The sequence below is a fragment of the Phoenix dactylifera genome, chromosome 2 (genome assembly GCF_009389715.1).
Source record: "Phoenix dactylifera cultivar Barhee BC4 chromosome 2, palm_55x_up_171113_PBpolish2nd_filt_p, whole genome shotgun sequence".
In the NCBI taxonomy this organism is placed as follows: domain Eukaryota; kingdom Viridiplantae; phylum Streptophyta; class Magnoliopsida; order Arecales; family Arecaceae; genus Phoenix; species Phoenix dactylifera.
Window position 1 is genome coordinate 5847256 of NC_052393.1, and position 71100 is coordinate 5918355.

Below are 71100 nucleotides of genomic sequence, written 5' to 3' on the forward strand. Positions count from 1 at the left end.
GAGCACCTGTAACAAGGGATTTCTCTTACGTATGCTGGAACCCCCGGGAAAGTGGGTACCCAATGAAAACTTGGATAGTAGTTGCAAAACAGCAAGAGTCATGATCCATGTCAGTGGACTTGGCCTTGGAGGAGGATCTATATTAATGTAGCAGCTTATAGCTGAGCCTGGATGAATGACAAGGTTTGTCTCTGCATACACACTATGTGGACACTCGATCATGACTATAATAAACATTGTGATTGATTGAAGATTGTCTCTGCATACACACTATGTCACTGCATATATCTTGTACTTAGGTCCAAATGCCTTGACTGGTTGAAGATTGCCCCAACCATGTGACTGTACTCTCTCTTCAATGTATTTCTCCATTACCAACGTATTTTAAGGCATTTTGTCATAATTTTGAGTTTTGCCTGATCAGAACTGTTTATTCCACTGCAGTAATTGTTATATTCGTTTTCAGTTTGAATTGGAGAATATTGTAATCCAGTAATTGCTGTTGAAATGCTGAAACGTGCTGTTAACTTATCACTTGCCTCAAAATTAAACACAAATCAAGTTTGCATCGACATGTAAATGAGAATATAAATTCTTGCGAGTTTCTACTTGCAGGTGATCAGTCTCGGCAGATTGAAAGTGAGAGAGCTAAGTTTCCAGTGCCTACTCATCGTTAGCTGGTTTGCTTTTGTTAAAATTATGCACCTTTATTCCCTCAGCAGATGTCACTTCTTGAATTTTAATAATGAATGACATGGAGAATCGACAGTGTTCTCTTATATACCGTTGTTCCCTGATGTTTGAAAATGCAATACTCAGATGAAGGTTGCTTTATTCCTGTCACTCCATATGTGCTGGTTGTTTGTGGAACGCTACTGACCAGGTTCCTATAATGCTGTAAGCATGCCAGTGTCCTACTGTAGTCGGAGTGAGGACAGCAATTGATTGATCTAATCAGATCAGCAAAATGGCAACTATTTGAAGTTAATCTGGCATCCATCACCCAGGTTTGTGGAACTGACATAGCTGATGCACAAAAGATCAAGTGGATCTAATAACGAGTGAGTCCTGCACAAACCTTGTAAATTCATGGATTTTGGTTCCATTAGGATCAAAAGGTGGCACCTCCACTGCTCCATATGGATCCAACAGAAGATTGCTATGAGTGCCACTACATAGCCTGCTCAGTTACATGCCTGACAAGGTGCTGATGTGGTGTCCTCTGAATGGCTGAATCCAATATTAATTGCACTTATGTCCTGCCACATTGGATAGTGATGAGCTGGTAATGTAGTGGCACCCTACAGCATCACTCGTTTCGGGTTTGGTGCATACAGAAAACTAGAATCAGTTGTAGTGATTGAGTAGCCCAGGGGCAGTTTACTCTGAACTGATTGTTGCAACACGTGCTCTTCAACACTTATTTTCTTATGGATATCTGATTTTTGGAGTGGATTAATTATTCAGGGGTGCACTGACTAAAGTTTCTCTCTTTTAGAATTCTAGGAACCTCATTATGGCTCAGACTACCAAACAAGAGAAAATATTCTAGAAGTAGTGGTTATATAAAAAATTAATTTATACTTGCATATAATCACTGAAATTTATTTACACTAGATCTCTTCACTTTAATTCCATTGAATGGAATTCAATCATTTTAACACTTTATGTACGGTGATCATGTTGTCGACTATTAATGAATAATAACTTTTACATCACCCTCATTCTGACTACATTCAAGAAATCACTCAATGTACAAAATTTTGCAATGTAGGTAATCTTTATTAACACCTCATTACTATATTAAACTATTTCACACACTTGTTCATGCACAACCACTGCATGTCTCTGCCAGAAAACAATGTGTTTATCAAAACATATTCATCCGATTGTACATGCATTGATAAAGCATGAAAGCTTACAACTAGTATGAGTGAGAAAAAAAAGAGACCAACCACTGACACCATTGGTAGAATATGAAGCATAAACAGCCACAGGTAATATGAAGCATTGAATTTTCACTTGCATCTCTAATGAAGCTCATACAATGGACTGAGCATTATTCTTTACTGCATAATGCGGTGTATCAATAAACTTAATTTATCTCCCAGCAGCTAAAGGTATTCCATATGGTAGACTTACTTGAATATACAAGGAATCCCCCACAAATGCTTGCCTCGTTAAAATTTACAGAAATCAATTGGAACTCTGAGAGTTGCTGGTCTGACAGCAACAATGAGAATAATGTATGCCCGCCAGTAGAAAAACCAGGGGTCCATAAAAAGTACACCTAGAAGTTTGTTTACGAAAATTTTAAATTTTATTTAGTATTCAGGAGACAACTTAGAAAATGAAATGAAGAAAATCAGAGTCTTTTTCTTTTGCTAATAAAAAGTTACACATCAAAAGGAGGGTCCTACAATCAGAAGCCCTCTTCTTTTATTCGCAGTAGTTTCTTTCAAGAGCTTTATTCCCAGTATTTTTAAGAATCGAAGGCCTCTGGTCAAACATCTAAAACCGTTATCTTTTTCTATCCTTCTTTCCTTCTTTCTCTGCTCTGCTCTTTGCTCTCCCAATTTCTCCGTGCAACACTTGGAATTAGAACCACAATAATCTCATGCGCTTTCACAACCAAGGCGGAATCCCACGACGGTACCAACGTCGGCCTGAAGTTAAGTTGTTAACCAACATTTAGAGCCCAAGAAAACAAGGGAAACCATAATCATAAGCACTCAAGCTTTATCTGAAGTTTTTTAACATCCAACTTCATATATCATCATTGGCCAAGCACTCAGGGATGCTTCCAACATTGTTTGCTTTAGTCTTCATCGAGGCCACAACCATGCACCTTAAGAATGCAAAGAAATGAAAATAAGTAGTAATAATAAATAATGATGCTAACGTAGAACACTTCTTTCCATGTCAGAAAACACATTTAACATAGTCTTGCTACAAATAACTTTATTCGTAGCTCTATAAATAATGATGCATCCATCCTGTCTCTCCCAACGTGTGACGATGTATCTCCTCACCTTGTCTTACTTCTACTGGCATATAAACCAGAGTGGTGCTGCATGGGAGAAGCATTCATACCAGAGCATATTTAAAGTGAATAGTGATGGATGCAACTTCACATACAGAACATTAACATAGCCCACGGTCTGCTGCCTAAGGACAAGCAGAGGCCACCACATGGCAGCCATCTGAACGCAAAAATGAGTCACTGGATGCCTGTATATGATTGTCATTTATCTTGCAAGTAAAGACCAAGAGATCAGGTGCCAAAATTCAGCTGTTGGTGTAGCTTTGGACCGGCGAGGGCACGCGTGCACAGTGCAACCCATATTAGCTTTGAGTCAGAAAGAACTGCATTGGCTCGATATCATTGTTTGGGGTCAGAAGAAAGGAGCCCCATTTGTTCTGTAAGATGCTCCATATTCTGTGCACCGTTCCAACCATTCTCTGGCCCCAGCTGAATCTCCTTTGTTTCCTGTATGCTCGACTCGGCCTCTTCCGTCTCTCCTGCTAGAGGACTGGCTGAAAGAAATTGTTCCCAAAATGAATCAATAATGCCCGGAAGCTTTTGATCCTCAGCCAAGATATCGATAATAGTATCCACGGATGGCTTCTCCATCTCAATTGGAATTGCTGCCTCATCCACTCCTGTTGTAAGAGGGTCAATATACACGCTCTCGGGGTCAGGCATTGCAAAGCTCTCACTTGGAATGTCAACACTGTCATTAGGCACAATCCCTTCTAATTCAGGAAAATCAGGAAGATTCATATCTGATGGAGCAATGGAATCTGGAACTGCAGATAAAACATCCATATCTGACAATTTGTTGGTTGCAACCATATCTGTTACACCTCCAGAAGACTGAATCTCAGATACAGCTGAAGACGAGCCAATTGCTGAGAACCCAGAGCTCGCAGGAACATACTGAAACCCTGAATTAGGAGGGACCTCTGCAAGGGTCACTCCAGAATTCCAACTTGAAGAACTACTGTCAAATGCTCCGGGCGATGTAGGGAAATTCTCTAGTAAAAGATTATCAGGGTTGCTAAAAGATTCCAGCCTAGGCTGAGATGAACCCATTTTCAGAATCTGCCTTAGCATTGCCTTGGCTGCTTCATTCATTTGAGGCTGATACTTGATTATCTGGCCATCGAGCGATGATGCCCTATCACCACCCAAACTGCCTTCTTGCTTAGGCAACCTCCGTTTTTTGTTCCCTCCAGCTATGTGTCTGCTGTTATCATTCTGCTGCACCAATTGAGCTAAAAAGCCTGGGCTTTGCATGGCTTTTGCTAAAAATGACATCATTTGTTGCTGGCGCTGTTCCATTCCTTGAAGGCGTTTACCTAAGGTCTGTAACTGATGATCTGTGGTCTGCTGTTGCTGCCTCAGCCTGACCAGTTCCTGCATGAGTACATCCTTGTCCCTCTTCAGCCTCTCAATTTCTTCATCCAACCCAAACTTCCCCACCTCAACACAAGCTGCAACTGAAGCATTCTGTGGCTGAGACTGCTGTGTTTGACTATGAGCATGAGAGGGTTTTCTCCTATTAATGGTCCTCAGCAGATCTTTTCGACCTCTCAAAAATCCCTCGTTAGCAAATTCCCATCGATCAGGATCAACTTTCCTAAAACCCTGCTCAAACAACAGTAACAATCACCAAGTGAAAACAATTAATAGAATTCAGTATGAATGTTCTGTCAAAGAAATAAACAGCTTTACCATGCGCAAAAGACTTAAAAGAAACAAATACAAAAAAGAAAGAATGAAAGAAAGAACAGATAGAACGAGGGAACACTTGCTTGGAGGCTGAATATCAAATAATTAGGAACCAACATCTGACATTGCTAAACCCAGTAACAAGCCAAGAAGAAATTGACTAAGTTGTGGCAAGTTGTTTAAGAACCAGGCCTAATTAAATCCATTTCTCCAAGCATTTCCTTAGAAAACATGCTACAGTGAAGAAATCTTGAAGCTGATGCCTTATCAATATTAAATGGTCATAATAACCATCATGCGAACCTAAGAAGAAAAGTATGATTTGTTTCGCAATCTATGTCATGCAGAATGAACATTTCAAACAGCAAGGCCGCTTCCACAGACAGCTGTTGGTACACAAAATAACGACCAAGTTATGACTAATCCAAAAGATTGTCTCATGTAGTGGACCAGTAGCTGCTAATCATTCATCTATTAAATAGGGAGTACAGCCAATGGCCTTGAATCATCATGACTTGGTAAAAATAAGCAACATTACCAAAGTGAATAATATTAAACCATTGATATTTTATATTGATCATTGACCCATGTTCCATTAGCACATTGCAAATTTTCAATACAATATAAACTGAAATCATAGACTGACATTTAGTTTATGTGATGTGACAAATGGCCCTAAATTTACTTATCTAAGTTCAATTCATTTCCAAAACTTATTTCACCACAAAAATTATTCCTACCCAATTTCTCAGCCAACTTGAGTTCAAACTACTTGAACAAAGCAGGATTTTTCATATTTAACTAGACAAGCTAAAATCTAAAATAAAATTGGTCTCCTCCTTTAAAATTTCCATAACTATTACTGAAACATAAATTCTTTGCTTGTAAATCAAAAGTTCAAAAAATGTAAAATTCTTGACCAATGTCAGAAGAAAGGTTGACACAAGTAAATATATGACCAACTTAAAAGATAAATGGTTCATTCCCACAATCTTCCCCCGAAAGAAAAGTACATTCCATCATCAAGTTCAGTCAGGGACCACTACATGATACATTAGTGATTGAAAAATGGACATTTGCAGCCGAATCACAAACTAGAGGTTTTAACTAAAGAATATTAGCCTCTGTGCTATTCCTGTAAAACTGAGTTTCATTTTGGATTAGGTTCCTTATCAGGACACGTCTCAAATCCAACTAAATTTATGTTTAGACTTTAGAGAGCTACCAGATGGATTGGAGATACCATAAGATTTTCATAATAGCCAAGTCTGGTTTTAACATTAGGTTCCTGAACAACTTTTAAAACTTGCCCCAAATCCAACCACATTTGGATTTATAGAGCTGCTAGATTGATTGGAAGACACCCACTGATGTTCTCTAGCAAAAGAGAGTCGATGAAGACCCTCTCTTGCAATCCAGCCTCTATCTCTTTCCCACTTTACCCACTAAGGAGATGTCAGCTTTCAATGTGTGCAAGTAGATCTAATTTTCTAGGTTTTAAGATACTCTCTTCATGTTAAAGAAATCCAATAAATTTGAGTGCTGTATAATTGTAGCAATATGATAAACAAGCAATTATTTTTGAACTTTGATTTAATCACAAAAAAAGTAGGTTATGCATATATAGGCATATATTTATATTATATCTTTAAGGTACATGCACACTATCAGTTATACATCATGACATATCCAAATACTAAGATTATCTTAAATTAGTCATCTATATGTTTCTCCAAAGATGAAATAAAAGAATTCGTACACATGCTTTACACTGTGAAGTGTAGAAAAATAATAAATTAATAATGATAACCCAAATTTTACTCTGTTGACATAAACAATTGAACAATGAACCATGAAGCCATATTCTTTTACTTTATTCATTAAAATACATAATTACTTTGTCAAAAGATGTAGAATTAACTTAGGTGAAGTTTTTTTTTTTTTTTTTGCTAAAACAGTCGTATCATATAATGCGGGTACGAATACCCCCAATAGAATCGGCAAACAAAAGGTCTCGGAATACACCAGGTATCTCATCCTCTCCAACCCATAGGGCGCCTCCTGAGTGGCGCTACAAATGCCGCCACCTAGTCCGCGGCCCCATTAGCCTCACGATATACATGCACAGCTTGAAATGTGATAGCCTCCCTCACCATCAACCAAATAACACGGAGCAAGGGATGAACTCCTCTATCACTATATGGGCCTCTCCGGACCCAGCTAATCACCGTGGCCGAATCCCCCTCCAAGAGGATGGGAGTCGCCTGCAGCACATGTTGCGCATAACGCAAACCCATCCAAGCCGCCCATAACTCTGCGCCTGGAACCGAGGTGTCGAAGAGCTGACACCCCCTGCTGCCACCACACTCGAAGTCGGGCCCCTGATGACAAAACCGGCCCCTCCCCTCCTACTACCATCCAGGACAGAGCCGTCAAAATTGACCTTGAGGAAACTCGGGGGTGGGGGCTCCAAGAAAATCATGTGAGAAGCTGCCGAAGCAATGTGGGGGCCCTAAATGTCCCGAGCTGTCAAAGGTCAACGATCTAAACCTGCATGGATAGTCTCTGCTGCCTGTGCCCGAGCGCGCTCCATCATGAATCGTGGGGATGGACTACGCTCGCCAAATACCCTAGCGTTCCTGGCCATCAATATATGATAAACTATGCAGGACGCCACAATAGCCACCCGACGCAACTGGGGGGCAGCTGACCAGTGCCGAACTACCTCAAGAAATCGGTCCCTCTGGCTCCAAGTAACCTCCGGGATCCCAGATAGTCTCCATGTCTCCCTCGCCCACACACACTGGAATAGTGCATGGGCAACCGACTCGTCTACCTCACAATCCAGGCATAGTGGGGGGATAGCCACTCCACGCCTGCTCAACACGGAGATCGTCGACAAACGCTTCCAAGCCACCTTCCAGAGGAATAGTGCAACCCTCTGGTGTAGCCCAACCCTCCATACCCAGCCACAATCCAAACCCAGCTCTGACTCCCGCTGAAGAACCCGAGAAACGTCGCCAGTCCTGACTCTGGCTCTGCAAGTGGTGCTCCAAACTTATCTGAACCTGCTGATCCCGGGACAGCAAGGGCCTATACCCGCTCTGCTAGATGCTCCTCAAATAACTGCCCCAATCTGTCATCATCCCACAATGCCTCCCCCGGTCTTAAGAGGTCGCACACCCGTAGCCCCCTCATCACTGATCATCATCGGCCACGTGCTCAATGGAAGTGCATCCACCTATGGATCCTCCATCACGTCAATGCTCCATTCGTCGCCAATCAACCATCTGGAGTGCTCCAAGGCCATGGGCAGGTGCCTCCGAATTGCCTGCCACATAAAGGAAACCCTCCGTCTGCCCACCACCTGTCCGACTGAGCCTGCCCGACCATATCTAGCTATCATGACCCGACTCCAGAATCCCTGCGGCTCCAGAACTACCTGCACGGCCCGCCGCGCCAGTAGTGCCTCGCTAGCAATGACTGCACCCCCAAACCACCCTTGCTCAGTGGCAGACAAACTCTCTCCCAAGCCACAAGATGTATCCCATGGCCCCCTCCAAGGGAGCCCTACAGGAAGCTCCGCATGAGCCGCTCAATCGCCACCAGCACCATCCTCGGCACAACCATAAGATAAATGGGTATCGAACAGAGGACTGACCTGACCAGCGTCAATCTGCCCATCATAGACAATGATGAAGCCCTCCATCCCTCAAGTCTGCTCTGCACCCTCTGCACCAATGCGAAACACTCTGCCACCCGCAGCCTCCACCCTGTAAGTGGAACCCCAAGATAATCCAGCACCCCCTCCTGCTCCTACATCCCCAAGATCGCCCTGATCTCACGCCGCACCCTCCGCTCCGTGCTCGGACTAAAAAATATGGACGCTTATGGAGATTAACTTGCTGCCCGGAAGCCGCACAGTACTCTAACAACACCCTCTGAAGGGCCCTCGCGTCCCTCACCCTCGCCCTAGCAAGCAACAAGCAATCATCTGCAAAAAGTAAGTGAGAAATAGGGGGGCACCAGGGGCTGGGCTGTAGACCGCCAACTCCCGGTCCTCGCAGGCTACATGCAGAGCACGAGAAAGCACATCAGAACAAATGATAAATAAATACGGAGACAGAGGACATCCCTGGCGAAGCTCCATAGTAGCACGAAAAAAAGACGAGGGCGTGCCGTTGACCAAAATGGAGAAACTTGGCCCCTGTACACAAGCCTAGAACCCAATCAATCCAGACCTGATGGAAGCCAAAACTCTCCAGGGCCCGCCTGAGGAAATCCCACCGGATCCGATCATAAGCCCGCTCCATGTCCAGTTTCAGTGCCATTAAACATCGCCTCCTTGGAGCTCGCTGTAAATCTCCCATCATCTTCTGGGCCAGCAGGATGTTATCTAATATACTCCTCCCTCCCACAAAAGCTCCTTGCTCCTAGCTAATAATACTAGGCAACAAATCCTTCATTCTCCCCACCATGAGCCTCGCCACTACCTTATACAAGGTAGTGCATAAACTAATAGGCCTATAGTGACTCGGCTCCGAAGCATCCTGACGCTTCGATATCAATGTAATGTAGGTAGCCTTCCAGTCGTCCGCCATCACAGCCCGACTGAAAAATAGCTGAACTGCCTCCACCACTGCCCTCCCAATAATACCCCAATACCTCTAAAAGAAGGGGAGAAATCCATCCGGTCCAAGGGCCTTATCCTCAGCTAGGGCCCATACCGCCTCCTGCACCTCTCTGTCCGACACTGGCCTAATCAACGCTGCATTATCTGCCTCCTCCACTCTGACTATCGGGCTAAGGAGCTGATCAGTGACGAAAGGCCCCCCATCCTCCGTCCATCTAGAACTGAAGAAGTCAAACAACACCTGTCTCACTGCAGAATCCTCCTCCACCCGTTGGCCCACCCCAACTCCCAGTGATCGAATCATATTCCTTTGCCTTTTGATAACTGTCGATCGATGGAAGAACCTGGTGTTCCGGTCACCCTCCTGGACCCACTGAATTCTCGACTTCTGTCTCCAAAATATCTCCTGCTGGCGCAATAGGGAATGGTGGGAAGCTAAATAGCGTCGTAGATCCACCATATCAGCCCCCTCAAGCTCCCCATCCCGGACCTACCTCCCTTGAAGATCTGCAATCATAGTCTCCACCTCCTCTAATCTCCGGAAGATGTTGCCCACAAACATTCGGTTCCACCTACGAAGCCTGCATTTAGTGAGCTCCAACCTGCGCGATATCCTCTGCATGGCGTCGCCCCGTACCGGCATGCTTCAAGCCTCCCTGACTACCTCCCAAGACTGAGGATATGACAACCACAGCTTCTCAAATCTGAATGGGCTATGATGGCTGGAGCTCGAAGCTATAGAGATCAGAAGAGGATAATGATCAGAGGCAATCCGAGCAAGATGACTGGCCTGATAGGATGGAAATCGCTGAATCCAATCCGGAGATGCAGTGGCCCTGTCAAGCCGCTCCCACACCCTAGCTTGCCCAGACTAATTATTGCACTAGGTAAATCGCAGTCTGGAAAAGCCAAGGTCCACCAGTCCAATAGTAGCCAGAAACTCTCGAAACTCTCTCCTGTCCACTGAGTCAGAATAGGCCCTACCTCCCCTTTTCTCGTTAGGACCTAGAATACAATTAAAGTCTCCAACCACCATAGTTAGCACCCCCTGAGTCAATAGACTAGTCAACTCACCCCAAAGGACTCTCCTCGTCCGGTAGTCAGTGCTAGCATATACCCCACATAGAACTCATAGGGCTTCATTTGGTTCCGATACAACCATCACCACCTGCTGAGAGCAATTACAAAAAACATCTACAAAGGCCATCCCTCGTTTCCACAACATCAAGATACCCCCAGACAAACCTTGGGACTCCACCGCAAAAGATTCCTAGTCAGCAGCCAGATGCCGCTGCACCCGGCGCAACCCATCTTCAGACACCCTTGTTTCACAAAGAAAGCAAATTTCAGGAGAATGAACCTGAACTAACCTCTTGAACGCCGACGAAAAGGAAGGCTTGGCTGCCCCCTACAATTCCAAGCTAGGACCTTCATAATATACCAAATGTAGAGGCTTGGCCTTCACTCCCTGGGCAGACTCCTCCTGATACCTTGGACACCCCACCTTCCTTTGACATCCGTTCTTCTCCCTGGATAGCAGCTCTCAGCAAATTGACCACCTTCCCGTGGAGAGGTGGATCCATACCCTGAATTCCCAGCACCTCCCCTCATCACCACTGAAGGCAATGGGGACCTTGCTGTCTGCATTACGGCTGAGATAGAGGAAGCACGAACAGGAGCCTCCATGTTCCGCTTCACAGAGTTCAAATCCCCCATCCCAGCTGGAATTTTGGACTCCTCCCGCTGTGAGAACTCCACCTTCTCTTCCGGCTCCATGGCCGGACCTTCACCTTCATCTCGCCGGTCACCGACCACAGCTCCATGACCTCCTCCGCTGCCCACTAGTTCCATGTTCCGTGGCTCTCGAGACGAGCGTCCCTGGTCCGAGCAACCACCGGGTTCCCCTTGGTCTGGCCGCATTAAGCCTCCTGGAGAATCGCTCGCCAGACCTCCGCTCTGGCCGACTACCGCTCGTGTCGGTGCCACCGGCACGGTTGGCCCGCTGCACTGCCCATATCCTCGCCGGGAAATTGGGTCTGCCGAGGTCCTTTGCCTTCTTCTGCCGCGACTACCGCCTCTGCCAGCAGTTTCGCTTGCCCGAGAGCCCACGACGACCGCCGGTGACAAGCTCCAGCTCCTGAAGCGCCGACGGTCGCCGGCCAAGGGTGGAGCCCACCCTCCAAGCGCCGTGGGCACCATAGGCAGGGTCACTCCACGATCCACAGGCCCTGAGCCCCCCTGCCTTTTAGTTGGGCTCCTGGCCCGTTTCAGTGGGCCCGGCCCACCTACCCTTTCCGCCAGGCCCGGGTCCGCCAAGTTGGATTAGGCCTCAGCCAACCTGGCCAGCCCACTTCTATCAGCCTCGCGGGTTGGGCTTGAGACCTTAGCCCGGTCCGGTATGCAATGCGGGCCTGGGCCGAGGTCTGTGGGTTGGGTTCCCCCCTGCTCCGAACTCAGTTCCGACTCAGTCCGCGCCTCCAGCATCTTCCCCACGTCCGACGCATCGTTGCCGATCGCCCTGCTCTGCTCCGGCAAGGTACGCCTAGCTATTTTCTTGGGCTTCTGCTATCCCTCCGAATCCGGTGGAGATATGGGGGAACTCGACCCAGCCTTAGCCGGACTCGGCGCCGAGTTTGCTTGGACCGGTCCCCTGTCTGACTCAATGGGGGGCTCAGTCACCGTCTTCCTCCCGGCAACCCTCCTGGTGCCGCCACCCCGATGCATGCTTGCCCGGGATACAGTCATCCACGGTCCGTAGATGGTCCGTTCCCCGTCCCATTGACATTCCGCAGCCTCTTCCTCCGGGGGTACGCCCAACCCGTCGGCCGCCTCCGGCGCTGCCGTCTTCCCCGCTTCATGGAAGCGACACTTGCTGGCCTGATGCCCCATGCGCGCCCAGAGATAGCAAAGGCCCGGCAGATCTTTATAGACAAAGTCCTGCCAAAACCTCCTTTGCCGAACCTCCACAAGCGTACCGGGCACCAATGGCTGAAGCGAATCTACCTCCACCTTTGCCCGAGCAAATCCTAACCGTCGCTGTCCGCTGGAAATGCTATCCAGTTCCATCGATCGCCCAGCAGCCGCAGCTATCGCCAAGATCATCTCCCTGTCCCAGTACTCCAGTGGGAGCCCCGGTAGCCTGACCCAAACCACCGTCCGACTCATAGTATGGACACTCGGAATAAAGTCGGGCATCCACTTCTCCATCGCCAACAACTGACCCGCCACCAGCCACGGGCCAGCCTCCATCACCGCCGCTCGATCCTCTCCCGACTTGAAACGGATCGTCATGAACCCATCCGCCATTGGGAGAGCTTCCACCGGCTGCTTCAGCTTACTCCGACCTCTGAGATCGCGCGCCACCAGCTCAACCGGAACTTGCCTCCCCAGACTCCTGGCAATGACGGCCGTCCCTTCCCACTCTGCCCGTGCCTGATCCACCCGCTCCGCCGGCAACCGCACTACCCGAGGGAAGCAGCGCTCCAATGCAGCCAGTTCCGCCTCGGTAGCCCGATGATAGGGCACCTCTGGGCGTCGCTGGCCCCCCTACGCCACCGCAGACCACCGGGGCATGGTCTCAACCATTCTCGGCATCATAATCCCAGGCGGGCCCCGGACAGTTGCCTCTGGCTCGCAGTCCACTTGAGCAGCCATGGACTGCCCACAAGGTGTTCGGCAAAATGTCCGCCCCTCGCACGAACCTTGATGCAACAAGCCCCCCCCCCCCCCCCCAAATTGGAGTCCTTTTCAATCTTAGGTGCAAGTATTAAATGAAGTAACTTTTGAAGATAAAAATGGTCATAAAGAATACTAAGAACTTCAATGCAATTATTTTAGTTTCTTTCTTTAAAAAATATATAAGCATAATCACACAATTCTCTGAATTAATGAAAAAACTCATGAATTATTCGGATTTGGCAAGCCTGATGAATTGTTCTGTGAATTATTAGATTATTTGCAAACATATCACAGACTAAAATGTGAAATTCATTGAAACTGCAATCTATTCATGAATCAGCGAATAAATCAGCTGTGCTAGCAAAAACAATTCCATGTGCTTTGAAGCAGTGAAAACTGAAAAGTGAATACAGACCATGGTATGGGATTGAGGTATTCCACTGCTTTTTGAGATCTTATAGATATTAATTTTTTTTCAAAATAGAAAGAGAGACCAAAAGTCATCCCGTGTCCTTCTCTCTCTCCTTTCTTCTTCTCCTCCAATCTCCATTATTCCTCTTTTCCTCTGCTTCTCATCCTCCCAGGTCCCATGCACCTATTCCAATACCACTTTCTCCTCTCCACTTCTCTGCTATTATTGTTCTACTTCTTTTCTTGTCAACCTGCCTCCCACGAATCAAAGGCATACATAAGCTTATTCCTTTTATCACTTATACCACCAAGATTCGCCAATGAAGACTGAAGAGCAGGATCCATGGTATTTCTTTTATATATATGCATCTATTTACAAATATTTTTACATTCTTTTAACATCTCAAACATTTTCAGGATTTTTCCCAAATTCTGAATTTTATGAGCTTGCCAAATTATTCCCAAAACCAAACATGTGATATGTCTATAAATACTGTGTTTTTGTTCAAAAGAGTATACTTTTTCGCAAACCACACACCAGCAAAAAAAAAAAAGGAAAAAAGAAAAAACAATGGAATCCTAGCTTGACCCATGGATCAGTAGACCTCATGGCTACTATGATTATAAATTTCATTAACAATCAGCTCTTCGCACAACAAAACTGGTAGGGTCTTAAAAAAAGTAAAGAAAGGAATAAGGAAAAAAAATTCCCTCCTTTTGGTCAAAGAAACAATGACTGAATAAACCTGTAAAAACTAAGAGGAACCAAGAAAAAAATCTACTAAAAGATAATATTAATAGTTCGCTGATTATCATTGAAGAAAAGGTATTACCAGGGGAAAAATATAAAAAAAGAAAAGGGAAACTCATCCATTCACTCAAGCAAGTATGATGCCAGCCATATCAAATGGAGCAAGACATATTAAAACAATCTTAACCACAGGCCTTCACTAGATAACTTATATTTGGTATCACATAAAGCCTAGGGCATATTCTTCAACATATTCTATAGCCTCCAAAACTAACTCCTCGTGAAGTTTCAAACTCTTCATCCCACTTTCATGGCTCCAAGCAAAAGCACTAATGCAATACAAGTCAATAGGGCACCACCACCATGTGTCGTTCCTGAAGTAGATTTTCCTTAAAACATTTTTTGATAACATATTTAATTTCTCAGACAAATAACTAAAAGTTGTCCATCATCCAGAAAAAATGTCAACGCCTGAGAATATTTCAATCCACTTTATAGTACTAGTGTTTTTCTCTCCCCTTTCCATTTTTTCTTTTTTAATTATTTTCCTCCTTTTATCTCACTCTATTTTATATCCTTTCTTTTTTCTCAATGAAAGTGGTTAGGTTCTGCATAATCTTTTCTCAGAAAAAAAACAGAAAAAAGAAAAAATATATAGAAAGTAATTTACTGATTCAAGCCTTATAAAGACAACATTTGTATGAGATGTGTCACTTCACTAATAAATTTAACATGTCGATGATTATTTGAAATGTTGGATCTAAGTGATCAGATACTTAAGACAGTCTAAAAACTCATTATTTTCTAAAACTGGTGGTGGTAGTCAAGGATTATTCCGGGCAATCAAGATTTTTCATATGAATTTTGATGAAGTGAAAGTAGATGAAGCTAGCTATTTTAAATTAAGGACTTTCAACAGCATGACCAGGATGAATAATGATAAAGTGTTCATTGTGCATTCCTTTTGCATCATAGTGATAGATGGGCGTACTTGTCCTGGTTTTAAAAAAAACTGTTTGCAATCAAAGTGCTTGGTATAGGTTCCAGGCATTCTGTTAGTCTTTACAAGTGTCGATCTTACAAAACATTATCCAGATTGTAGAACTTTTGTTCATTTGTCCTACAATTGCATGTCTAGGATGCTTCATAGCATTAAGCAGCTCTATCCAAAAACACAAAAAAGGATCTCATCGAGTAGATATCCTTAAAAAGGTTATCTGATGTCGTGCAAACATTTGTTGCATTCATAGTTGGGTTAGAATAAAGTGTTAAAAAGATCTTTAAAAGAGGTAGTGATGTGGATAACTTCTGTTCTTGTTGTTGGCGTGGTATTTGTCCTTTCATAAATTGTTTGTACATTGTGGCTTGTAGTACTGCAGAAACAGCACTGAGTACCTTTCCAGAACTTGTTTCCTCTTTCTCTCTCTTATATATCCAGACATGAGATATGAAAATACCTACATAGGAGATTTCAGGCAACACAAGGCACTTTGGGAAAAAGAATGGGAAAGGAACTTAAGGATTAAAAGAAATGAAAGAACAAAGAGGATATGAAAAAGAAGAAGTGGGCATAAGCAGGGATAGTCATGAGGTTGGCTAAGAAGGGCAATTAAAAAGCTCAAGAATGATAATTAAAAATCAATGTGTTGTCTGTCGATAATTTTCCAGTAATAGCTTCTAGACAAATTATGAACCATTAAAAAAGTTTCATCCACTCATATAAACTAAAACTAATCTAGCTTGACTCTTCTTAATGTGCTACACAATGACCACTCAAATGAGAGGGTGTGATTGCCACTATAAAATGGGACAAGGTCACCACCCTACATACAAGAAATCTACCAGCACCTACTTGGAATAAAAACATAACAAGCCTTTCAATAACCAAGAAGAGAGTTCTAATTACATGCAATTACATGCTTATTTTTTCATGGTTGTACAAGTTTGTCTAAATTTCTACCTTTTGGTTAAATATTCAAAATTTCTCATGCTCTCGAAGAATCTAGTAAAATGTATTCCTAAATTTTACAATTTTTCTCCAACAATGGTTCCCTAAATACCAACTTATGAAAAGAATCCATCCCAGATAATGTTGTATTCATATTTCTATTGTTCAAATATACGAGGAAATGCTTATAGTTCTTCCGATTTTGCAGGGGGTCAAGGCAGTTCTCATTCCATAGGTAGGAGAGGAAATGCTTATAGTTCTTCCGATTTTGCAGGGGGTCAAGGCAGTTCTCATTCCATAGGTAGGAGAACTTCAGGAATTTAATTAAAACTCTCATTAGATGTTCTAGATCTGATTTTAGAACAGAAGAAAATGCACATATCCTCCTGAAAAGAAATAAAGGAAAAGATGGCGATGTTAATGGTTATGTAATATTGGTTGGAGTGGAACTACCAAGTTTCATCAGATCAGAATATCATTTAAAGTAAATCACATTATTTGGGGACCTTTGAATGTATCATTTTGGCAGTTTTCAATGTAACAATCATATTTTTTTAAAGAAAAAAAAAATTGTTTGATTTGGCCACATAAATTTCCAAAACCGACCAATGTTTTGGATAAGTTTCAGAGAAGATCCAGACTTTTCATTTTCGTTTTCATGTTCCTAATGGAACTTCACACCATGATATAGACAAATCACAACCAAGGACAGATGCAAGGAGAAAAAAAAAAGAATGAAGTAGACACAGAAAATGAAAGAAGGGGAATGAACATGGGACTTGTTTTTCATTTTTTTCTCTTTGAAAAAAATCATCTAACACCAATATAGAAGCTCATTGACTATGCAAAGTCAATTTTACTGTTTCTGGTGGTATTTCACTCAAGAGAATGGTAATGATAGTTCAATTATTTTATTATTTTATGTGATGCTAGTATAAATTAAAAAATTAGTACATGAAACAAGATATGTAAGATTTCAAATAAACAATGAAAGAGAAGAAAGCCCCTATCGTCTGTTGATTGTTCTATAATTAACTCTTGTTAACTGCTAGACGGATAATTTAAATTTGCAGAACTTTACTGACCTGGTATAACTGCAAAAATAACAGGCTAAGCTTCATGATTGCAAGATGACATGGCTATTTTGCATGAATAACATGACCGAGGCACAAAGACCTTGGAGGAGCAAACTAACAATATGTTCAATTGTCTTGGAGATGAAACAAGGAGATTATATGAGCAACCGAACAACTGGAAATACTGCAGTAGAACTGGCTAGTTACAAACATCAAAGTGCTAATATCATTGAAGAATGACTGCTTCAGTCACATTTTATGTGAAACAGAAAAACAAATTTATGTAAGTTTTATGTTTTTTACGTTAATCAGTGTAATTTGGATTTACTGAGAACCAGATGTAGAGTGGTAAGAAGATGTTATGGTTGGTCTAGCATTACTTAGAAGCAATAGCTTTAAATTTAAGTTGAATAAGAAAAATCAAGTTTTAATCTTAGTAAGAGTCTAGGTTATATTTAAGCAATAATATTGCTCGTTGGTTGGTCATAGGTTAATTTATAAATCCTTAGTATAAAAGTTAGAAGTATTGAATCAATGAAATATGATCGAAAGATATTTAGACGTGCCACTATGCTACCCGATCGACTCAGTCAGGAGGGCAATATCTATCCTTCCAACATAGTCAGACAAAAAGGGGCATGAAGAGCAAATAGGCAGCTGTTTAGCACACCAAAAAAGGAAAAAAAAAGGCACATGCAACCCTATGAAGAGTGTGGAGGAGCCAATTTATTCAGATTCAGAGACCAGAAGCAGCAACGATGATAGTTCTAGTGGTCATAAATCTGCTGTCCAGAAAGAATGAAAAATATAAGACCACCGTTTCTAAGATACGATCTGATAGAGCCCGTGAGAATACGATTGTATACAAAAGACATGCTCTTCAAGGTCATTCAAGAGGACACGATGCAGCTACAAATGACCTCACTTATGGAATAGAATCTATAGACGTATTAGGTTCTGAGTCGTATACTAGATCCTATCATCCGCAGCCACAGGCAGCCTATGACTTATAAGAATACAGATATAGATTTGTATGTCTGAAGTATTGTCTTTCAATGACTACTATCCTACACAATTCAAAGTATTTTATGAGTTGGATTTTGCTGCCAGTATATTTGGATGAACTCCTTTACAGTTGTATTATCAAGTTAAAAAACATCTCTTAAAGCCAAAGCTTCAACAAGAGATCCAACCCAGAGCACGTTCCTTATGGGATGAACATACAAGACTCAACACCACTTAGTTAAAAGGGTAGGCTGATGTGTCTCTTGACTATGCTAACGATTTGGATATTTACGAAAAGCATCGCCACTCGACGAAATTTTATATACCGATATTTATGTTATACTTTAAATATATATATCTCACTAATCATTTTATGCTTTGTATTTTTTTTGAAACAATAAAATGCATCATTTAGATTAAACCAAGATCATAGAAATATAAAAACATCAAATTATGCTTAAAATTATTTTTTAAAAAAATTAAAAAAATAATTATTTATTAATTAAATTTGAAAAACTTTAAAAAAAAATGTAAGCGCCAATTCTTAACTTAAAAAAAAGAAAAGTGTGCCGGTTCAAAGCCGGTAAGTCCAAGCATATTGTGCGTCGGTTCGGTACCATACCGGCTCGCTCGCCCACTGATATAGATCCCAATACCGGTTTGACAGATCTTGGATTGAAAAATCCGATAACGCTGAAGCCGCTCACAATCCAAAGAAAGAAGGAAAGAGGAAAGATGGGGGAAGGAGATGGATGATGCGCGTACATAGGTGTTAAGCTGGCGGACGAAGCTGGAGAAATTATTGTGCTTGAAATACTTAGGGAGGAGGTCCCGGGCGAACTCAGGCGTGTTCCACACTACGAAGCTGTTGTTCGCCAGTCCCCACGACACGATCGCGTCCGTAGCCGGGTCGTCCACCATCTCATACGTCTTGCTCAAGAAAGGCGGCGGCATGTTCGCGTTCAGGTTCGGGTTCGCGCTTGTCGCCGCCGCCCCTCCTCCTCCGCCTCCCCCGCCGCCGCCGTCCATCCCTCTTCCAGCCCCCTCCCGTCCCGCAAACCTCACGGCGATCGAGTCGCGCCCCTCCGATCTTAGAAGAAACGACCAAAATTAGGGTTTTTTAGGAAACGAAATCGATCTCGGAGAACGAAAACGGAGAGGGAGTTGGGGCCGATGAGGAGGGGAGGAGCGATTCGAGGGTTTCTTGAAAGATTTCTGCATTGGTACCGGCGCTCAGAAAAAAGAGTTTAAAAACAGGGAAGGGTATAAAAAAGGTGCCGCCTCTAGGATAAAACGACGGCGTCGGGTTTGGACTAAATGAAGAAAACAAATGCCCCTGGCTTTTACCACAATATCGGAAGTACCCTCTTTTTGTGGGTCCCAGTTTTTGCTGTTTCCACAAGATTGTCGCTTGATTTGTTCAAGACCGACGGTAGAGGAATAGTTTTAGCAGATCGGACGGGTAATGTAAACCGGCGACAAATCTATTGAACTTCGACGTTGGGGGAGGGCTAAAGAGCACGTGGGCATCTCGGTAAGACTGAATGCCAGTTGGTGAATCAGGAGAGCCGGAAGAACGCTGATGACAAGCGTCCGGCACCAACGCGCGCGGCCAGGGTTGTGCCTGTTGTGTTGTCAAATTACGAAATAATCCTAGTACTTACTCTTTAATTACCAACAAGAGGAGGCCTAAGGGACAAGAAACTGGGGGGCATTTTGGTCTTTTAAGAAGAAAGGATAGGGGAATATGCCCGATTCCGTTGGGGTTTTATAAATTTTGGGCAGAGAATGGGGCTCCTGTTCTTGCTTTTTATCGAGTGGAAATTTGGGACGGCGGTAGCACCCAATTCGCCCGCGTGCTCACGACATCCACTCTCGCACCTCCTCACCCACCTGTGGGGCCCGGATCATGTGAACGCTCTGAGTCTGCCAATAGCATCGTGCCACCGTGATCACAGCGGTGTAGGCAGCACAATTGGGTTGCTCGTGGGTTTGGGCCGCGAGGAAAATTTTAATTGCCGAGGGGTAAGGACAAAGAAGGATACGTTGGATCAAAAATTATTGTGGTGGATCCGATTCAATTCAATTTTTTATTAAGTTGGGCCTGAATGTAAAATTAGAATCCGAATAAAAAAATTAAATTGGATCGATATTACTCGTAATCCGGTCCGACCCAATTTATTTATACCCCTAATCAGGATTGGCATGTTCCAAACCTAATACATATGCTAATTGGCTCAAAAAATTGAGTCTATTCCCATTTCATTTTCATTGAGCTGGGTTGGATCAAATTCAAAACTTATTTTATCAACTTCTAGATGCTTGCTCCGAACAAGGTGGTAGAAAGATGATAAACAAGTTAGTGGAAAGATGAGTTTGACAGGAGATGGGTGGCCTGCAGGCAGCACATGTACTTCGGAAGACAAACAGGGCAGCAGATTGGATCGCCCGGCACTCTGGAGATTTGGTAGGATGTACTCAAATTAAAGCTATATAAATTGCTGTATTTACCACCAAAAAAAAAAAGTTTGAAAGGTTATTAACTTATTACTGGCACTTCATTTGTGGAGTATGAATTATGAACTATGTAGTCATTGTAAGAAGCCAATGTATAGCGTCAATCTTAACTCCGTGCGTGAAGATGTGCAGAAAATAGGAGCAAAATGATGGAGTTACCCCTGATAATAAAATAGATGCTCATGTATCACCACAGTTGACAGAATAGATAGGATTTTAATACTGTGAAGTGAAAATCACGTCCATCCTTGAGTAATAGGAGGAACAAAATAAGTAAAATGGTGTCATAGTGCTAAAATCATCGTTGGTTATTATAATATCAAATAAAGCTCATAATAATATATCATTACTATAACAACAATATTACTAGTATTATTGTAATATACCCATTTACTATTATTTTGTACCATAGTGATTCTTATTATAACCTATATAATGCAAAAGCAAAAATCAATTATATTATAATTTGTATTATACAATAATTATTAGATAATAACCACACATATTCAAAATTAAAATATATCCAAGTACTATAATATGAAATTATGTTATAGCGATATAATTACTGTGGTTTTTGCTACAATGTTATTATTGTAATTTAATAATATAATTATTATGAATATGATAATTTGCTTATTTTGTTACTATTGCATCACAATGATTAATAATTACTGTGAGAATATATACCATATAAATATATATCCATGATCATAATAATATATGCTATTATAATAACAAATTATTTTATAATGATATAATATTATAATAACTATTGTTATAATAGTTGAGCAATATTATAATTTTGGCTAAATCTATAAAATAGTATGATGATTATTATATTGCAATTGAATTTTGTTTTTTCTAGGGGATAATATTACAAGATTATTTGCAGCATCATCATATCTCTTTTTATATCACAGAATCAAGTAGCTATAATTATATTTGCATTGCAGTTTCAATTATAAATAATCAAACAGAAATATTTTTTTTTGTGACAATGGTTTCAGCTATGATGAGTTAAATTACGGCAATATTTGAATTTGCCCCCATAAAATTTTCAGCAAATAGAAATACAGAAGTGCAGATATCATTTTGATTAATTAATGCATTATTATTTTTCAAACGATGGATATGGAGATGAGCGAAAGAACGCCAGCGCGCCCTATCCATCCAAATTCCAATCTATTATGATAATATCCAATACTTCTTCCTTCGTCTTCTTCTCGCTTTCTTTACATCAACTCTTTATAGCGCGAGAGATAAAAGAGGGTACTACTCTTTCCATTGCTTCAGCTGTTAAGAGGAGAGAGAGAAGGAAAGAAAGAGACGGTCATGCTGATCGCTGCTTCCGATTCCCTCTTCGTCTCGGCAACTCCGAGAAAGCCTTCGGATAGAGGCCACAACCAATCTCCGGTGAGAACTCGCTTCCTTCTCCAAGTATCGAAAGGTTCAAGGCCTCGAACTACCGCGACTCGCAAGGTTCCTTCGATCAGGGCGGCTTTGATCACCAATCCAGATGACTTCGAGGTCGGAAGGTTCGTTGGAAGCTACGGATTCATGAACATCACCAGGTTGTCCTCCCTCGAAAGCAGCCATTCTTTCTTTCTCTCGTTTTTTTGGGTGGTATATTTCTGCAATTTCTTCCTTCATTTCAGCGCTTGAGGAGAATTAGGAGGTGCTCGGTGGAAATTAAGTGTTCTTTTAGGTGTTATTACCGAGAAGTTTGGATCTTTTCAGATATTTATGCTCTTAAATTTTGTTCTTTTAGATGGGATCGGATGATTTTCCGAGAACGTGCAGTACTTTTAAGCCAAGATTATTCCTCGGTTCTTCTTCTGGTCTGCTCAATATAAAATAGCAGGGTTTTCGAAATATCTGGGTATTTGTGTTCCTGTTCGGCTGGCTGTTTGCCTCGAAATGGTGATTTGAGGGTTAATTTATGGGGAGATAAAACTCTGTGGCTAATGGCTGTTTGCCTAGTGTTGCTGGGGACTATTTGAACAGTATTAATTGCTGTCTTAGAATGGTAGTAATTTATTCACAAATATATGGGGTCTCCTGATTTTCAGTCATATACAGAATTAGGAACTCTATGTTTTAACTTGTCCCCAGCTAAATTTTCTCGGTGAGAAAAGATGTAGAGGTAATAGGATTTCAAAGACATGAGGGAATTTAATTCTTGCAGAAAATTTTTGGAAGGCAAAATGATGCTTCAAAAGCTATCCATTGGCGGGTTGTAATATTTACAATAAACCTTAAGCAGATTTGAATGCCCGGACCTGTGTGTGTGTGTGTGTGTGTGTGTGTGTGTGTGTGTAAAAAAGAGAACAAATAAGTCATTAAAGGATTTATAAACTTATATTATTTCTTCATCAGTCTTGTTTGGTTTTAGTTGACAAGGGTGCTTAAACTCCAACAGCTACTCATCAATTCAAACAGGAGGGACTTCTAATATCAGCGGACTTCAAGAATTCACTCCTGGCTACTCATCTGAAGACATTGAGCGTTTGAGGGTCCAAGATGTTGGAGAGGGCCAAGTGAAGATCAGGTGCTTTTCCTAGTATCAAGATTTATTTATAGTCCTGTCTTTTCTTTTCTGTCTTTTTTTTCACTAATATACCAGTGTTATCCTCACAGTCTCATTGCAGGCTTTATGAAGGAAGAGTAACCCAAGGTCCACTGAAGGGAACCAGAATTATATTTAAGGTACTGTCCATAATTCTTCTTGTTCCTTTCAAAATTTACTTCAAGTCCACTAAACTTCAGAGTCAAATTTAATAATGCTTATTTGTTATGTGGCACTATGGTTTATCAATTTAATTGTCTATACAATTGTGTTGTTTCATTGTTTGGATGTACCAGCAATTTCATCAACTTAGTATTTGGTTGACAAATGCATGAGGATCATGTCCAAATAATAATTTGAATTTGGAGTATCATCAAGTAAGAAAGTTAGATATCGCAAAATATTTACTTAATTATAAAACAAAAGGTAGGACAATTAACCTTCTGAATTTTGTCCACAATTTTACAGATACTCTGCTTGGTCCGTACACATATGAAAGTAAAAAAAGAGGTAGTAAAAGGCTGCTGATGGAAAATTGACATATTCAATGGTGAATTACCTCATTCAGGGTGTATTTTAGACTCTCTTAACAACATTGAGGCCATCTTAGAGTATGAACCCAGCAAATATAGATTTTTTTGGGTAGCATGTACTCCTGTTTCACATTACTATGAGTTTGTGTGGGCTGCTTATTGAGTTTTGTCCTCTACCAACAATGCTTGGTTGCTTGCAAGATGGTTTCCAAAAATGAAGTGAGAGATGCTACTCATGCAGAGTGAACTCAAGTGCAATTTTATTTTTCAAGAGGCTTTTTGGCCATGCACATACATTACAGCAGTGTTTCACATGCCTAATCCATGTCAGACGTGCACTTTTTTTTCTTTTCATTTTTTGATATGCGGCATTGCAACAGCACTGGTTTGCTGCACCTAATTTATTTACTTTCTGGCAAAGACAAAATAAAAAAATATAAAATTGGTGATGTTTCTTTCCTTGATGAAACTGGGGTTCTGAGCTTGGAATGGGTGGTGATAGGCTGCAGGAATGGTCCTTTCAGGGGAACATATTACTTGTGGTGAAACTTATCTTTCTTGATATAATAATATAGGGCCGATGGTGGTGATATGCCATTCCAATTTTTTTTGGTTATTGCCATCCTGATTTGTTTTAGTTATTCTCTTGACTTGTTTATCCTTCCACAACCATGGTCCACGTCGCATTTGAGAGGGAATGTTAAGACTAATATACATCGTTGACCCATTCCATAATCATTTAAGCTTCTAGGCTCAACTTCTCACTTATATTTTTCTCGAGTAATTCTTATTTGGGAACCATTTTTGGCCCAGTGCTACCAAGCACTTCTTTTTTCACCGGCGGAAGGAACTATGCCCAAAGATTCAGAGTTTTTTCTTGTTGAATACCAAAGGCACTTAAATCTATGGACTATATAGCATATTGTATACACATACACCTATAGTGTTATCCATAAGATGTTGTGGTCTGTAATTATTGAGAAACAGATTCCCTCCAAAAATTGTAGAATTTGTTCCTGTTTCCATGAATTCATAACATCCCTGATAAATTTCTTTCAAAAATTTATATAATTATCAGTATCATGCTGCCTTCTTTTCCTCAGTTCTTAAAAACATGGTTCATGTTCTGCTAATGATACTACGGCTAATTGTAATCATTTATATTGCCTGTTGCCCGCCATAGATAGTATCATTACATCATCAGCGTTCCTGAAGTTAACTTCACCATTTAGAATTTTGTTCCTTTCAAATCCTGATTGTGAGCTTCTGATGGAAATCTACTAATATATAGTGGCGAAGGCTTTGAAGCTGGCCTCATGCGGCCGGCTTTAGAGCCTGAAGCCTCACTGTGGGTTGCGCATGTTGTCTGCAAGTGGGAAACTTAAATGCCACAAGTGAGAGAACCTCTCTCTTATTTGGAAGCAGTTTAGGTCATCTAGAGCCCAGAAACTTTGGTTTCATATTTTTCATAAATACTGTATCCAAAATTAGAATATGCATTTTCATCTTCCATGTTTATGTTAAATACTGTATCTAAAAATTAGAAAAAAGTACATGTTAAATACTGTATCCAGACTCCGTTCCTGGAGGGGTTCTTGGCACATGCATCACACATGCTAGACTTTAGATAAAGAGGAAAAATAATCATACATGCATCACACCACTGCTGGTTGCTTTTGTTTTCAACCAAAAGAATTCTACTGATAGGTTTTCTAACATCACTAGCTGAAATCGTAGTGGAGACTGAATGACTGATCAGCTGTAATGCATCATTACTGTATTACTTTCATGAAATTTCCTTTTGAGCATGGAATATATTCAATCTTTTCTAGGTATTTATCCATCATAACATTGAGATGATTACTGCTAAATTATTTATTTCAGACCATACATGCATTTTTCTATCCTATCTGATAAAAGCTAGCCCACTTGTCAAGGTTTATCCTGGACAACGTGCTGGTGGTATCGAAGCAGATATGATGGCTGCCAATGAGCTAAGCACTCATGCCTTCCTTCAAGTAAGTAGACAGATTACTCCTAAGACAGGACCAACAAAAAGAATATTTATTTCTTACTGGAAATTTCTTCATAAAATACGGTTAATGACATAATAGATAGTTTATTTGATCTAACCATCCAGGTTGTGCTATAACATGCAGAGTGACTCCAGAAACATCTGTCAGAATATCCAGTTTTTGTTAGGAGGTTTTGAGACAAAAACTGGAGAACAGGTTTGTTATATCATCTATAAAGGTGTCAAGTTTTTTGTGGTGCATTTATAGCAAATGCTATTTAGATAAAACAAAGATGTTGCCTCTTCAGTGGCTTGCATTTCGTGATGATGGGAAATATAGTTCAGCAGACTATGCCAAAGTTACGAGTGAAACAATTTCAAAGAATCTTGTTAAAGGAGAGCAGAAGTTTTGGAATCCATTTGATCAGGAGCTGAAGCTAAAGCGAAGGAGATTTTTTATTATCAAACTACTAAATGGAGCTATGAATGGCCTGGCTTACATGCATAACCACGATAGATTACACCAGAGTCTCGGTCCTGCTTCTGTTGTTCTCAAGTATGTTATTGATCATATTGGAATATATCCATTTGTTACCTTTTCTTTCCATAGGCTTATGGGAAAAATATGGACAATTATATGTTCTTTCATCGAACGGCTGAGTTTAAATATTTGCTGATGGCAGCATAATAGCAGAGAAAGATGCAGCTTATTTAGTGCCACGTCTTCGTGACTTAGCCTTCTCAGTTGATATTGGGTATGTTACATATTATTTTCTTTTCTGTATATTTATCATCTAAAATTATGTGGTTCTACTGTTAGTAAATCAAAAAAAAGTGAATTGCCATAAATTATGTTTAACACATGAAATATGTGAACATATTTATGCATGTATGTATGTACATATCGACATAGTATATTTCCATTTCTTAGAGTGAATAAGTATAAAAATTGCATATCAGTTTCTTCTTGATTTGGCTGGGATGACAGGTATTCAGCTATAGGAGCAGGCCATGGGGCATTGTCAGAAGGACTATGGCACCGAGCTTCAACGGCTGGCGCTTTTACTCCTCTGGAGAAACGAGCTTATGGAATAGCTGATGACATGTAAAATTTATAGAGACCTTCTGATATTTACAATTCAAATGCACTTCTTTAAATGTAAAAACCTTCATGTCTTATGTTTTCACTTGTTTATTTCATCCTATATCATGCTATCAAAATGGTACGATGATTTTCAACTAATAATTCTTGCATATAACTTCTCTAATGTTCATCCATAAGCAGATATGAAGCAGGGCTTCTTTTTGCTTACCTAGCTTTTGTTCCATTTTGTGAAGCGGGCGTCATGGATGCCATTTCCTTGCAAGTAATCGGAGTTTTACTTTTGCACAATGCCCCTTCTCTTGCAAGACTCTGTGTTTCTTTCTTCCAAATGCAATTATAGCCTAACCATTTAAAAAAAAATTGTAAACTTGCAGAGGCTTCTCGAAAGTACCTTTCAGCTTGACCTCAATGCTGCAAGAGAGTAAGAAACCTCTTTCTCTATCTCTCTCTCTCTACCTAATACATACAGACCGTCTTATATGCATCTGCATGCACTTCTCCCTGAATGTCCTATGATATTCTTGATATAAGGATGTGCTCAACAAATTTAGCAGTAGCATTGTGATTCCCTATTTGAAGTGAAAATATGGTAAATAAAAGTCCAATGTTTTGCAAAAAAGCCAAGGAGCAACCAAGCTATGGGGTTATGATAATATGAAACTTTGGTTAATAATTTAGTCTTGTGATGGAAAGATCAACTGCTGCCCTACTCTTGCACCTTTCTGTATAAATTAGAACAAGGGTTTTGTGCTATCATCCAAGCCTTTTCCCATCAAATATATGGTCAGCTACACAGAAAAGGGTTTTGCTAGCATCCATTTTTAAGATACTTTATTCAATTGAGAGGGTGGATCCCCATCGTCTTAAATAGGAATGGTATGAAGTATATCATCAATCTATTTGTTGGTAAGTAATGCCTCTCTTAGACCTCTATACTGTCCCTCCATTACCCTCAACTCTGCTCATGCTGAGGCCCCCTCTGTCTCGCCTCACTGGATGATCAGCTCCCCTTCTCTCAACATCCGGTCCTACTTTCTTACCATCTTCTCTGTTTCCCACCCCTCTTTGGCCCTCCCGTTCACCAAGAAGGGTAAACCACCTCTCTCTTGCCATCTCTTATGCCCTTTCCCCAACTTCAGAGGACTTCTCACCATCTAGAGAGCAAGGCTAAGGGAGAGAGGGTGAGATAATGGTACAGTTGGGAGGAGGCTGGCAACCTAGTCTCGAGATATAGCAGAGGGATGGTGAGATCATGTTACGGCCCCTTCTTTTCCCTTTCTGTCTAGCCTGTAAACTTAATCCTGATCTGAAACACAGCTTATATATGATACCTAGTTGGATGCATGCATTTACTTGCTAGGATATTCCTTCTATTGGCCCATCTAAGCCTAGTTTTATTTGGACGGTCAGCATACAGCAGCTTAAGTTTCACATGGAAATTAGGATGCACAGTAACAGAACCCTTAAAACAATTATAGCTTCTTGTTTAGGTATTTATTAGTTAAAATGTACATTAGGTTATGTACATCTATGATAATATCATGCTCACTATTAGCAAATACAAATTATTATGATGGTACACATTCATCAATTAACACCAAATTATATTATATTGTGCATAAATTGATGGCTTCTGAAGAGTTATGGATGATGAATTATCAAGAAGAGGTATGGATGATGGCGACATTTATTGATAGTGGACTATGTAAAAGGGGATCTTGGGAAAAGAAATAAAAGAAAGAAATGAAACAACGAGATAAGGCTGCTGGATCAGAGCCAAAGCCATTGATCCTTGATTGACTGTCTTGTATGAGTCAATCAGATATACCTTTAAAGCTAGCATCCTCAGTGTTTGTGATTAAAGTTGTCAATGGAACATATCTCTTAGTTAATGAGATTTTCTTTCATTTTAATTTTCACAAGTTCTTCTCTGCTGTTCAAGCCACATCGTCCAACAGTTAGGATGTATGAAGTTGATTCATCACTCAACATCCTTTTTCTCTGGGTCCAGCTCACTCAATTTTTTTTCTTTGAGTATTCTAGTTAAGGAACTGAATTATAAATCTGTAAAATGGTCCCTTGTACTTCAAAAAAAAAAAAAAGTAAGATGATATGTATACTTAATAGATATAAACTAGTGGTCTAGTTTATACTTATTCCATAGCTTGATACTAGTGGCACGAGGTAGTCTGATGTTCACTTCGAAGTGCAGTTACCCATTTTGCTATGCTCTAGATCTTGTTCATGTGCCTAGGAGGAACTCAGGTGCTTGGGTGGCTGATTTTGACAGCTTACAAGAAAAATTGCATTCTTCAGAAGAATATTTGTGATATACTGTTAAAAACTTCTATATTCTCTCAAACACTTAAATAGCTAAATAATGCTAAAAATTTTGTCTGCAAGTATGGCTGGAGTATGTCTTTGCATTTTAGATAGTAAACTACAGTTAATGTTCATTTAAAATTGCAGATTTAATAGGTTCTATAGGAAATTGATGTCTCTCACCACATGTCCATGTAGTTGATGTACAATGACAAGTTAATTTATACTAATGTGTTTTAATAGGTACTGTTTAGCAGATGACCGTTTGGTAGAAGCTGTCAAATTTCTGGATCTAGGTGATGGTGCTGGCTGGGAGTTGCTCCAGGTTTATTTTCATCTCTCTCACAATGACTGATGCATCTGCAACCATTTGATTTTCATATGCATAGCAAGATGACTCCAAAAAAGCATTTTTTGGACATTTGTAACTTTTGGATTGATGACACTGTTATACCATCAATATACACTCAACTGCTGGTCAGGTGATGGCTGATAACCCTACATTATACTGCAAACTTTCAGGTCTTTAGGTGTTTGGCATGCAATACTAGTACCACAAGCCCTTTGAATGAGCGTATTTTCTTCATTATCCCTTCTCATCCCCAAGCCTCCTCAAGTGTGGCTTAGTAGCTTGGATCTTCAAGCTATAGTAGCTAGATTGCACTTGCTTAGCAGTCCCCCTCCAGATCTTGCATTGATATTCTAAATTCTAATGCTTCCAAACACATTTCTTTACTACTATGCATATTACTATCATATTTCATGGAATAAACAACCAAGGTTCGTCGTTTTAGTACCGGACCCCGTACCGGTGTTACACTGGCACAGCATCGGTACAGTACGAAATTTTGTTCTACACCATCTGTACTGGATACCAGTACCAAACCGATACGGTATGAAATGTCCTGTACCTCCCAGTTCGGGCTGGTACGGCATACCATGCAAGCAACTTTACTCTCAGTAATAATTACATCATTCATTGTTCGCGGTTTTTTCCTAAGATGCCTCTCATGAAAGTGTAACCATCAAATGAGTAGGTTCTTGATGTTCTAATAATGCTTTATATTTTCCCTATACAAAAGTAAGATTTAGTATTGTTAAATGCTTCCTAGGTACATTGTGATTCTTAATTTTTCGGAGCTCCTCATCCTTACTTTTCACTTGGGACATACTTCATTGTCTGCTCCCCACTCAATTGAGGCTGTGGTCAATAAGTTGGGAATGACGTCTGAACATAAGGTGATATAATAAGCTTTTAGGTCATATCCATACTATGTCACTTGATGCATAAGAAAAAATTTCTTATGCATTTGCTTTTAATTCTTATGTAATTTGGGTGTTCTATATCATGATTATTGATGTGAATTCTCAATTTTAGATGGCATATCATGGGATCTGCACTGATAAGAATTTACTTGAATTTAACAAAAGGATCCTCTCTTTCTCTCTCTACACAACCACAATGCATGCACAGTTCCACCAATACCCTTTCTCATTCTTTGCGAAGCACCATAACTTCAGCACATCCCCTTCTCACTAAATGCCCGCCCACTAAGCTCTAGCTCCACATTTCCCCCATTCCTGCCCCCATCATCCCCACACAGCTCTTATTCTCAGCCTCTTTACCATATTCACTTTCTTTTCGCTCCTATTGAAATTTTTTTCTCGTCTTCGACTGTCTTTCCCTTTTTCTGCTTGTCTACATCATTATCTTCTACATGATCCCATTCCTTGCGCAATTTCTTGGGGCTGGTGTTAGTTATTGATGCAAAAACAAGGCAACAGCAAGCGGAGATGTGATGTCCTTAGTGGAGGGGTAAGTCGGGCCAAGATGATTAGTACGAGAGCAGATGTGAATATCAAAGAAAAGGAATTTTTATGAGAACAATTTACCATGCTCCCTCTTAATTTGTGGTTGAAAGATCCCTTATATTGTAGCTTCATCTTATCAATAACACCCTATTCCATCTCTGCAGTAGTGTCTCCATGTATTTTTATGAGTTAGCCCCTATTATTTAATTGTTTGCTAAGGGTTATAGAGGGAACTCAAGACTCCAAATGGAACACATTCAGCTGGGCCGTTATACTCAAGTCAGGTTTATAACATTTAGTTAGACTATAGTTCTTTGAATGTCTGGACACCTTTGGCTAGGAGGTCAGTCAAACTGAGCTCAGTCCTATGTCTTGGTAGCCTAGTTATTTTCAAGGAATGATGAGCGATGTCATTAAGAGTGTTTCAAATAAGGTCTGCCGTATCGGTACCGTCCTGAACTGGTACCGGATCAGCGTGGAATTCGGTACCGGGAGCTTATCGTTGGAGAATCGGTATGGAGCCGGTACGCGGAACTCCAAAACTCGGCCATTCAACGGGGTCGGTACGGAACCGGTACAAGCCGATACGGAACTGGTACCGTACCGGTCCGAGCCGCCACCGGTACGCCGACCGGTACCAGTACGGCGAACCTTGGTTTCAAATATCTGTGCGTTAATGAATGTTGCAACAAAAAAAAGAGCATGGATGCTGTTATTCAGGTTATAGCGTCCATCTTCTAGGACATAATGTGCTTTGTGTCTCAACACATGAGGTTTTTTAATGTTATAGCCTATGTTTCCTGCTGCTTTGCCAGTTCCTAATGTACTTCTCAACATATTATCTGCTTTAATGTTTGGTGTAATGCTAAAGATGGTTCCTAACAAATGAGCCTATATAATCCTATCCTATTAGGGCTGGTGTATCTTTTTCGTGTAGATTCTTTGGTTTTTGATTGGTCATGATGACACTTCAAGAACTGTAGATGACCTACCAAATTTGTAGCCACCGATTTGAATTATTAGATTGAAAGTTAAACATTCTTCTCATTGAAAAGTTATGTGTACTTGCATTCATCTTGATACACATTTTTACACCAATTGTTTATTTGATCACAATATACCTGATGCTTTTCTTGTCACAGGCCATGCTGAATCCTGATTATCGTCGACGCCCAATTGCAGAAGCAGTGCTGAGCCATCGATTTATGACAGGAGCTGTTCTATGAATTTGATGGAGATCTTGTACACAAGCACATATCAAATTAGTGGCTTCTAAGTGGCAATTTATTAAATTATTCTACACGTACGTGCTCACAATAGTGTGTATTACATTTCTGAAGAAGTTAGAAAAATCAAGCCATGAATTGGAAAAATTCGAGCTGTCCTACAATTATGTGGAATGGTAGCTTCTTCCAGCAATGATGTATTCTATCTGCTGTAATTTCTTAATGTGCTCGTGACATTACTGCTAGGTTGTGAATCCGATGAAACCGAGAAAAACTCTGTATGGAGCAATCCGATGTTGAAGCTTAAGCCATTGCACTCCACTATGGACACATGACTAGTTTCTGAGTATGTCCTTGTGTCAAATTTGTGAAGGGCATCTCCATTCTAAGGATGCAGTTTCAAAGCTGTGCAAAATAATACTCCATCTAAATAACCATAACAGCTTTTATGTAAATCAAATCTTCTTGGGCTTGGATGAGCCCAAGCGGATGCAAGTGGCATGTACTGTTCATTTGATTACACTGGTATTATGCATTATTCATTTATTACACTAGTCACATGTACAGAACTGCTGTTCATTTGATTCTTTCTCTGTTTAAGGGAAGAGTTTTAGAAGCCTATAACAAGGCAGTGACGAGCTCTATGATAGGGTGGAATTAGTATACTCCAGGCTATATGGAAAATCTCTTTAAAAACGTTTGCCTAGACTGGCATGGATCATGACCACTAGATGACTTCTTCACTTAGTGTTTAGAGAAGTATTGATTTAAGAGATATAACCCTTGGCAACTGATACCTTCTGCCTTTCATCATCATATAAGGGTGTGTCAATAAACAGCTGTTTAGTGGTTAAGTGGTTTTAGCCTCCTTGTGGTCAGAAATTTGAATTCAGGTTTCCCAGCAATTTTTTAGTCCTTACAGTGGTAAAGAACTTAGGCTGACAAGCGTAATGGCTTGTGTTCAAGGGATAGTACTTTGTACCATAATAATAATACTAAAGGTTAGGCATGTTCTTAGTTCATCTCTCACAGCACCCGGATTGCTGGACCATAACTGGGTAATGGTCCGTAATTGAAATGCCCAGCTTATAACTTGGCTTTCTAAAGCTGTGCCAAGGATGGTCCAGAGTCGTTCAAATAACTTACAGCCTTCACTGTAGATCATGTTGTACATGCACGAAGTCTCTTTTTTTTCATCCAAACTGAATCTACAGTATAATAAGTTGAGACTTTAAAGGTCCAGTATTCTACTTTTGATGAAACCTAGCTATTGCTTTCAGCAAGAACATTCTCATGGCAAAGTCAGCTTATTTGCCATGAGATGCAATTCACAATGGGCAGGCGTGGATAGAAAACTACAAAATATATTTATTTACTCCTAACAAAGGATTTTTGTTTTTATCCAGCTTAAATATAAACGGCATTAACTTTAATTTGAGAAGTCTACTGATTTTGAATGAACAGCATTTGAAGCAAAATACTCTTAAAAACATTCCAACCTTGATATATATGGAAGGTCATTGTGTGTCAGAATTCTGCTCAGCTGATCCAGAAGCAGAGGTTGTCCTCATGCAATATTGGAAATACACTATGGTTATAAAGGTGCCAACTTAATAGAAAATAAGATCATTGAGAACTTCAGCAAAAATCAAGCACACTTTCAAGATTTTATTTGTTAACTGCTAATATACATCAATCATTGAATGTGAAAGCAATTTTGATCATTTTCTATCTCTCTTTTCCTACATTATAACATAATCACTCCTCTATTGGGCTAGACAACAACGGGCGAGAATGAAGACAAACCTGATTCGCTGTCATCAGCATGATCAGTCATGCCATCAGAAAGTAGATCTGTACGTCTGGTCAACAGAACAGATACACAACCACAAAAGCCATCATCAAGGATCAACAGTGTGCTGCTTGCAACCTTTAGGCCCATAATGCTGCGAGCTCCGCCTAACGACTTTCCGGCATAGCGCACAATAATGATTTTGGCAAGCCCAGCAAAAGATGTGATTGTTATTTCCAACCTGTTTATTTTTCCCACCAACACAGAACTCTATTAGTGCCTTTATAAAATAAAGTTACTGACAGGAAAATAATTGAAGTTAAATTTTTTTTAAAAAAAATCTCCTGGTTCAGAAGGGGAAAAAGATTATGATAACAAGTACGCGTGCACACATCTATGCATGCAAACGTTTTGGCAGGTCATATGGATGGACAACATTTTGCAATCTCTACAGAGAGGCACATTTTCTTTTTTTTGTGTGGGTGTTGAAGAGAAAATAAATTCTGATTAAGTCACATTTTGGGGAACATAAAAACAAAGTCAAAGGTCCCTTATCAAACCAAGAATGTTAAAGGTCATAGACATGTGCAAAACCTTTTGTCTCAGTTAAGCCATTGAAATGTCACATACAATGATAAAATTATGTTCTCAGACATGGAAAAAGGATGTATTACCAATAGACACAAAAGCAAGGAAGTGAAGGAAGGCAAGCAGGTTGCGGGGTTGAGGATTTCCTAGCTCACATTGATTGCATATACCTTATTAAGATTGAAAGTTAAAGAATGTGCTATATTGGAAAAGAGCTCAAAAAGGTTTCATGCGTAATGCTTATTCTGTAATGATACTTCATTGCATTATTGCCTCCATCATTCCGTGATACTATGACCAGCTGCCACATTCAAGACAGATAAGATGCCCCTAAGTTACATAAAACAAAATCTTTTTTTTCCCTTTTTGAGGACAAATTACATAAAACAAAAAAATCATAAAGCAACCAGTTCATCCATGCTTACCTTTGCATTTAGTTGTCGACAATTTGGACATCGATGACCAACATTAGATTGTAGACCAGTTTGTATCTGTGCAATCACTTGTCGAGGATTCATATGCATTTCCCATCTCTCAATTTCTTCACGTGGAAAAAGTTCACATGCTCCCCTTAAAAGATAAAAACTTTGTTATTCTTCTCTTCGCTTAAAACACAGAGATGCAGACATACAGACACAGATGGACATCAACCATCACAAAAATTCTAAAATAACTCACCTAAAATGATCATATCCATCAATTGCCTTGTTACAGCGGTAGCAAAAGAACTGCCCACAATTCTGGCATACCATCTTGTTGCAGCCTTCTGTTCGTGAGATTGCCATCTTGCAAGATGGACATTGTTTAGCATCACGAAGTGCTTCCTTAACACTGAGAATCTCATTTATGATCTCACGCTCTCTGCGTAACTGATCTCCATTTAGCCGAGTTGAATTCTGCCGCTCCTGTAACCAGGCAAAGTATGTAATAACTGTCATCAGCCAATATAGATTTTCTTTCGATTTATAACAAAATGGTTAGTACAGCCATCATCCAATATACAATCAGAAATGCTAAAAAAGGTATTTTTCTCAGTAAAAAAGGTGTGCGCACTGTGCGGTTGACAAATAGCTTTCACAACCTTTCTTTTCAATAACTTAAGTTGCCTGAGGATAAAATTTAAATGGATAATAAATACTTCATAGCACAAGTTATCACATCTGTTCTGGGTTTTGTTCCATTTTGTTCAATAAAACAGTACACTTTGTTTTTCCTGTTGCTGAAGTATAACTAAATAATAAAAATATAATAATTCTCTAAATTTGTCCTTTTCTTCTAAATTTCTAATTGCACTAAATTTTGAAAATCATGCTTGAGCAGTGATAGCATACTACAAGATTCTTTAGGATATGGCAACAAGGAAATTTTTCCAAAGCTTAATCTAAATCTCTTTATATATGTAAATAACCATATGATGATCAAAATTCTAGAAACAACTATCATGGAATAAATCCAATCCACTCGCATTGTATTCCATGCATAACTGGATATCTTGCCTATGTTTTGTGTGGCCCATGGAAATTTATTTGCAAAGAGAATCACAATCCCTGCAATATACTTTATGGAGGGTGGAACCCATCTTCCTATACTAATCCATACATCCCTTCTCAGTCTATGGACAGCTATCTCTCTAGCCCAGTTGTGGAACCGAGATCGAGATCCAGGAGGACGACGTCGAATTCTTCTTCCTGGCCATACTGCTCTATGGGGAAGGCCACAATGCAGGGACGCGGCAAGATCGCAACTACCCGGCTACACTCACTCCTATCGGGTCACTATCCAATACTTCCACAAAGTCATATTTTAATTGATGGAAATTTATAGATTGCAAGCAATAGCTCCCAAATCACTAAGAATTACCAGTAATAACAGGTTTGACTTGGAACAGATGCTAAGTGTCAGATCAGATACTTTTCTGGGGATTCTTTCTGAAAAAAAGGCTCCCAGGTCACTGCCACATATGTGCTGTTCAATCACTAGCTTCTGCATGTATACCAATGTACACCTTCCTAAATTAGATACAGGACCACCTGTACTAAAAAAGAATGTATGGCAATATCACACCCCCTGAAATATTTTTGAAGGGATATCCCTACGCGATCCTACTCTAAAGGTTTATGATGCGGGTTTCGGCAGTGGCACAGAATATTCTAAGCACAAACAGTTCACAATTCATGATAATCTGCAACTTCAACTAGAAAGAGAGAATAAATTGCATTTGCTACCTGCAAAATAATTAGCTTTGCTTCTGGAGTCATACATTTTACTCCTACATGACGGCGCTCTCTGCAGAGGGAGCAAAAGCTGAAGGAACACTTTGAACATTGAGCATGGTGGTCCTCATCTTCCAAGCATGCAGTTTCGCATCTTGGACAGTAGACAACATCGGGCATCGAATCCAATGTTTTCTGTAGTATCAAGGATTCCCAGTGTTCATAGGCTTCACTCCCAAGCAATTGTTTCAATAAACCAGGTGGAATAAGACCTCCACATTTAGCATCAGGACATAGCAGCTTAGTTACTGTTCCCTCCTTCACATGCATATTAGAGTAAGTTTCCATGCACTTCCAGCAAAAGAAATGCTGGCATGGAAGTTTGACAAATTCTGTACCTGATGAAATTAAAGAAGCAAATTTTAGCAAACCAATATAAGTATGCCTCATTATGGCTAACGATGCCTGTGCAAAAATTTAGTGAAATGAAGCATGCAAAAGGAATCTTTTCCCTCATGGACAGAGACATAACAAGCTAAACCAAGATCTATGCATTCTCAGCTGAAATAATTGGTTAAAAGGAAAAAATAAGAAAAGGAAAGGAAAAACTCAAAAACAGAACTTAAGACAAGAAATATATAAGAAAATAATAAGATTATGAGCCTGCATAACTCTCTGACTTGTTTGTCTAGCACATAAATCATATTATATAGCTTGCACATTGCAAGTGGGTTACCTTAGTGTTGTACTGCATCACAGCTGATTGTTGAAAACTTGTAATCGTCAAATTTACATACAAGAAATATGAGAGCAAAAAGGATGTACTCAACTTATTCACATAGTATGTATCATATCTACTTTTATGGTCAATTCAAGATTTTCTTTTTTTTCTCATATTTTACTATATAGCCATCCACTTGACCATAATGCCTTATCCCAAGTAAATTAAGGTTTGCAATTGTAATGCTTCCCATCAAAGGTAACAGCCTGTCATAAAGAGTGTGCATCCAGATTTTACTAATTATGACATCTTTGAAGATCTCAGATTTGGATGGAAGTTGACAACATTTATTTTACCAGGACATTATCCAATAACAGTAGTTAATCTATGTACTGAAAATGTTGTTGGCTTATGTTTGAAGGTTACCAGCTCAAAGAAACAACGAAGTATCAAATTATGCTGTAATAATGTATAGATGAGGGCTGAAGCTGCTAAGCATAGGTAACAGAAGATAGAACTACCAAACCATTTTCCAAAAATTTCTTTTTTAAAAAAAACTAAAGAATGAAAAAGAAGGCCAGGCCTACCAGCTACCTTGTAAACATGAAGGTTAGGAGACAATAAATGAAAATTTTTCTACGAATCTTCGGGTTAGGAAAGAAACTGATTGGAATTCCTGGCGTCCTCCCCCTCCCCCCTCCACCATGATGAAGAGAAGACAAATGACACAGGTAAGATTTGCAATTAGGCCTTTAGGAAAAGAGCAACAACTTAGTAATAGCATCTGTAGAGGATGGGAACTGAATTGAGACAAAAACCCAACCTCTGTTAACACTTGATTTCTCTCCATAATACACATTCTATGATCACAAGCCCATGACTTGTACAAATTCATCCTTCAAAGCGGTGATTTTATATGCACTCTTGATTCTAGAAGACTAAATACAAGACAATTGCTAGATGGGCTTATGTTTACATAATGAGGAGTGATTGGATCAAATAGGACATCAGACACATTATTTCTTATAGTTTGCAATCTTTTATAGAAAGATTTCTTTCTTATGCTTACAGAGTAAGACAAAGAATGGAGCAAACTACTGATTCAGATTTAAAGTGATATATGGGATATAAAACATGAGAATGGAATAAATGATGCACATCAAATTGCAGAAACACATCCTACCATAAAAGGACAAAGATGCGGAGAGCAACGCATACAAAGAGTCTAACCTGCATACTCACTAAAACATATACTACATTGATGTAGATTGTTCAGAAAATCTTCATGACACTTGTCATTGTTGTAACTAATTATTGAAGGAATGACAATCTCTGGCAAGACACTTTTTGAAATGGCACGCATGTCTTGAGCATCTGATATATTGCATAGATCAAGCATTACTCCATTATCAAACCCAAGGTAAGAAAGAGAAGAATTTTGCAGCCATTCTACCCATTGATATATAACCTCCTGCCCTGTTTGCTCCATCCAGATGGTGTCCAGAATGTGACAAAGATTGGAAATCTTCAGAGCATCCAACCACTGTGCCATGACTGTGAAATAGGGAGGATGATGGCTTGGATATGATTGAGGTAATAAACATGTCAATATAATTGGGGGCAGGTATCGAACACTAAAAGTACACAAAAATTCATCAGATTCATCACATTCTGTCCTGCCATCTTGACCTTTTACTCCAGATTTTAACTTTTCGCTGGATGAATGGAGCTTGGCAGATATGCTTATGTCATCAGGAACTTCATAACAGATATAAATCTGCAAAACAGATGTCAAGAATCAATTTTTTTCTTTATGCATAATTACATGTAACTGCTACAGTAACAACCAACCTGGAAGGACCGTAAACCTCTTTTCCTATCCAAAGTGATAACATTGTCCCCATAAATTGCTTCCAATGCTAGAACCTGTGAATCAGAGGCTGAGAATGAGAAGACAGATAATTATACTTAATATGCTATATAAACAAACAGAAGCTCTGTCAGACTCCATAGAATTAAATTTCTAAAGGGTTACTAATTTTTCATCAAAAAGAATCTACCTAAACAATATCTATGTTATATTTTTATGTGAAAAGAACCGACAATACTACATCAAAATATAGCTTTATATGAAGGTAACAGTTGAGGTACCAGTTCATGCTGCACGACATGGATAGGGGAACCGGTACTCAGTACACCCCTTGATTCCATATACTGGCACATTTGATTTTATGTAACAGGTTGTAGCATCTAGATCCCTTATAAGGATCTGATTTGGTTTAAGACGGGATCTCCAAGAGTAAGGTACTGTGAGAGAGATTTGTGCCCATTTGAAAGATTCTATGATTCATCTAATGTCCAGTTATTAGCAAATATAGAATAGATTATTTACTTATTATTCAGATCGGTTTTTCCCCTATAACGCAAATAATTAGATATTTGACATGGTCAGTATTTGGCTTGTAATTCAACAACATGACCACAAGAATTACATTATTATGACAAACACCAATAGATTAGAGAACTTTTAATTTTTCCTTTGTTTTCTGAGGACTGAAGGATATACATTCATAATCTTCCAACAGCTCTTTGCAAGAGCGGAAAAAAAAAATAGAAGATTGGCCATGATTGCTTGAAGTTGTCTTGAAGAGTGAAGAAACATGCCACACCAGATTCCTGGCTAATGACCGGAGACAAATGCTGCCTGCAAAACACAAAGAAGTGGCTCCTGTTTTTTCATTTCCTAACGTTTGTATGGAGTTATCTCTTTTGTGCTGGTGGTGAGAGTTGTACCCTCCCTCCTTTCTTCTGTTTTTTCCTTCTCTCTCTCTCTCTCTCTCTCTCTCTCTCTCTCTCTCTCTCTCTCTCTCTCTCTCTCTCTCTCTCTCTATGCTCATTATCTTGAACTTTTTGGCTCCTCTCATTTCTCCTCCTTTTTTTTTGTGCGTTGGACCATTCTGCACTTAGGAGCCTCATTGTACTCCCGAGGACAGCATGGCGCAATTGCCTACCATTTGAGATCAATCCTTAAATCTTTATTTTTTTGCCAAATAAATAAAATCACAACAACCTGAAAAACAAAAATTTCCAGCAATGGCCTGAGCATGTATGAAGCGGGAATAAAGCGCAGATGAGCTGTTAGCAGTTTCACTTGTGTTTTTATCTCCAATATTTTAATCATGTTAAAGAGGCATCTTGTCTATAGTGGCTTGAGGCATGAAGAGTGTTTTATTCTGTCTAACAATGTTTTTAGATGTCCTTCACTTATTCTCATCAATATTTTGTTATTGAATTACTGACTGGACTTGGAATCCCTGATTACAAAGCTTTTCTGGTCTGCTGGTAAATTTTTAGGAGTGGCAAAGAGAGTGATTTGTTTGTTGATGAGAGGTACAGTTGGGGATCTCTTGTTTCTTATTTGGTAGTACTAGGCAAGGCAGTGTCCTCATATATCCCTAATATTGGCTGAACTATGGGGTTAATCCGGAGGATTTGAAGGTGATGTCTCAAAAAGATATCTTTCTCAAATTATAGGTTATGGTATAAGCATGCTGGACATCCTCATTAATTAGAAATCCAACATCTATAATACTCAAACCTAACTGCTTGAGTTTCGTCTCAGTATCCTTTTCCACACTCACATCAATTAGGGACTAGGTAATCCTTCCACTAAACCTCCTATAAGTGATATTAGTCTAGTACCTGTATTTGTGTCCTTCTCACTGCAAGGGCTTCTACTAATTAGTATATAACAAACCATCTCAATCTTCAATCTGCAAGCTTATCTTCCATTCACCTAAAAATTAGGCATCCTTTAATTTAATCATTTCTGGCTCCACTCATACTACTTTTAGTAACCACATCTCATGTCCATCAAACTCATCCTTTACACATACACTCCTGTTATTGCCCAAGACCAATCCATGCATGTAGCTAGCCTGATGGTCAACTCCTAAACTTGAGGAAGAATACCTTAAAATCAAAAATTCTTTTGGCAGTTGCTTATTAAAACATTTTCTCCAATGAACAATTACAATGAGTTATTTCTGTTCAGCATTAGTTGACCAAACCAAGTCCTGTTTTAATTGCAAATATGTTTATCTAATTCCATAAGTATCAAAATCTTACAAACGACAGAATGTCCAATTTTTTTTGCACCAACTTTAGTTTCCTCATGGCCTCAAAAAGACATCACATCAAGGTCCGCCGTACCGATACCGGTCGGCGTACCGGTGGCGGCCCGTACCGGTCCGAACCGGTCGCATATCGATTCTTTAACAATAAACAACCGGTACCGGATTCCACGTTGATCCGATACCGGTCTCAGATCGGACCGGTACGTACCGGCTGGTACGGACTGGTACAACAGACCATGCATCACATACTCCAATATACAGCAACACAGATAAATCTAATGAGAACTCAGCATTCTTGGATTAGCCCAACGGCTTCCCTCCGACCAGCAAAGCAAAAAAGAGTGTTCTTGCACCCTTTAACAGTGTCATCCTAATCTCAGCTCATAGAATCTTATACCCTATGACCAATCTGAATGCAGAAAAGCCTTTATTTCTTTCACCGAGTGGGATTCATTATACAAAACCGACGATGATGGTGAATCAAAATTTGACTATTTACAATTGTCAGAAATATTTGTTAGGTCTCCAGCAAACATGACTGTTTAGTTAGTTTCTTTTTAGATTGCTTGACTGGTTTAAACCAAAGGAGGACACCTTCTATTTCTAGTTGTGCCTGTTTCAAACACTTCCTTTCTTCTTACTTCTCTCTCTATAAGTTGAAACTAATAAGCCTCATATCCCTGATTAATCAGATTCTGATTTATATTCCAATATTTTGCGAGTTTTCAGACTACCAAAGGGTGTTCTTCAAAGTCTCCAGGTGCTATTTTATGTACAGAGGATAGGCCCAGTTTATGGTTATAGCTCGGAAGCAAAAGACTGAAGAACTCCTATGCACCATTTAGGGACACAATCTGCTCTTTGAAAAGCATCGTGAACATACCTCGCACCGCATGCCACATATTGACCCTGTTGTTCTTTATTTTGATGATTAATCAATAAAATATAAAACCTAGGACTCCGAAATATACAATTTCCAACTGGCACATGAGGCATATGTCTCCTATGCTTGTCATTTATTCTTTATGACGAGAAAAGCAGAAGGGCAAGCCATCAAATTTTCTTCTCAAGGCATCCCCTTCAGATCCTCTTGGTAAGCACCGATGGTTTGATCATTATAATGTTTCGAATGATGACAAACCAGCCTGCCAAGCATCACCAAAACAAGAGCCAAGAGGCTGTCCAAACGTAACGCACTTTATCCTCTGGATAAGCCCTGTGGGCTTCGTTCATGATAACACACCACCCAGTCACAATATCCCTGAAACCTTCTAATAGACAGAAGACCTCTTCTTATAAAAAAACATCATATCCAACAGCTTTCTTGAGCGGGGTCTCTTAGAAAGAAATTTCGACGATGATAGGCAAAAGAATCTTGAAACCGCTAGTATAAGACACCATAAAGTGTAGAACCACCTTTCCGACATCAAACTACCATAATTTTCTGTAGATATCCCGTTTGTGATTTATAACGAATTTATGTTGATGTTATGGGTCAGAATATTGCACCAGATTATGTTCCTCCAATTTATAGCGCCATCTAGTATACAGTTTCAAGAAATCTTTTCGAGAAAGACACAGCTTCAAGATTCTTTTGTTTTTGTTTTTTGCAAAGAAAGTTTCAGGATATCTTTCATGCAAAACGCCAACATGCATCAAGAACAAGAAACAACCACGTTCAATCAGAAGTATAAAAGATTCGCAAGATCTATATGTTCCATTGAGACCTATCAAGCTCAAATGTTTAGAGAAGGGGATCTTTATCGAGAGTACCTCATCCTCTTGCAGCTGGTCATTCGTCCGTATTTGTTCTTCCGACAATTCCGGCTCTTCTCCACTAATCCAAAGCTTCTCCAATCTCCCAACAGCTTCATCAAAATCTCCACCACCAATCGAGGAGGCCTCGGCTCGCTGCGTATTCAACTCCGCGGTTGAATCCTCCTCGCTTCTCTCCTCATCCCGCTGTTCTTGGAGCTCGTTCTCGTCCCGCTGCTCGGATTTCCTCCGGGCCGGAACTTGTTCTTGATCGGAAACAATGGGATCGGGGCAGGACTTGAGGGAATTGGAGCTCGATTGAGAGCTGGATTGAGATTTGAGGGGATTTGGGATCGAAGGTTTGGGCGGTAGGCGGGCGGTTTCGAGCTTCGGCTTCCAAGCCTTGGCCGACATCGCCGACTTCGATGATCTCTTAGACTCTTCCCTCTCTCCGTGTTGCTGGCGGCTTCCGCCATCCCGTGTTATTTATTGCCATCGATTGGGGTTAACGTCACCTCCGGTGGGAGAAGGTACGTTCTCGCTCTGTTTTTTACTTTTAATTTTTCGACGGTGCCTCACAAATTCACGAGTGCAGTCAATAAAATAAAAAAAAAAAACTAACGGGAAAAGAAAAAAAATTATAAAAAAAAAAATAGGAGACCATACAACTGGTTGCATTATCCCCCTTTCGATAAATATAAAAGTCCGAAAAAGAACATAACCTCTGTCTCCAAATATTATAGAGCAATGATTATCTGCCTCGTTATACCGTCCTTGGATCCACTCGATCATTGTGGTCGAATTTCCTTCGAAATGAATGCAGGCCACAACCAAAATAAATTCCGCATGATAGATGCCCTCCCATGTAGCTCCAAGCTTAGCTCCAATAATAAAAGTGTTAAAAATCCGTTAGCCTCCGACCGTCATAAGTCTGGCATTATGGCCCCTGATGATAAAGCCTACTCTCTCACTACCTCCATCCTCTTTTTGCCTTTAATGGGCGCTTGTTCTTATAGTATTGAACAAGGAAACACGAGGGCAACCGTAGTGAACTCAATAAGAGTACTACGAAATTTTAAGTTAATAAAAAGTTTTCTTCTTCATCAATTATCTTCCTTGCATGGTAATTATAAAAAATTATTTTTTACAATTATCTTGTTGGGCAGGGAACATATCACCGGGGTCAGACTTTAGTCGGAAATATCAAACTAAGGTGGATCAAATGCAGGTTCGAGATTGTGGTGTTCTTAATATCTTATTTATAGTACTGATTCGCGTTCCTTTTAAGCATACAGTGCCAAACCAGGGTTTTTATGCAACATACATGCATGGTAGGAGATTCTTTTTTATTGTCCCTTTTAACTCTTGGAGGCTTGCAAAAAACGGAAATCAGGGTATGCTAAGAGGTGCACTAAACATTTTTCCTTTTATTTGTTGTGATATATACCTCGCACACATACAAATTACATCATTTACTTATGATCAAAATCCCTGAATTGTCTATAAGGAAGCCAATCAGGTGTCTGATTGGCTCTCACAAGCCTGAACAAGTTTTAACCAGGCTTATGCTTCTAAGAAACTATTGCTATGTTTCGGCCCAGTCCTGGGCAGCGCCCAGGCCCGTGCTTTGTGGTTGGGGTCCAAGGGAGTTCCTGGGCCAACCTTGGCCTGGACTTTGCCCAGCCTATTGAAATGCTTACAAAAGTCCAGGTTCCATGGGAGTAGCGGAGCACTGAGCAAAGATCTCACTAAAATTAAACGTTTTTTGCATGAATATTCCTCCTAAATATCAAATTTTATATAAATACCTTCTCGAACATCACTGGTTTTACTATTTTACTCTTTTTTATCCTTGTTTTTGCATATACACCCACATCATCTAACATCGTTAAAAAATTAACAGTTTTAAATTAAATAAACTAAAATGTCCTTAATGGATGATGTGCAAAAAAATATTTATAAGACGATCGCAATAGGGAACAAAAATATAATTTTAAAATTCTATTTTTAAATTAAAATAAATATGGTTTTTATTAATGGTGTTAGAAGAACTATTATATTAGGGGCATTTATGCAAAAATAGTATTTTATGATGGTACATAAATAAATATAAATTTGAAGAAGCTATTCATGCAAATTTGAATTTTTAGAAGAATATTCATACAAAAAATCCTAAAATTAAATATACGATTCCGTAGTATAGTACTAGATGGGTGAAATCAAGTGATTTGTGACCAAAGTTGAGACTATATTTTTAGAGAAACCCTCCTCCAGTTTATCCATTTCAACAAGCGTCATCGGTGCACGACATTAGAATCAAATTTTGACACATAGAATGCATGTAATTGTTCAGTTGATTATTGTCCAAAGCCATGCAGCAACGTAGGAAGGTTTCATGATAAAATAGTAGTAGTTCAGTATCAGACATCCAGCATGTAAGTACCCATTTGTATTTGTTTTTTCATTATGTTGATTATAATATAATCAAGCACATATTCAATGCAATAGCAGAACATATCATGCAATAAAAGATGAGAGTTGGGTGGCTTAAAGGCCAACTCGAGTCCAACTGACAGAACACTAAAGCATGAATGAAGCTGAGATGATAACAAAATGACTGCTCAAATTGCAATTTGATACAATTCTTAAAGTTTCAATGTAAGTAGAAATTAAGTTTAATATGTTCCAGGTAATATTTAGTAGTATTTTGTTCAGAACCATGCAACCTGATTTCTACCAATCAGCCAAATTTAGACCAAGCTTTCCATGTAGTCTGCATGCAGGACCTGTTTTGAAAAATTAAGGGACTGCTTTATGTTGCTGTATTCTTTAATCTGAACCACATTCATTTCAAGACTATGTTAATACTTGATAATATAAGCATGATGATGACTGAACATATATCCAGCCAAAAGAATTGGTCCTTCGGTATGTCATGCTTGCGTTTAGTTGCCCAAGCGGCATATTCTGGACATAGACCAAAGTTTAGGTTGGATTTAGATCACATATGGTTTTCCCACCTACTTATCCGCATCTATCATTCTAAAGCTCTTTGATCCCAAGATATTTTATCGTCCTTAACACGTGTAGGTCAAGATTTCCCGATTGTCAATACCACCAATAATAAACTACGTACCTATTAAGCCATTATTTAGTATCATGATAGAAATAACAATGGATATTATATTTTTCTAATTCAATTAGACATTAAACATATTTAAATATGATATAAAAGAAACACTAGATTCGATATAGATTACTTTAATTACTATGGGTGATTCAAGAGCAAGATCTAATATATTGGAAAGCCATGTTACCATTTTAACTAAAAATTAGATTCAAGTTGGTTGGATAAGTATGGGTCTTAATAGTATAAACATAGATCTTCTAGCTTCGTTTTTTTGAATTTTAATGAAAGAATAGAGGATGTAAAGTCTACTTTATCCATTTTTTAATATTTTTTAAAAAATTAATTAATAGTTGAAGGAATTTCTACCCCTCTTCCTAATTGGATTGGAATAAAATATTTGATGCTTACCTGCTGTTATTAACCATTGTAATAGATTTTTTTATGGAAAACATGACGGAAAATAATTATCAATAAAAAAAAATCATTTGCTCAACCACTATTTATTAAAAAGCTTTATTTTCAGCTAAGAAAAAAAGCAGATATGTCAACTAACAGCAATTGTTGGCTTGTATTACAACCATAATAAGGAAAGTAAAGGTTATTTACTAGATTTGATTAATTTTTTTTAGAATTTTTTGCATGAATACCCTTCTAAAAATTTAAATTTACGGAAATACGCTCTTAAAATTTATATTTATTTCTATACCATCATAAAATACTGTTTTTGCATAAATACTCCTAATATAACAGTTATTCTAAGACTATCAATAAAAATCATATTTATTTTTAAATAAAAATAAAATTAAATTTTGAAATTACTTTTTTGTCCTCTATCGCGATCGTCTTATAAATATTTTTTGCGCACATCTACCTATTAAAAATATTTTAATTATTTCAATTTAAAATCGTTAATTTTTTAACGATCTTAAATGTCGTGGGTACATATACAAAAAAAAAAGAAATAAAAAAAGAATAAAATAGCAAAACAACTTTTTTAAGAGGGCATACATGTAAATATTAATTTTGAAAGAATATTCATGCAAAATTTGATATTTATGAGAATATTCATGTAAAAAAAATTTATAAATGAAAATATATATATAGTGACTCCAAAACGATCACATTTCCATAGATTGAATGCACATATGAAATCTTATTTTCTATATATGTTTTGAAATCTCCATTAATAACCATTAACTTACTATAAAGAAAAGAAAAAAAAAAAAGGGAAAAATCATCACATCCCCCGGTGGCCGGTGCAAGCGTGTCGATCCACCAACAAATTTCGGTGGCGCAGCTTATCTCCGGCAATTATTTCGACCAGCAAATGCGACAGGCGAAGACTGGACAGCACATCGGCTTGGCACGTGCCGAGTTGGTGTATCACCTGCCGGCCATCGGGGTGACAGCGAAAAGAATTATTGGTGGTGGGCGCTGCTGCCATGCACAAATTATTGTCTTCGCACACGTGTGAGGCCCCCATGGAGCACGTACTTTGGAGATTTTTTAATGATCCATTGTGGATCCTACCGGGCAAACAAAGGCGTTGATGGCCATTAAATGTAGATCCAGGAAAAGCTTATCACAGAACACCAGTGGATTTGATAGTTGGTTTATTTCTTGGTTTAGCCCAGTTTGGGATTCCGGTTACTGGCTCGCAGACTTCTTCGCTTTAATCTGACATGGATCTTCGGCAGGGGTGTTCTTTATCAACCTCTTTGTTCATCCTTTGCATGGATATGCCACCTAGATGACTTAAGAAATGTTGTTGACGCTGGATTGGCAGAAGGTTTCGAAAATTCGGCATCAAGCTCTCAGATATTTCATCTGTTTTTTTTCCTGGTCGTCTTATGGTAGCTAGGGCAACTAGATGAAATGAAAAGCAGATTAGGAGGATTATTGAAAATTTGTCTTCGTTTTGAGAAAGTCATTAATTCGATAATTATATTTGCTCTTGCTACACCAATAGATATTAGGTGAAGTATCAATGAGGAATTGGGTATTCCGATTAAGTAAGGAGTTTGGAACTATCTCGGAGTTCATCGGTCTGGTCAAAAGCTTTCTAAAGTTGATTGGACTTTACTTACGAGTTGAATTCAGCAGATTAGATGGTTGAAAGTGGAAAGCACTATATAATGGCAATCCCGGCTTATATCTTATTGCTAAGTGTCATGTGTCTCGGTCATTAATCCCATAGATATTAGGTGAAGTATCAATGAGGAATTGGGTATAAGTAAGGAGTTTGGAACTATCTCGGGTTCAGGGTTTATCAGTCTGGTAAAATGCTTTCTGAAGTTGATTGGACTCTACTTATGTCTGTGGCACTGCTTCCAACACACACAAAAAAAAAAAAAAAAAAACTTGATTTCATAAGAACATTTGTGTACCCCTTAAGGTGACGGGGGAATTGGTTTGCAGAGTTTGAAGCTGGAACATCAGGTGCAGTCAAGGTGGCTCTCTCTCCCAGTACAATATAGTCTAATGCTATCAGGTTCAAGTATGATTTTGCTGTTTCATGGCAGAACTACAGAGCTCCTAGAAAGTTCTCTACATTATGAAGGGCTGTGTGTGCAGCCAAGTTCCTGTTACTGATGGACACTTTACGTGACTTCTTGGCTCTGGTTATCAGGTTAGTCTTTTCTCCCATCCTTGCTTATCCTACATGCCTCTTAGCAGGCGGACGACGCCCATTGATTTGCATGAAGTTGGCTGCTATCTCAAGCTATCATATTTGTTAGATGACCAAAAGGAATGGGAAACACAGAGAATCCAACACTCCCTCTAAGATAGTGTTTTGTACCAGAATCCTACTTAAGGAGGTTTATGACCTCATCTTTCAACAAGAAGCTGCTCACTTTTCTTCTCAAGCTCACTTCTCATGGATTTGGAGGACCAAAGGTTGGCTTCTAGGGTCGTTTAGCGTTGTCGCGAGTTCTTCTGTGGATCTATTCTTAGCTTCCCAAGGTTTTCGATGATCTTTGTCTTGACTTCGAGGAGGCCATCTATCATGTCATATGTGATTGATTGCTCATTTGGCTCGTTTACAGGTGGAGTTGGTTTTTGTACGGCTTGCAAGAGATGATGAAGGCCAGGGAGTCGAATAAAAATTTTACAGCAGCTATCGGATAAGTGCTCATAAAGTAGCTGGCGTTCCGAAAATGCCACCATGGCCCTTTTCAAAATCATGAAGCAAAGCTATAAAACAACACATTGGGGGTCTAAAAGGAGCCTCCGCTGTCCCCCCCCCCCCTCCTCGGCGTCCTTCCACCGCCGTCTTCCTATAACGTCTTGATCTCACCTCCGCACATCTGGCAGATCAGACTTAGGTTGGGAAAAACCTGAAGCACCGGCAGGTAATCTCATGACATTGGAACATTGGTAATTAATACTATGTAAAAATATGTACTGGATAGATTTCATATCGACTATGCACTAGATAGATTTTATATAGAACTTAAAAAAATCTAAATAATACAATTCAACTAGCCTTTTTGGATGAGATTCTAGTTGAGATTCAACTAGTACGTAGTCTATATAGATTAGAGAATATTGTAGCGCGAGTCTATAAGATTGACTACGGACTAATTGTAGTACCTGTGATTAGATTTGAAAAGATTTGAACTCTTAGTCTAGAACGCTGGGACTTAAACGGCAAAAGTATGTAAGAATTCGTGTGGGTGTACTTTTAGTCTCACATCAATTATACATTGGATAGATTTCAGATATTTATACAAGACCAAAGAATCCAAATAATATCTTTTGATGAGCCGTTTTGGATGAGGTTCTGAATTATTATACACCGGTAATTAATACTAAATGTGAACTGAAAAATTTTATTTCAATGAACGATTGCATAACCTACTCAAATTTTTCTTCAAATAAAAATTAAGGAGAATATAAAATAAAACCAAGTAGAAGTAGAACTCGTTAATTAAGGGAAGTTGAAGGAATGGAGTAGATGCATTTTAAGTTCTGATAAGAAATAATATAAAGGCCTGCGTCCCTTTCCCACACACAAAAAGCTGCTAAAAAAAGAGAGGAAAAACTCAGTTCACACCAAAGCTTGATTTACGTTTTACTTTTTAGAAAATTTCCAGTATTATGGAATATAGATTAATTGCACTTTAATAGTTAGTTACCAGGAGGGCAAGATTTTGTTTTTTTTTTTTTTTCAAGTAAGAGAATTTTCATATTTCTTTTCGTTAAATTTTCACCTTGATGCTATTCGTAACTTACATAATGTTATTGTTTATATTTTTTTGATTTAGAAATCAATATTTTAGTAAATACACCAACACTTGGAGCACTCACCTTTGAATTCAAAAACCGGTATAGAGGCCAATAGATTGTCGTCGACAATTAGTACACGAAGACGCAGTGGCTTTTTCACCTTTTCCCTTTCACGAAAAGGAAAAACAGCGACAAATTTTTAGTCGCTATCATGCAGTGTTTTATTCATGAAACGACGACAAATCATGCCCCTGGAAAGATATAAGCTTATCTACTACTTTATCACAATGCCACGCCACTTTCAAGGTGGGAGGAACAGTCACAGCCAATATGTCTATAGTCCAGTTCATGTATTGCAGTGCCGATTGATACTTTCTGTGGGCATTCACAAGCAAAACTCAGGCAGTCTCACTTTCACATGAGGATTGTCCGAATTATATTGTGTCATCACCTTACAAAGCAAAAGTTAGCATACCTTTTGCCATTATTTATTCTCTCCACTGATGTTAAAATCATATGATTGATTAGATTCATAATTAATTTGTGATTGATTGTGCTAAACTTAGTTGGCCTTACCAAACTTTGTTGGCTGCTCCTGTGCATTGTAACTGACGGGTAGAAATACAATTTTCTTCTTCCTTTCTTCTTTTTCAACAACTAACATGTTTTGTTGTGCCCACATTCATTTTGATATATATATGTGTGTGTGTATGTACGTATAGTTCTTGGCAGTACGCATTGTTTTCTACTGGAAATCTTCTCTTTGTGTATTTGAAAAATAATTTAATTCAGCAACTTAGATTTGTGAATCATGCACAAGGAATGGACACAAGGAGGAACCACTTGAAGGTGGAGCCGCATGGACTCCTGCACCTTTCCATTTACTTTGGGGGCGTTCATGTAACGTTGCTTGGATGACCTTGGCACAGCTGGGAATATGCAAGTTAGAATTATCAGTAGCACAACAATGTCGTCAAGCTTGGAGTGGCAAATTAGGTGAGGTCATCAAGAAATGTAGCCGAGGGCCACACCAGGACAGGCAATAAAGAGCAAGCATCCCCACTTGGCATGACCTGAAGGTTCTATCTTCTTCATTTGTCGAGACTCAAGCACATCGGCAATTGAGTTAATTGCCAATGTATGACATAGCGTATATGGGCGTGCGTTATTGCTAGGCTTAATCACCATGAGGAAATGGCCCTTCGCCTATTATCTCGTTCATGTCGCAGTGTTCGACTCGCATGGTAAAACTATTGCTACAATTATATTTCCATCTAGGCATTTGCATTGAGATCTATTTTTCTTGCTTTGCCAATGTTACTCTCGCTTGAATCCAACCCAGGCTGAGGATCAATTTGAGCTACACTTATTCAGGTTCAAGATGCTAAACAAAATCCTTCATTGTCAACTCTCATGCTGATCATGGATGTTTGCTAAAATTGAAGAAATTATATTCTACACTGCGTGCTCTAGCATTGCCGTGCATGACACCAATCACCGAGACGCATTACCGTGAGTTTCATTCATCATGTACTCGCCTTAGCGATTGGCTGACAAGAATGCGCCTCGATGATTTGTGGTATGCACAACCATACTAGTGCATGCAATGTCGGATATAATTTTTCTAAAATTGATGGCCATTTACTTAATCTAACACTAGTATGACATATAGCAGATATTTATTGACAATACTGCAATATAGATAATTATATGGTAGATTTGGTATATTATACCATCGAACATCACAATTAAACACGTTGCTATAATAAATTCACATCATTTCCAGATTTACTCTGATGAACAACGATTTACATGTTATTTTGAATCTCTAATGCAGGCATCGAGACCTAATATGATCTTCCAAATCCCATCTTTGCTTGAAAAAATTTATTTGGGTCAAAAAATGTGACATTAGGATGCGCCCTAGTTAGGTAGTCGATATCCATCTTCTCAAGGATTGTTCTTCCAAGTCATAATCTTGTTGAAGGTTGTACATATCTATCATATCCCATGCCCCTTTACATTATAATTCTTTTCAAATTCAATAATGCTTCAAAGGACATGACAATTTTTCAGAAAAATGTGTGACATTGTTATCACAAACTACTTTGCTGCATAGCTTGAAACTTTATGGACTGTCTATTTTCTAAGACACTTTAAGTAACCTCCTTTTCCATATAAAAAATATTTTTAAGTATTGCAAACATCATTTATCTAGAATTGTCATTTGCTTCTAGAGCTTTTATTCAAGCAAAACAACTATTATATTCATTCTCCAGCAGCCATGGTGCACATTACTCCCACCTAATTTAATAAAAATAAAATTTATAATAAAACATGTGAGATTCGGATCAAGATCGTTAATAATAAATTCTTACCAACTTCATCAAGTTTATTAATTTTATATAACAGCAATATAGAGCTGGCCAGGTACAGATATTAAATACTATTGCGACCAGGACACTACACCCACTCTCGCTGTGTAACAATCGGGCTAACTCGATCAGTAGCATTCCTGCAATTTCCGTAAAAACAAAGGGCTTTCTGTGGCGGTTCCGCCCCAGGGCCGCGGCGCCTCTCAAATTAACTTGCTCCTCCCGAATTATTTAGATCAACATTAGACAGCGAAAACGACAAGGTCTCTCGGCGTCGAAGCCTTCGTCCTCGATTCGTCCTTATCGTCTGGGACCGCTTGACTGGACGGTATAGAGGGAACACGTGAACGCGGATCTTCGCCTCTCCTTCTGATGTTCGTGCCGAATCATCCGTACAATGACAGCCGTTGGATCAGGCTGAGTTGGTTGGCCCAAGCGTCTGACAGCGCGAGTTACGCTCCACCGGGAAAGGAAGTTGACGCTGGGGTTTTAGTGTTTTACCTTTTGCCGTATCACGATTGCTCCGCTTGCTCGCGCGTCCATCTTACCGTAGATTCTGGTACGCTGACGTTTCCAATTCCTATTGGATACTAGTTGGCGGGGCCCACTGGCGCTCTGAGAGTCCACTTCTCAAGGCGGGTGGCAGCGAGTTGGTTAAATTATGAGTTTTTTTTCCCGGATCAATGCTCTCCTAAATATTTAATTTTACATAAATATTTTTTCAAAAATAATATTTGCATATATACCTTATATAATTTCATAAAATACTTATTTTGTTTTTTTTATTTTTTTTTATTTTTTTTGTATATGTACCCACACCATCTAAATCCGTTAAAAAAATAATAATTTTAAATTAAACGGCTAAAATATTTTTAATGGGTAGATGTGCAAAAAAAATCATTTATAAGACGATCGCGATAGAAAACAAAAAAATAATTTCAAAATTTTATTTTATTTTTAATTAAAATAAATATAATTTTTATTAACGGTATTAGAAGAATAGTTATATTAGAGTATTTGTATAAAAACAGTATTTTATGATGGCATAGAAATAAATATAAATTTTAAAATATTATTCACACAAATTTAAATTTTTTAAAAGATATTTATGCAAAAAAAAATTTAAATATTCGAGTTTGGTCGGCCTGTCAGGTTTGAGTTTTATGTTGGTGCTTACCTTCCTTTCTTTCTGCACCACTCTTTTCATCATGCCGGAAATAATAAAACATACTGGATAGTTGATTGGTAGGAGAGAGTTTTGTTTAGTGAAATATTCATTGATAATAAAGTTTAGATATTATTTCTTTCAAAAATAAAAAATTTACCCAAAAGTCTATATTTTTGGATGAATATTTTTCAAGCAATATTTAATAATATATATTATAATATTATATTATACTATTATAGTATTAGAGGTACTTTAGAATAAAATAAAATAATTATTTTTCAACTGGTGAAAAAATAATTTATCCATCTATAGAAGCATGATCAACTTTTTAATAATATTTGCCACAAAAGAAAAGGTCCTTAGTGCAAAATAAAATTAAAGAATGGAGATATATTTAATATATTAATATAAAATATTTTTATCATTCTAGCTTATTGGTTTCTAATAATTGTTATTCTAAGACCAAATATATTGTAATTTTTTCTAAAAATAATAAAAAATTATTTTAATTATTGTCATATTATTTTTGAAGGTGCTGGTTTTGAGCTAGTATTCCACTGCTCTGCTGCCTAAAAGTAAAAGGGGGGTGGAGAATCTTCTACGATTTTTATGGGAACAAACGATTGACGGTCCCCTGATTTTCTTATCGCTGTGGTCACCGCAGGTGATCGTAAGCTTGCACTCCGCTGTTCCGTTTCTCCTGCCACTGTTTCCCTCTCCACGCCACTGAAGGTGGTGAGTGTGGAATCATTCGCTTTTCATTCCAAAGCTCAAACCACTTGTCACAACCCGAAGGCTGAGACTCTCTCACCCTCTCCGAGGGAGTGTGTGTGAGAGAGAGGGAGAGGGTCTTGAGATCACAAGCAAGTCCCTTTCCTCTCGGGATACAAATGATCACCAGCCTTATTCTTTCCATACTCCTTTTTAATCTGTGGTGATCTTTTTTCCCCTTAAGCGGAAAAAGGTAGCTCCTTTTCTCCATGATGAATCCCTTCAAGCCCTATTTAGTTTCTTCTTTCTACTCAACCTCGAGCATAATTATCTCTCATCTGATTTGTTTCTACTGTGCTATTCCTTTTTTATGCTTCTTGACTTCATTTTAGTAGCATTTGTTGGAGTTCATTCAAGCCTTCCTCTGTTACTTCTTACTGGGAGGTCAGAGCCCTTCATGTTAGTCTTTTGATTTTTATCTAATTTTTAGTTCATTTTTTTTCCTGCTTGCTTGATCATCTGTTTTTGTTTGATTGGTGTTAGGATGACTTTACATTTTTAATTCTTCCAATAAAATGGATTTTTTTTTTCTTGTGAAGATTACCCATCTTCTTGTTCCTCTTTGATGGTGGAGGTCCAGATAAATTTCAGTTCTTTTGGTAAAGTTTTGTTTGGCATGTTCAATGTAAGAGATTTTGATGTGTATTTGTACATCTTGGCTGTGATTCTTCGAGACTCCGCGTTTAGATTCGATTCGAAATCACGAGTTTGACGAAGGATCTGATCAGATTTTCGGGTTTTGATGGAATTTTAGGGTTGGCAGAGGAAAGGAGAACCAAAATCCTATGTTTTTTTGATTCTTCTCAAGCCTGCATGCAAATTCGTTGGCCTTCATTTGGCTTGCACGTCATTGGGTTATCGCCTTTGGATGTTTTGTCGAGATTCTGAAGCTTATTCGGTCGGGGATCCAGCTTGACCATTGAATCAGTAAGCATTTTCTTGGCACTCTGTGACCAAAATTTTTAGCCACAATTCTTATTGTCGCTTATTTCTGTTTTTGATCTTTTTATCAACACTTTGTATACTGGCGGAGAAATCTCGGCCCTTCTCCAGATATCCAGATAAAGAGTAGATAACCTTCTCCATACAATGGTTTCGAGATCGTACTCGAACCTCTTGGACCTTGTCACTGGTGGCTCTCCCACCTATGGCCGCCTTGGGAAGAGGCTTCCCAGAGTGATGACCGTGGCTGGCATCATCTGTGATCTAGACGAGGAGAATTCGAACAGTGTCGGCTCTGAGGCACTGTCTTCGGTCTCTCAGGAACGGGTAATTATAGTAGGCAATCAGCTCCCGCTTCGGGCTCACCGGAGACCCGATGACAGTGGTTGGAACTTCAGTTGGGATGAGGATTCTCTGCTGTTGCAGCTCAAAGATGGTCTCGGAGAGGATGTGGAAGTGATCTATATTGGTTGCTTGAGAGAGGAGATTGAGCCAGGAGAACAGGATGATGTTTCACTGACCCTGCTCGAGACTTTTAAGTGTGTCCCCACATTCCTCCCCCCTGATCTTTTCAGCAAGTTCTATCATGGTTTCTGTAAGCAGCACTTGTGGCCCTTGTTCCACTACATGCTCCCTCTCTCACCGGACCTAGGTGGGCGATTTGATCGGTCTCTTTGGCAAGCTTATGTTTCTGTGAACAAGATATTTGCAGACAAGGTTATGGAAGTTATAAGCCCGGACGATGACTATGTGTGGGTCCATGATTACCATCTTATGGTGTTGCCAACCTTCTTGAGGAAGAGGTTTAATAGAGTGAAGCTTGGGTTCTTTCTCCATAGCCCATTCCCCTCCTCTGAGATTTATAGGACTCTTCCTGTTAGAGATGAACTCCTAAGAGCCCTTCTAAATTCTGATCTTATTGGTTTTCATACCTTCGATTATGCTAGGCATTTCCTTTCATGCTGTAGTAGAATGCTCGGCCTTGCGTATCAATCAAAGAGGGGTTACATTGGGCTTGAGTATTATGGGCGTACTGTTAGCATCAAAATACTTCAAGTGGGAATTCACATGGGTCAGCTCCAATCAGTGTTAAATCTCCCAGAGACCGAAGCTAGAGTTGCAGAGCTTAGAGATCAGTTTATGGGTAGGGTTGTGTTACTTGGAGTGGATGACATGGATATATTTAAAGGAATCAGCTTGAAACTTCTGGCCATGGAGCAACTACTTGTGCAGCATCCAGAGTGGAGAGGGAAGGTAGTTTTGGTCCAAATTGCAAACCCTGCCAGAGGCCGAGGAAGAGATGTACAGGAGGTGCAGTCTGAGACCGCTTCCACAGCTAGAAGAATAAACGAGACATTTGGAAGGCTGGGCTATCAGCCAGTCATTCTTATTGATAACCCGCTTCAGTTTTATGAGAGAATTGCATACTATGTGATAGCAGAATGCTGTCTTGTCACTGCAGTGAGGGATGGAATGAATCTGATTCCCTACGAGTATATAATTTGCCGTCAGGGTAATGAGAAATTGGACCAGATGTTGCAACTGGACCCATCGGTGCCAAAGAAAAGCATGCTGGTTGTCTCTGAATTTGTTGGTTGCTCTCCATCTCTCAGTGGAGCCATTCGTGTCAATCCATGGAATATAGATTCTGTGGCTGAAGCAATGGATGTGGCTTTGGAAATGTCAGATCATGAGAAACAACTGCGACATGAGAAACATTATAGGTATGTTAGTACACATGATGTTGGATATTGGGCGCACAGCTTCTTGCAAGATTTGGAAAGGACATGCAAGGATCATGTGAGGCGAAGATGCTGGGGTATTGGCTTTGGCTTAGGCTTCAGGGTCATCGCCCTTGATCCAAATTTCAGGAAGCTTTCTGTTGAGCATATAGTTTCTGCTTACAAGAGGACCAAGAACCGGGCTATTCTCTTGGATTATGATGGTACCATAATGCCTCAGACATCTATCAACAAAACCCCTACAAGTGAGGCTATCGCCATTTTGAACAGCTTGTGCAACGACCCCAGGAACATTGTATTTCTGGTCAGTGGAAGAGACAAAGAGACTTTGAGCAACTGGTTTTCCTCCTGTGACAAACTAGAGCTTGCAGCAGAGCATGGCTACTTTTTAAGGTAAGTGAATCTTAAAGACTTATTCTTCTGCCATCTCATGTGCTTGTCTATGCTTTTGAATATGTCTTGTCGAGTCAATCTTTTAGAACAGTTTCCGTAATGATATATGTATTATATACACAGACGCATATATGGATGCATGCTCTATCAACTTAATATGTTCCAATTGTATGTCTTAATTGAAATATTTTTAGGCAAAACCATGATGCTGAATGGGAAACGTGTGTGCTTGTGGCCGACTTTGACTGGAAGCAGATTGCTGAGCCTGTCATGAAGTTGTACACTGAAACTACCGATGGTTCGGCTATAGAGGCTAAAGAAAGTGCCCTTGTTTGGCATTATCAGTATGCTGATCCAGATTTTGGGTCATGCCAAGCTAAAGAACTTCTGGACCATCTAGAGAGTGTTCTTTCAAATGAACCAGTGTCTGTAAAGAGTGGCCAACATATTGTGGAAGTCAAACCACAGGTCAGTTTACAACCTCCTCCTAATAGTTAATTCGAAACCATGCTGATGGTCTCTTTACTAAATCTCTGCAACCTAACTCTGATGTTTAGGGTGTCAATAAAGGTCTGGTGGCTGAGCGGCTTCTGAGCACAATGTGTCAAAAGGGCATGCTCCCTGATTTTGTTCTCTGCATTGGTGATGATAGGTCAGATGAGGATATGTTTGAGGTCATTACTGGTGCAGTGGCTGGTCCTTCTTTGTCCCCTGTTGCAGAAGTATTCGCATGCACAGTCGGCCAAAAACCAAGCAAAGCAAAATACTACTTAGAGGACACTGTGGAGATTGTCAGAATGCTGCAAGGCCTTGCTACAGCTTCAGACCAGATGGCACGGGCTGCTGCTTCTCAAAGTTCTCACAAAACAACCTAAATGCTGCCATCAGTTTGGTGTCGACCTGTTTCCTGCAGGTGTCTAAGCTTTATGTTTTGGTTCCTCCTTTGTACATATGCTTGTTTGGCATGCCTTAGTAAATTATGTTTGTTGTTCACTAATCTTGGTGTACTGTTGACATTATGCTTTTGAGATGCTTGTTTCCTCTATCTCAAGTGTGCTAGTTCTCTATAACTTGTTTCTGGCAATGTGTGCTTGATTGTTAACCATGATCTGGAGCTACAGACCAAATTCCACTGAACCTACTAAAAATTTAAATAAAACAATTATCGATGAAGTTGTAGAATACCTGACTTGCAAAACCAATGCTGAATAAGAAGCAGCTAATCTTGTTTCAACAGTGGATATGTTTAGCTTAATCTAAATCTTACTGGTAATGGTCAATAGATAATGTTGTAGGGTCTGTTGTGTTCCTAAGACAATCCCCCTCCTTTGTTTTTGTTTAGCATCATGCTTCGTCATTTATCCAAGCTAAAAAGAATAGAGTTTTAGTTTCTCTGACTGATGGATGACCAGAGTTGGGTTTTGTGGTTCTTATGATTACATCTGGAACATTTTTATGCTTCTTATTACTCCCTTCTCTCATGGCTTCCAATTATGCACTTGCTTTGTGTTATGATATTTATCTATTGTAAGCTCAAGGGTGGGAGTTGTGGCTGTTTGGTTAAAGATAAATGGGATACCTTTTTCTATAATATAAACTTCCAGTGAACAATGAAAACCCAGAAATGTGCTATTGTTTAGTAATTTTTCTCTCTGTTCTAGTCTGGACTTAAGAATCAGTCACTAAATTATACTAAAGGTTGCCTGCAGTTCGACTTGAGTGGATGAGAACCAGGGATTCTCCAATGTCTGTTTGGCTGTACAGCCATTTACTTTGGTTCCTACTTGTATTAGCTAATTTGTTCCCATTCCCCGTATGGTCCTGACTTGCATGCAAACTTGAATAAATTTCTAGGTGGAATCAAAGAGAAATGAGAATATTTAACTAAGAACTTAAAGGCAAAGTAGTAGAAAACAATCAGTGATACTTGTGGCCCATGATATTCTTTTAATCTTTCAGTATGCATCTATAACAATTTGATAGATATGAGGGGAACACCGTGGTCAGCATGGATGGAACTTGTGACAGAGAATGTGGAAAGCTTGCAGTAACATCAAGAAGAAAATGCAGCGAAGAAGGTTTAACGAAACGACACCAAATAATTGGGGTAGGCAAGGACGGTTAATAGTTTTATTAACCGTTGCGATCAGGTTCCAAGCTGTGCTTATCTGAATTATTTGTTTGATTAGTATGCTTGAGTGTCTATATCATGTGGTAGCGGGGAGTTTTTCTATCCTAGCTTCTTTTGTCCCCATAAAGTTTGTGTTCTTAGCACAGATAAGATCCTTGAGATTTCTTTTTTCCTTGTTTTTGCTGAAGTAGCTTTCAAAGCTTTGATTTCTTTAATTCAGGCTCAGGTGGTAGTTAATCTCTCGTTATTAATTACACCTTTGAGATTACTTCTTAGAAAAGCAAGGCTTGTGCTTGGAAATTAAGCAACCATACTAGTGATCTGGTTGGCGTCGCCAAAAGCCTCAGTAGTCGTAACCTCTGTCCACCTGAAACTCGCAAGCTGAGCCTTGGCTTGCTTTCTTTGTCAGATTACCACCGTAAAAGATGAACATTTTAGCTCCTGGAGTCACCATCTGGTTTGGTACTGTATCCAACCCTTCGCTTGCCTGACTGTTTTATGTCATCAGAATGAACATTCTGCGAAAGACTGTTGCAGGGGCATAAGACAAGTTTCATCTACATCGCCAACTGTAAGCATTGCACTTCATGGCTCATTAGTGTTAATCCTCTCTCTCTCTCTCTCTCTCTCTCACACACACACACACACACACACACACAAGCACACACCCAAGTTAGGTTGACCCATTGAAAATAAACCACATGTGTGCTTGCTTGCTCTTGGGCTCGTTCCTTTGATAGTTTGAACATTTCTCTGATTTAATCACTGTAAATCCCCCTTATTGGTTTTAGTGAAATTACATCAGTTATTTGCCTTGTTTTTTTTTTCCATCGCTATTGTGATTTGGCATATCCATAAACAGATAATATGCTAATTTTCAGAAACGATAATTGAAAAGCAATTGTCGGATCGGTTTGTATCTACAGTTAGCTAAAGCTAATGGCCACTTTCATCTACAAGAAAGAATAGTTATTTTTATATCTCGATGCGCTGCAGCTACTGTTTTCACAATTTCACACAATTATAAATGGAACGATTCTAATTCAACTTATCCTTTTGAAGCTGATGAAGCAAACTACATGAGCCTCCCCATAGAGCCAACAGGAATCCTATCCCAATGCTGAAAATAAAAGGCAATTTGATTTGCAATGCGAGGATCAGTCACTGGCCATGTTTCATTTTATTTCTTGATTTTAATGCATCCGACACTGTGCCTTGTTTTATGAGTATTTATATCTAGGTTGCATACAATTACATTGTTTGTATACAGTTGTGCCAATACCTGTACTATACACTAGTATCTTGATTTGTACATAAACAATGTCTATAAGATAAATAAGTATAGATATAGGCATCGAAAAATAATTTATAATCAAATTCAAACAGTTCTGGACCACAGAATGGTTCTAGATGCTTTAGGGCTTTCTAACTCTCTTGGTGCCATCCAGATCATTTAACAACTAAATTATGCACTGCTGCCTCCTTTTTCCCAAAACGCTTTTTGAAGGTAAGGAAAAAAGCTGCAAAAAGATGATATATGATAACTTCTGTGAGCTCCCTTTCTCAATGAAACAAGCGCTTTAAGCTATATTATAGGAAGAAACCAAAGAGACAGAGGAAACTTACATATGAATTTTTTATATTGATAGTACCATATATTTCATTAAACATGAAATGAATACAAAAAGAGAGACAAGAAGGAAAAATAGAAAAGAGGAAAAAAAAAGGGGGGGAAAGCAATGGAGCTCAATAAGCTCACACTACCATATATTGGTCTACCAGACTAGAAGATCATTTTAGGAAATATAATGTTCTATGTTGATCTACTTATCTAGTAGATAATATCATTAGATTGCCTTAAATAGTAAATCTAAATCTATGACGCAGCAGTAAAATGCAGTGAGCTGTAATGCTGATTTATGGATTTATTGTCCATATTGGAGAATATAATTTGTTAGATTTGCCAACAAATAATATGGTCTCTTAAAAGGTTCCTAGGTCACATATTATATCTTTCATCTCCACTTGTTTTGTCTCCAATTAGAGCAGGAGAAGAGCTGCCAATACCGTCCCGTGTGTAACACGTGCTCGAGGCCTTGTTGAACACAGGAAGCCAGTAATTTAGCTCATTGTTTGTGGCCACATTTTTTGGTAAGATTGGAGGCAAGTCTTTCATGAATCTAGTGGGCTAGCAATTGTCACACTGCTCACTGGGCTTTGGGTTGTGGAGAGTACCCTTGGCCATGGAAAGACCATTCATGATTCTATGGATATATAAAAAGTGGGTTTCATTACAATGCTAAATTTTGCAACGTTGTAAGTTATAGAAGGCATCTCAACCGTCTCATCCCATTTCTGTGAGAAAAAGGGATAGACTGAGCTGGGATTCTGAAACTCATCCATACATGAAAAGAAGAAGAGAAAAAAAGAAAAGAAAAAAAGAAAATATGAAGAAAAAGAAAAGGGAAAGAAAAGTGAAAGAAAACAAGAAAATAAAGAAAATAAAGGAAGAAAATAAGAAGAAAAAGAAGGAAAGAAGGAAGAAAGAAAAGAGAAAGATATAAGCAAACGAAGGGATAAGAAAAAGAAAGAAAAGACAGTAAGGAAAAAGGGAGGAAAGAAGAAAGGAGAGGAAAAAAAAAAAAAAAAAGAGGGGATGAAAAAAGAAAGGAAAGAAAAGAAGGAGATAAAGACAAAGGGTACCTACGGGATTTCCATTTAGAACTACTGTAGGATATCCAGTTTCACGGAGAAATTAAGATGCCTCTATCCCACAGAATTTAAAATCTTGAGTATTTATACATCATTTGCTATGCAATTAATCACATTCAAGGAGAAGATTGCTCCAGCAAGAGGTATATTCCTTTTCTCCTCCATTAAAAATTAATTATGCCCCCCTCTCCCCCATAAAAGCTCGAAGATCAAGTCACAAGTTCGATATTCGAGAACCTTTGGCAAGAGGAAAATTTTTTTGGCAAAGTCATCAGAAGTTTGAGAAGAGTTCAAATAACTAAAAGTTACGACTAAAGCAATAAAATCAAAAATATACTTTTTAAAGATATTTATTCATTTATTTACTAAAAAATAAGTATAGGAAAAGTGAGAATAACAATGATAGAAAAAAAAAAAGAAAAAACATCATTAGCAACAATATATGGTATCATAATTCAATAGCTCTAGATTGGATCATCTAAAGAGAATATTTAGAGAATAGTTAGACCAAAAGAAAATAGAGATTAGTTCAAAAAAATTGCAATAATTTGGAGGATTTTGCTACTATATTGTGAAGCCGCATCTAATATAGGATGGGGCTCTTTTCCACTGACTGCTGCTTTATAGAGTTTTGGCTATCAAGTGTATCAAGTCATCTTATATTGATTGCTATGTTTATACTAGAAAGTAGCATGTTCTTGTTAGAAAACTTTGCCTACCACTTGTTGAAGTTCAACTTGAAAGTGAGACACTTTAAGGTGAAATTTCATTTATAATAATCCATGAATATGCATTTAGAAAGACTGGTCTAACTTTTTAACCCCTAAGCAATGCTACAATATTGATAACTGATTGATTGGCTTAATTAATTTTCAAATTTGAAGCAACACATGGCATACTTAACAAGCAAGATATCAGGAGCATCAAGTTGTTTTCAAATGAGTTTGGCTTAAGTTTGCCATTCCATTGTAAGGGAAACTTTGAAAACTTGGAGGGTGATGGTTGGTGCAGGGGGGGCAGGGTTCTGATTCCAGTTGTAAATTAGTGCTTGAGGATGGTATAGGTACAGAATAAAAAAGTGGAAACCATCCCCTTCTAATTAAAAAAATAAAACATGTAAGGAAAAAACATTAGAAGAGACACTGTCCTCAGGTAGCATTTTGGATGACATGGTGCAATATGATGAATGTGCTATACCAAATAGACAAATACACCACTCAGTTGTGGTTCCTTCTCCAAGAGGAAGATGGGTTAAGATAACATGGGTGATCTTATTTCAATCAAAAAGTAACATGGGTGACCATATTTTCAATGGCTGAAGGGATGCATCAGTTTTGAAACCTCCTCATGATCTTTACAAATCAAAGCTCATGACACCGCGAAATGTTGAAACCATTCTAATTGATCATTACATCACCTTTACTATTTAAAACAATAATTACATGAGAATAAAGCAGACATTGCATCACTCTTTCTCAACGGTGAAACATGTTTAGAATGTGTCCTATCCGTCTCGACCCTCTCTGCACGAGACATTGTACGCTACGCCGTGTTAGTTGTGCATCATGCCAACTACCGCATCTACTTCTTGTGGGTTCCATTCAGTATGTGCTTGTCTCGGTGATTAGTTTATGGAAAAAAGATGGGATGATTGGCATGATGCACCCTCTGTTAGTGTATGCAATGTAAGATATAATTTCTCTCTCTAGACACCCTCAAAATAAATAAACACGATGATCTTTGTTGAGTATACCAACCAAAATTGAAAAAAATATATCAAATTTCAAATCATTTGACTGCATGGAGATGAGGTCTTTATTTATTTATTTATTTATTTTTGTTCAGCATCTCGTTTCCTTGCACCTTAATTTTGTTTTATGTAATATGTAAGCAACTAAACAAAACGAGGGGGGAAATATATGGACCAAGGAAGATCAATTCTAGACCGTCCATTCGTTTGATCAACTGAACCAGAACGGGGGTTGTGGGAGATAAAATTCTTGCAACACGTAAGATGTTCCGGCGGAGTATCCTAGTATCGGAATTCCCATTTGACTTCTCCTGTGCTCTCTAAAATAAGGAGCGGTACGCCAACGCCAACCTTAGAGCGGGATAGGGGGGGAAAAGAATCCGTTCCGATTCCTCGACCCACCATCGAAACGATCTCTTTGCGGGCCATTTCAAGAATTCTTCTTCCATGGATCGAAGGTACCAGCTCCAATTCCGCCCTCGTTAGAAGCGATTCAATTGTATTCGTTCTCTTTCTCTTGATCTTTTTCGTCCGAAAAGGCCGGTTCTTGGGATAAATTTGGAGCTATTCTTGCACTGGAATTTGATGGGCTTTATCTATGTTTGATGGGTTCTTCTCTTATAGCTAATCGAATCATCGAACAAGTTGGGAGTATGTATTGGAATGGAATTAAGACTCATCTTGAATATGGTTTTCTTTATCCATGGTTGATGGGTTCTTTTTTTATGGCTAATCGAATCATCGAATGATTTATGGGTGTATATTGGAATGGTATTAAGACTCTTATTGGATATAGTTTTCTTTTTCTTTTCGTATTCGGTAGCAGGATTTTGATGATTAATGAATGCATCAGGGTTAGGGCAATGGACTTCCTGCTCTCTTTTTTCTTTAATGATACAAAGATTAAATCTTGATATCTAGGTGTTTCCTGTCTGTTACTTGGTGTGTATCATTTTCGATGACTTTTGCTTTTTGTTTTTTTTTTTTTTAATTTATTCTTAAAAAAGATTTAAAAACAATGAATTTTCAGCCTTAGATTTTTCTTCATGTGTGTGTTGGTTTTCTTTGGTTTCAGTATTGTTTAGACATCGTTAAATAGCCTCTTTGTCTTCAAGATCTTGATCTTAACGAGTGTCGCAAAACCATATGAATACTTGTTTTTTAATTTTTCTCTATATTGGTAGTTCATGAAGGAATCGCCTTTTTATGGGGAAGTTCATTGAATCTGAGTTTGACTATAGTTCTGCTTTCAAGCTTCTTAGGTCAATTTGCGTACTAAAAGAAAAGGGAAATCAGAAAAGAAAGCGCCAAAATTCCTTAGCATATTTTTTTCGATAGAGAAGACCCATTTTTTGGCTATCATTACCTTCCTAATTTCAACTGGCCTTTTTGGGTTTGAAAAGTAAGTTTCAAATTATAAGGTTGTAGCTAAATAATGATGGTAACAAGTTTCAAATTATAAGGTCGTAGCTAAATAATGATGGTTACAAGTTTCAAATTTTAAGGTCGTAGCTAAATAATGATGGTAACATGTTTCCTGTAAACAAAATGTCTATGATTGCAATTTTGGTGTATTGGAAAAATAGTCCGGATTCAGGGAAAATGCAAAAAATTAAGCAGAAGTGTGAAAAGAATGCATAATAAGTAGCATAAGGAAAAAATGAAAATTAGTTAGGTAACTCAGATACGCACATAGTTCTTACAAACCTGGTCTTTGGCTCTCTTCATCTGTAATCTTCCTACTTTAGGGGTTCTCCATAGTGTTGCTTATTAGTCACTTGGAATTTGTGACATATCATATAAGCTTTATATTTAGCCTTTAGATGTTGTTGCAAAAAATTCTCATTTTTTTTGTACTAAAGGAGAAAGTCTCAAATTTGATCGATCATATCTTGATTTATTAAGTGGGCCCTGTAAAAATGGGAAGAGTTGTTTAAAATAAATCAGACACACACAAGTAGAGAGAAAAATTGAGGGTGGGGTGATGGCAATGAATGGACCCTAGATGTTTGTAGAAATCTATATCCATATTGTATAAAATGAAGGAACAATATGATAACAATCCTTTTTAGATGCAAGTTCAGGTTTAAAGAGAAAGAGGGGATTGTAGAGGTGGAATAAGATAGTCCAAGAGGTGATTGGTAGTGAGGTAAGATTTGCACGATTAGATAGGGGTAAGGGAGGGTAATGGTGGTGGTGGTAAAGTGATCAGGAGTGTAGAGGAGACTGGAGTGCACAAGTTGCAAGAGGGGGACATAGATTGGAGGGATACCCGATGTCATGCTAGAAGGGAGATGAAATTAGGGTTTCCAATTGGGTTGGGGGGCTGCAATTGGAGCTGACCGAAGTGACTTAGGGCCATAGAGTTTTTTTCCACCCTTTGTGTTTATGTGTGTGTTGGGGGTTAGGACTCTCTTTGCTCAGATTTAGATCATCATATACTCAAATTCAAATCAGATAAATTCTTTAATAATTGTTCTTTTCAAATTTCTAAGAAAGAGGGATCATGTATATAGATCAATTTACTGGTTCTCATTGGCAGTCTTAGGTATAAGTGTGTATATGCTTATTGATAACATGAGAATGCCAAGAATAAATAATTGTAGCTGATCAACATCAGGCATTATTGGTCAATCAACATTCCCCGAGTTTTAAGTGATTATGTTCTCTAAGAAGTTTGTTAATAATCGTGAATTTAGTGAATTTTGGATAACTTGTGAATTTTGGAGAAAAAAACATTTGGTCAATAATAAATTATGACTTAAATAGAGGTATTTGAATAACTTGGAGATTACTGTGACTATGTTTGGTTGTGTGCTTTTGTTTCTGCATGATCCTATTATCTAGTAAATTTTCTGTGTCCTAATATTGCATTATAGTATGATATTTTATACAAAGCTATCTAACATTAATTAGCACATTTGACATGATGTCCCATTCTTTGCACAGTTTATTGACTTTTAACATGTTTTGTGCGTATGATGAAAATGATCCCCATGCTTCTATCAGGGAATTTAGAATGGGATATTATAGTATTCTCTGATTATCACAGGGCTCCAGAGAACACATTTTATAAAGAAAATGAGTGATGACAGCATGCCTGATGAATCAGATGTGGCATAAATGGACACAGAAGTGTACACACATATTCTTCAAATATCTTCTGCTGCAAGGGGCCAATAGTGAAACTTCTCATGTTAGACCCAGGAGCTGCACATCGTCCAACTATTATTTACAGGCCCATACAACCTTCTGATTTTGAAGTTCTTGAGCAGATCCATGCTGCTTTATTTCCTATAAGGTGTGCAATGTAGTTCTGATGTGCATATGTTTCACATATGATTTTTGTGAAGCCTTGGGGGGGGGGGGGGGATATTGCTGTTTAGACTACATGAAAGGAAATTATACTTTGCAGGTATGAGAGAGAATTCTTCCTCGATGTGGTCAATGGCCATGGAATTGTCTCTTGGGCTGCTGTTGACATTAGCAGGCTTGATGGTCAAAATGATGAACTAATTGGATTTGTCACTACACGTATTATCCCAGTAACAGAAAGCGAGGTGTTTTGGACTTGTAATTTTGAAATTCCATGACTTCTAATCTTCAACTGTAGCTAATAATTTACATTTGTACATTGCTTATGCAGATTGAGGATTTGCTCAGATACGATCCTTCAAGAAAAAATCAAATACTAGTCTATATCTTGACACTTGGTGTGGTAGAGCATTATAGAAACCTTGGCATAGGTTGTTACCTTCTCTGATGATTATAAGTTCATTCATTTCCTTTATGCTTCATTTAATTGAATGTCTTCTTATCATCATGATATTTGCAGCTACTTCACTGGTTCGGGAGGTAATTAAATATGCTTCAAGCATGCCTAGCTGCAGAGCAGTATATTTGCATGTTATTGCTTACAACCAGCCAGCCATCAGTTTCTATAAGAAGATGCTATTTAGGCTTGTAAGAAGATTGCCAAGTTTTTACTACATTCAGGGCCAGCATTATGATTCATACTTGTTTGTGTTCTATCTAAATGGTGGCCGGTCTCCCTGCTCTCCACTGTAAGTATATATATTTTTAACTTTAAAATGATAGCATTATTTTAAATAGTTGCACTGTAGTGTTGTTTGTACTATATCATCCTGTCTTGGAGATGTGAAAAATGCATTTGATACTCTATCTTTTAGCATGCTTCTAAGAATGAGTATTGTGCTTGATCTCTTTTCTTGCCTTTAAGTGAAGATGAAACTTAGAACTAGTTTAAGTGCCATATTATAGGTTTATAAGTAAAGAGTAAAGACAGTGAAATGGGTGTTTGTATTTCTCCAAACTTTTCCCATTCCACGTTTGATTGTTTACTTGTCCCAGTTCTTATGCTCTAAGTGAGAAAAACGGTGAAATTTTCTAAGCCTTATATTATTCTATATCCAGAAGTATGTTGTTTATCTCCACCAATCTTGTTTTTTGTTATTTTGATCATTATTCAGCTGCGAGGGTTAAAAGGTGTAAAATTTATAGGATGGTTTTTGGTATTATCTTGAATCTTAGCATCTAAAATAAGTGCCTAAGTTAAAAAAACTTTTATTCAGTCTTTTATCTAAACTTGACATATTTTATTCACTTGTTTGCTGACACCTGAAAGACTTAACATTGAAGTTGTTTCGGTTGTTGACCATTCAATCCTTGATGTTTAGTAGAAAAAAATTGGAATCCTCAAATCCAATCCAGATTGTGTACATCTATCGACATCCTGCCGCTGTAAAGCACAGGAAGGCATTCTATACAAACCACTGGACTGTAGTTACCAGGAGACACCTTTTTCTTCCTCCTAGTAATATCAACCATTTTTTAGGATTCTTGTCTCTGCACACTCAGCTTGCATGCCTGGAACTTCTCTATTTCAACATTTTGGGCCATATAAAATCATTAGTCCATTGCCTTATAACTACTTCAAGACTTAATGTCATGCTGGGCACATCACTCAAGAAACATATACCATAGTTTGGTTGGAATGACTTTATCCATTTTCCTATTCTTTTGTAGACAAAGGAGAAAATAATCATTCTCTGATATTCCATTGTAATACATCTTGGATATGCCCCCCTTTCTTTTTTTAACTTATATTGCATTTGTAGTTCTAAATTTTACTATATATGGATTTTATAGCCTTTTATCCTCTAATAATTGTATATAATTCTGGCATATTTAACTATGCTCTTATCCTGCCATTGTATCTCTGTGCTGAATGTGCTGTGTGGCTCTCTTTGACTTGTAGGTTTAACCAAAACAAACTCAATGACTTACTAAAATTTCCGTTGCTTCCTCTTATATTTCCTTCTTGATTTCAATACATTACTATTATTCATATCATGATTTTTCCTATTGCAACCAGAACTTGTGTAAATCTTTCGTCAATTGCTTAGGTGATTAGATCAATTTGATTATAGCAGCTTGATTTTTTTTAAAAAAATCAGTATTGTTGACACTGTTTTATTAAAAAAAACTTTATATGCTTTGTTTATTGTTGCACAAAACTCATGTTGTCCTCTCATATTTCTAAATCTTCAATCATTCTTCCTTTTTTTATAAAAAAATATAATCAAGAATTTGTTTAACAAATTCTGCTTGGAATATCTTGTTATTCTTCATATTTCTTTATGTCTAGTTTCTTAATTTTGTAGTCTTATGTTAATCTATTTAAATTGTGTTGAACACATAGGTCCTAAAATTTTTTCTGAATAAAGAGTTTTCCACTGTGTATAGACCATCTTTAGTTTTGAGCAATGTCATAGTTTCGAAATAGAAGCTCTCATTACTATTCGTCAGCCATCCTGGCTTCATAGTTTGGGATGTCAAGTGCACTTCCATTATCGTTTATCTGTAACCTCATGGAGTAACCTAGTAAAGCAGCACAGCTTGGTTCCATGAAAGGTTCTTCTGCTTTTTATCTATTTCATCTAGATCTATTTGTATTCCAGTTATCCTGTCTTTTTGCCTCCTTTCTGAAGCCTTTACCTGTTTGCCTCAATTAAACAATGGTACATGTGTAGCCTCTGAAAACATGCTTCTTTTACATCGCTCTCTCTCTCTCTTCTAAAGATCAAGTTGACCAACTCCTGACAATATCCACTCTATCTTTTCACAATTTCATCTTTAATTGAAATTGTATCTTGTTACTCCCAGTGCTCCCAATGTGACTCAGTATTCTACTTCTCC

General features: G+C 38.8%; 5 protein-coding genes and 1 long non-coding RNA gene across 19 annotated transcripts in view; 4 read left to right on the top strand and 2 right to left on the bottom strand.

The window, feature by feature from the left end:
* LOC103714583 overlaps positions 1–843 on the top strand; it is a 15576-nt gene extending 14733 nt beyond the window's left edge. For all 3 annotated transcript variants that reach the window (XR_605248.4, XR_005508216.1, XR_005508217.1), the window contains exon 3: positions 616–843. This is a non-coding gene — a long non-coding RNA (uncharacterized LOC103714583). The remainder of the gene's footprint in view (positions 1–615) is intronic.
* A 2023-nt stretch (positions 844–2866) lies between these two features.
* On the bottom strand, positions 2867–19505 carry LOC103714584 (heat stress transcription factor A-1). The gene is made up of 2 exons (XM_008801879.4): positions 19003–19505; positions 2867–4651 (listed from the first exon to the last, which is right to left on the bottom strand). Exons 1-2 carry the CDS (start codon positions 19264–19266, stop codon positions 3383–3385), a joined length of 1533 nt encoding a protein of 510 aa, XP_008800101.2. The 5' UTR covers positions 19267–19505; the 3' UTR covers positions 2867–3382.
* Positions 19506–21971: 2466 nt separating this feature from the next.
* On the top strand, positions 21972–32651 carry LOC103714586. 3 transcript variants are annotated; one of them, XR_005508223.1, is made up of 13 exons: positions 21972–22325; positions 23174–23302; positions 23403–23460; positions 25791–25871; positions 26013–26084; positions 26176–26423; positions 26551–26622; positions 26856–26972; positions 27153–27234; positions 27347–27393; positions 29538–29619; positions 30407–30533; positions 32249–32651. XR_005508223.1 is itself a non-coding variant. In XM_008801881.4 (12 exons), the coding sequence occupies exons 1-12, from the start codon at positions 22087–22089 to the stop codon at positions 32330–32332; spliced, it is 1311 nt and encodes a 436-aa protein (XP_008800103.2). In that variant the 5' UTR covers positions 21973–22086; the 3' UTR covers positions 32333–32651. The 3 variants fall into 3 exon arrangements, 1 of the variants encoding a protein (XP_008800103.2); XR_003387070.2 differs by lacking the exon at positions 30407–30533 and having other exon boundaries at positions 29552–29619; XM_008801881.4 differs by lacking the exon at positions 30407–30533 and having other exon boundaries at positions 21973–22325.
* Positions 32108–44026, bottom strand: LOC103714585 (E3 ubiquitin-protein ligase RNF14). Its single transcript, XM_017844624.3, has 8 exons — positions 43556–44026; positions 39498–39572; positions 38877–39423; positions 36938–37323; positions 35391–35617; positions 35138–35282; positions 33832–34365; positions 32108–32345 (listed from the first exon to the last, which is right to left on the bottom strand). Exons 1-7 carry the CDS (start codon positions 43949–43951, stop codon positions 34234–34236), a joined length of 1908 nt encoding a protein of 635 aa, XP_017700113.2. The 5' UTR covers positions 43952–44026; the 3' UTR covers positions 32108–32345; positions 33832–34233.
* Positions 44027–55201: 11175 nt separating this feature from the next.
* LOC103714587 (alpha,alpha-trehalose-phosphate synthase [UDP-forming] 5) lies at positions 55202–59353 on the top strand. 9 transcript variants are annotated; one of them, XM_039118794.1, is made up of 7 exons: positions 55202–55404; positions 55544–55595; positions 55751–55836; positions 55966–56138; positions 56245–58288; positions 58483–58756; positions 58846–59353. In XM_039118794.1, the coding sequence occupies exons 5-7, from the start codon at positions 56301–56303 to the stop codon at positions 59161–59163; spliced, it is 2580 nt and encodes an 859-aa protein (XP_038974722.1). In that variant the 5' UTR covers positions 55202–55404; positions 55544–55595; positions 55751–55836; positions 55966–56138; positions 56245–56300; the 3' UTR covers positions 59164–59353. The 9 variants fall into 9 exon arrangements, with proteins under 9 accessions (XP_038974722.1, XP_038974728.1, XP_038974725.1 ...); XM_039118800.1 differs by having other exon boundaries at positions 55751–55810; XM_039118797.1 differs by lacking the exon at positions 55751–55836.
* A 5832-nt stretch (positions 59354–65185) lies between these two features.
* LOC103714589 (histone acetyltransferase MCC1) overlaps positions 65186–71100 on the top strand; it is a 7600-nt gene continuing 1685 nt past the window's right edge. The window contains exons 1-5 of one of the 2 annotated variants that reach the window (XM_008801890.3): positions 65186–65339; positions 67934–68182; positions 68297–68441; positions 68528–68627; positions 68717–68945. In XM_008801890.3, the coding sequence (XP_008800112.1) occupies positions 68076–68182; positions 68297–68441; positions 68528–68627; positions 68717–68945 (581 nt within the window). In that variant the 5' untranslated portion in view covers positions 65186–65339; positions 67934–68075. Of the gene's footprint in view, positions 65340–67890; positions 68183–68296; positions 68442–68527; positions 68628–68716; positions 68946–71100 lie in introns of both variants that reach the window. The other variant, XM_026807468.2, reaches the window with a different exon arrangement.

What these genes read in the sequence shown, in the direction of transcription:
- LOC103714584 (XM_008801879.4), bottom strand. Translation starts at nt 19,266, where the DNA reads ATGGACGGCGGCGGCGGGGGAGGCGGAGGAGGAGGGGCGGCGGCGACA. An exon ending in TCCGCCAGCTTAACACCTAT is followed by an intron (nt 4,652 to 19,002) that starts GTACGCGCATCA and finishes TTGTTTGAGCAG; the next exon opens with GGTTTTAGGAAAGTTGATCC.
- LOC103714586 (XM_008801881.4), top strand. Translation starts at nt 22,087, where the DNA reads ATGCTGATCGCTGCTTCCGATTCCCTCTTCGTCTCGGCAACTCCGAGA. An exon ending in GCACTCATGCCTTCCTTCAA is followed by an intron (nt 25,872 to 26,012) that starts GTAAGTAGACAG and finishes TATAACATGCAG; the next exon opens with AGTGACTCCAGAAACATCTG. An exon ending in AGACAAAAACTGGAGAACAG is followed by an intron (nt 26,085 to 26,175) that starts GTTTGTTATATC and finishes TTGCCTCTTCAG; the next exon opens with TGGCTTGCATTTCGTGATGA.
- LOC103714585 (XM_017844624.3), bottom strand. Translation starts at nt 43,951, where the DNA reads ATGTCGGCCAAGGCTTGGAAGCCGAAGCTCGAAACCGCCCGCCTACCG. An exon ending in GAGGTTTACGGTCCTTCCAG is followed by an intron (nt 39,424 to 39,497) that starts GTTGGTTGTTAC and finishes TCTGTTTTGCAG; the next exon opens with ATTTATATCTGTTATGAAGT. An exon ending in ATGTTTTAGTGAGTATGCAG is followed by an intron (nt 37,324 to 38,876) that starts GTTAGACTCTTT and finishes TAATTTCATCAG; the next exon opens with GTACAGAATTTGTCAAACTT.
- LOC103714587 (XM_039118794.1), top strand. Translation starts at nt 56,301, where the DNA reads ATGGTTTCGAGATCGTACTCGAACCTCTTGGACCTTGTCACTGGTGGC. An exon ending in GAGCATGGCTACTTTTTAAG is followed by an intron (nt 58,289 to 58,482) that starts GTAAGTGAATCT and finishes AAATATTTTTAG; the next exon opens with GCAAAACCATGATGCTGAAT. An exon ending in TTGTGGAAGTCAAACCACAG is followed by an intron (nt 58,757 to 58,845) that starts GTCAGTTTACAA and finishes TCTGATGTTTAG; the next exon opens with GGTGTCAATAAAGGTCTGGT.